The 72,089-nt window shown below is 32.9% G+C and overlaps 4 protein-coding genes across 5 annotated transcripts; 2 read left to right on the top strand and 2 right to left on the bottom strand.

The window, feature by feature from the left end:
* Positions 1 to 19,826: 19,826 nt before the first annotated feature.
* On the bottom strand, positions 19,827 to 26,162 carry LOC134686195 (protein jagged-1-like). Its single transcript, XM_063545869.1, has 4 exons — positions 25,938 to 26,162; positions 22,259 to 22,354; positions 21,523 to 21,777; positions 19,827 to 20,841 (listed from the first exon to the last, which is right to left on the bottom strand). The coding sequence occupies exons 1-4, from the start codon at positions 26,143 to 26,145 to the stop codon at positions 20,384 to 20,386; spliced, it is 1,017 nt and encodes a 338-aa protein (XP_063401939.1). The 5' UTR covers positions 26,146 to 26,162; the 3' UTR covers positions 19,827 to 20,383.
* A 6,752-nt stretch (positions 26,163 to 32,914) lies between these two features.
* Positions 32,915 to 36,534, bottom strand: LOC134686193 (neurogenic locus notch homolog protein 1-like). 2 transcript variants are annotated; one of them, XM_063545867.1, is made up of 4 exons: positions 36,294 to 36,534; positions 35,290 to 35,385; positions 34,327 to 34,581; positions 32,960 to 33,724 (listed from the first exon to the last, which is right to left on the bottom strand). In XM_063545867.1, exons 1-4 carry the CDS (start codon positions 36,496 to 36,498, stop codon positions 33,273 to 33,275), a joined length of 1,008 nt encoding a protein of 335 aa, XP_063401937.1. In that variant the 5' UTR covers positions 36,499 to 36,534; the 3' UTR covers positions 32,960 to 33,272. The 2 variants fall into 2 exon arrangements, with proteins under 2 accessions (XP_063401938.1, XP_063401937.1); XM_063545868.1 differs by lacking the exon at positions 35,290 to 35,385 and having other exon boundaries at positions 32,915 to 33,724.
* A 9,043-nt stretch (positions 36,535 to 45,577) lies between these two features.
* On the top strand, positions 45,578 to 60,681 carry LOC134686192 (ganglioside GM2 activator-like). Its single transcript, XM_063545866.1, has 8 exons — positions 45,578 to 45,646; positions 46,309 to 46,350; positions 49,040 to 49,150; positions 52,661 to 52,768; positions 53,892 to 53,936; positions 55,125 to 55,332; positions 56,083 to 56,260; positions 60,453 to 60,681. The coding sequence occupies exons 1-8, from the start codon at positions 45,619 to 45,621 to the stop codon at positions 60,558 to 60,560; spliced, it is 828 nt and encodes a 275-aa protein (XP_063401936.1). The 5' UTR covers positions 45,578 to 45,618; the 3' UTR covers positions 60,561 to 60,681.
* An 8,844-nt stretch (positions 60,682 to 69,525) lies between these two features.
* Positions 69,526 to 70,644, top strand: LOC134687850 (uncharacterized). The gene has a single exon (XM_063548308.1). It carries the CDS (start codon positions 69,526 to 69,528, stop codon positions 70,642 to 70,644), a length of 1,119 nt encoding a protein of 372 aa, XP_063404378.1.
* Positions 70,645 to 72,089: the final 1,445 nt, after the last annotated feature.

Genomic DNA, 72,089 nt, shown 5'->3' with positions numbered 1-72,089 from the left:
ATTTACAACATTGCAAGCATTTGTAGCTGCAAAATTGATCAGTATTGCCAAATATACAAATTTGCAATATCATAATCTATAGTGTGTTAACTTCATGTTAGAAGTAACTTTAAAATTTCGAAATATTTTGCCTCAGTCATTCCTGAATAAAAATTAATTGTCGAAAGGCTCACCTGGTGCAGAAAATTGATATCGTTTAAAGTCACTTTTCGAAGGATGCACTTTGTAAAACAGCTGTTATATTATATTGGAACCAGAAGATAATTAAGAAATAATTCATGGGGCTTGAATATATCATGATTTTACCACGGGTTGGCCCTTTATGACAAATATTTTACCCTAAACGATAGCGAGGGGTAAAATATCGGCATAAAGGGACAACCCGTGGTAAAATCTAGATATATCCAAGCCCCCATGAATTATTTCGATTCTAATAAGACAAAATATGGCAATTCTTTTGGATCGAAGCGCTCTAGGATGAGGCAAATATTTGCCGTTCCCATAGATTAACGCACTTTTAGATTGGCGGTAAAGAACGGAGCAAACAGAATTAGTGACATGCTCAAACTATTTATTACAATAACATATTTTGATAGATTTGGATGAATTTTAATGCTAATTTACTTCTATATCGTCTATATATAAAAAAGGGCTGATACCACATTTTAGCATCGTTTGTTTACGTTTCCTTGTGATGATTTTCGGTATCAGAAGCGTGTATTTTCCCGTAAAATTATCAAATTATTACGTCATCATATTATGACGTCGTGTACTTTATACATAAACAATCATATGACGTGGGAGTACAATCATAATAGCCCAACAAATATATTAATATTTTACCACGGGTGTGTACTCAAAGGTTTTGAAGGACGTCATGTTAGAACAGCTGATTTATATGTGCATCTCGTAGAGACATAACTCGGAAAAGTTACAAGTATTAATATACGTAAATAGCGGTAAAATGAAATTATGAGAAACACCAAGTTGAATAGAAATGTAGTAAAACATTTGAGTATAAGTTTAAACTCTAAGATGTTGTACTAATTTAACTAAATCATTCAGCTGAAACTCAAATAATGATCAAATAATCGTATTCTTGTTCTGATGTTTTGAAAGACAATTTGACATGAGCATAGATGTCGATTGAAATTATTCGCTGAATGCTGGTATAAAAATACCAAGGCATTATCAAATTCAAAAAGGTATTTTGCAAAGAATTATTTAACGTTCTGCGATTGATGTTTGACGTTTTGTCCTTTATCTTTTACCGGTGTGTCCTTAAACTTGTGATATTTCATTCTTTCCACTCAATAACTCGAAAAGTTTGTGGATATCCCTTACCGATCGTGCAAGAACCTCTTGGATTAACCAACTTAGTACATTATTGCCAAAACTGACTGTTTATTAAAAGTTACATATTTCTGTCATGGCCTTGTTTTTCTGTAATGGCCCTGTTTTTGTAATGGCCCTGTTTTTTCTGTAATGGCCCTGTATTTCTGTAATGGCCCTGTTTTTTCTGTAATATCCCTGTTTTTCTGTAATGGCCCTGCTTTTCCGTAATGGCCCAGTTTATCTATATTAAGCCCAGTTAGGGTTTTTAATAAAATAAAGTTAAGTTGTAAAGAGTATTATACCTTTTTATATTTTATTTATTTCAACACATAACTTCTTTCAACTTAATATCTTGGATATTTTGTATATTTAAAGCTTTTTCATGGTGAAGTACAAATTATTTGTTTTAAACTAAGCTGTCAGTAAAAGAGTAAGAGGGTACATCAAGTTCGCAGCAACACATACACTTTTGTTCAGTCGGTTCATACATGTTGTTTTAAATGTGCACTTGTGGTTTCAAAGTAATGGTTTAATACCAGTTTTATATGTTTTGGAAGTGTTAAATGTGTTAATATGTATATATAATTTCTGTGACCTTTTAATGCACAGAAAGCGTACGTTACATTTTTAGTTATTAACTATATTATCAGTGCCAAAATGGCGCAATTTCGTCATGTACGGTTCAAGCGCAACCATTTGGTAAATATTCTAAGTACGGATCCAAAAATACACAGGAAGCATAAGCTTAAGTTAATCTATGCTTTATCTTAACAGTCTTACCTATTTTCTTACAAAGAAAGAATCATTTTGAGTCGAGGACTACCATGTTTTTGTCAGCGTTTGACGTTTCATTTCTGTTCCGGCTTAGAATATTTACTTCCGGTAATTTGAAATAAATACTAGTGCAAAGGTCAAATTCCTCAGTCTTTGCTGTGTACATTTTGGCATATTGCAAAGATCCCGGGTGGTTCCTTTAGAGGTAAGAAGCAGCGCATTAGCTGTATGCCTCACAGGGTCTAAATTATTTACTTTACATATATCGTTTGGCAATTCCTTGTCCTTGTTCCAAAAAAAACACATGCGAAATATTGTTATTGAGATCAGCTCCGCCTATTTATGCAAATTTACATGACAAACTATTTATAAGACAAGTATCTTGAGAAAACGTAGGGAATTACATGTTATATATTTTACAATAGTTTATTCTGTACATTGTTGAATTGTGCCGTAATAAATATATTATTTTACTACGAATTATTCACTTACGCTACCAATATTTCCGTGGAGAACATAGCCTGATGAAAAGACAGACAACACTGTAGTTAATCAATTTAAAGAGTTTCCGTCGTATATATTTGCTTAACACTATAAAAAAACATAGCTAGAAGCAGAAATTACAACAATGGTGGCAGCGGTTTAGTACTCTTTGGCACGTCTATTTATAGAAATATTAATTTGTATGGAACACACTAAGTAACACATATTGTGTATGGAGTGCATTTAGCCTTATACATTATATTGTGATAAGTGGCTTATTTTGGAAAATACAGAAGCGCATTTAGCTTCTGAATTTTTTTTTAAAATATATTAGGGAGGTGCAAATAGCTTCCTATAAAGAAAAAATTATATATATTAAGGAGGTGCATTTAGCTTCCTATAAAGAAAAAGAAAAATTATATATATTAAGGAGGTTCATTTAGCTTCCTATAAAGAAAAAAAAACCAATATATTAAGGAGGTGCATTTAGCTTCCTATAAAGAAAAAAAATATATATTAAGGAGGTGCATTTAGCTTCCTATAAAGAAAAAAAAACAATATATTAAGGAGGTGCATTTAGCTTCCTATAAAGACAAAATTATATATATTAAGGAGGTGCATTTAGCTTCCTATAAAGAAAAAGAAAAATTATATTTATTAAGGAGGTGCATTTAGCTTCCTATAAAGAAAAAAAAACAATATATTAAGGAGGTGCATTTAGCTTCCTATAAAGACAAAATTATATATATTAAGGAGGTGCATTTAGCTTCCTATAAAGAAAAAGAAAAATTATATATATTAAGGAGGTGCATTTAGCTTCCTATAAAGAAAAAAAAACCAATATATTAAGGAGGTGCATTTAGCTTCCTATAAAGAAAAAAAATATATATTAAGGAGGTGCATTTAGCTTCCTATAAAGAAAAAAAAACAATATATTAAGGAGGTGCATTTAGCTTCCTATAAAGACAAAATTATATATATTAAGGAGGTGCATTTAGCTTCCTATAAAGAAAAAGAAAAATTATATTTATTAAGGAGGTGCATTTAGCTTCCTATAAAAAAAAAAAAAAAAAAAACATAATTATATATTAAGGAGGTGCATTTAGCTTCCTAGCAATTTTTTAAGAGAGAAATAGAGGTGCATTTAGCTTCTACTATCTTTAAATAAGGGAATAAGTATTTCCATTACCATATATTGGGAAATAACAAGTAGGGTACCATGGATCTTAGAAATAGAAAAATTCCAGCTCCTAATTTTGAAAAGGGGGGAAGGAATATAATTATTACACAGAAGGAAAATATAGAATCAGGTAATTTGATAGACCTAGGTACGGAAGACATTGGCAATATGTCATTCTCAAGTCCATCCAGTCCAATGGTAAGTCCTATACACACACCCCTACATCATAACAATACCAGTGTGTATCAGGAACATATTGAACCAAGTACTAGCTTGTCAGGCATTGATGTTGCGGCGATTCTAATGGACATACAAAGACAATTGAAAAATCAAAATGATAATTCAATGGACATACAAAGACAATTGAAAAATCAAAATGATAATTTTTCTAAGATGAGCACGGACTTTTCCGAATTGAACACGCAAGTTTAGCTTAATCAGGAAAATATAGCGCAGTTGGTAAGAGGTAACCATGTGGCTGAAAATAACGCCAATATGCATGATTTCAGTCAAAATAGCTGTTTAGATTTTAACAGGACATCCATTGAACAACATAACCAGGTATTAACCGCCCCTCAACTAACAGCTAATACAAGTACTAATAATCCTCAATATACACCAGTTAGCACAAATCCTATAAGAGTAAGTAGTCAGGTTCAGCAACTGCAAAGGGAAGAACCAAAACCAAGAAGCCCGTTCTTTAATGGTAAGGGAGATTTCAAGGCCTTCTGGACACAATTTAGGCTATTGAGTAGTAGATTCAAATGGTCCAGCGACAGACAAGTGGAGGAGCTTATTTTAAATAGTCTTAGAGATGACGCCTTGGTATTTGTAAATGAACTTCCTGTCTCCTTTCATAGAGACATACAAAAAATACATGATGCCATGTCTCAGAGATTTGGGGATCACATTTTACCAGAGACGTATAGGACAAATTTGCAGTTTATCAAACAGGGTCAGAAAGAAAGCATACAAGAATATGCAACACGTGTGGAGAGACTAGTTGGTAAGGCATACCCTGAAGTAAATGATTTAAGTTTGCTCGATCGTTTCAAAACGGAACACTTCATTAAAGGTCTACCAGATCAATCAGTAGCATATGAGGTACTCATACAAAAGCCAGTATCATTGCAAGAGGCAATTAATCAAGTTTCATGGCTTGAATGTTGCAGGAGGAATGTTGGGAAAAAATACGAAGTAAGACAGGTAAACGCAGGTGATGACGTGGCAGGCCAGGAAGTAACTGAAACCTTACAGGTGTGCAGGACACAAGATCAGTATGTTACTCATTCTGAGTTAACATCTGGATTAGATGAGTTACGAAAAGAGCACAAGGTTGCAATAGAAGAGGTAAAACAAGGTCAACAGGAAATATTAAAAGTCCTAAAATCTGAGAAAAAAGGAAACGATAATTTTAACAGAGATTCTGGGGGATACCATAATAAAAAATTTGGGAAAAATTCACCAAAGGAAAACTCTAATACTTGCTTTACCTGTAATCAAGAGGGGCACTGGAGAAGAGACTGTCCATTTAGAGGGAATAAGGATAGAAAGTGGAACAATAGAGATCAGCCACAATTGGCTATGCAAAATCAGACGAATTCATTAAACTACAGTGGGCTGGGTCTGTTGGCCAAGTCTCAGCCCAAGTAAGTGAGTGTGACAGGAGTTTAGATATTAAAGGAGATGACAGTGAAGAATATAAAGAAATTAAAAATTTAGAGACCCCAAGTACCCACACCTTGCCTAGTAATTATGGTAATATTAAGAAATCAGACACAATTGACATAGAGCAGTTTGATGGCTCAGAAGAGAACACAGAGTTTGAGGTAATTATTGATAGAGTTAGTGCAGTTACGATAAAGGCTCCACTGTCTATAGGAGGACAGCCAGTAAAAGCTGTTATAGATACAGGGGCAGAGGTAACTGTAATCAATGAGTCCTTACTGGAGAGGTTTTCTGCAGAGACAAGACCTACACTCCAAAAGGCGAAAAGGAGTTTAGTCGTTGCCGAAGCAGGGAAGAAAATGAAAACTCAAGGAGTAGCTGTAGTTGATATAGTAATTGGAGACTTGTCATTTCCTTGGGAGGTTTATGTTGCTCCAATAAGAGATGATGTTTTATTAGGGTGTGATATAATAGACGAATTTGATATCACCATCAATACAAGACGAGGTATAGAGGTGGGGGGTACATGGGTTGATTGTGAAGTTATGCGCAGGTCTGATAATATCTCAAGAGTTTTTGTAAGTGAGTCCATTACAATTCCAGCGAACAGTGAGGTTATACTGGAGGGTAAAAGTCATCAATCTGAATTGATTGACACTAGATATGCAAGTGTGGAGCCATGTACTGAAGAGACCAGTAACATTTTAATTGCCCGGTGTCTTGTGGATCCATTTAAGGATAAAATTCCAGTAAGGGTGGCAAATTTAGAGAATTTTCCAGTAAAATTGATGAAGAATGTCCTTTTGGGGGAAATGCATCCTGTTATTGACTATGAGCAAGTGGTTGAGCTTGATAAGGATGCTGAGTTATGTAAAGATAGAAACTCCCGGTTGGTAAATAGAGTTTGTTCGTCTGACATATGCAATCTGAGAGATGAAAAAGGGGACTTTTCTTGCCCTAGAATACCTTTTCAATGGAGGAGTCCGGTTTCAAAAATTCAACAAGTCTATACAGGTGATGATATTAAGGGGGCTGATAGCCTGGAGAATAAGGCCAAAATTCCCAAGCTACCAGATCACCTTACTGAGCTTTATGAGAAGAGTTGTGTGAATGTTAAAGATGAGGTTTTTAAACAAAAATTAGCTGAAGTTCTTATAAAAAATCAACAAGCTTTTGCTAAAAATAAGCTTGAACTGGGGACATGCTCAATCGTGAAACACCGTATTAATACAGAAAATGCAATCCCAGTTCGACAACCGCTTAGGAGGACTCCAAAGGCTTTTGAGGGGGAGGAAGAGAAATACCTTAAGGACCAACTTGAAGCAGGCGTAATAACTCCTTCTAAGTCCAGTTGGGCGAGCCCAGTGTTGTTAGTCCGGAAGAAAGACAAAACAGTACGCTGGTGTATAGATTTTAGACGAGTCAATGATGTAAGTGTCAAAGATGCGTACCCACTGCCCCGCATTGATATGTGTCTGGACTGTTTGGCGTCAGCGTCAATATTTTCTGTCATGGACCTTCAAAGTGGGTATTGGCAAGTTGAAATTGAGGAGGCTGACAGAGATAAAACTGCATTTACAACTAAATATGGATTATTTGAATATGTTAAAATGCCATTTGGGTTATGTAACGCCCCTAGTACTTTTCAGCGATGTGTAGAGTTAATATTTAGAGGTCTCCAATGGAAAAGTCTTCTTATTTATATTGACGATATTATCATCTACTCATCAGATATGGTAGATCATATAGAAAAGCTAGATGAAGTTTTGGGTAGACTGTCAAAAGCAGGGTTAAAATTAAAACCATCAAAGTGTGATCTCTTTAAAAAAGAAGTTTTATACCTGGGACACATAGTTTGCGACCAAGGAATAAAACCAAACCCAGCCGTGATAGAATCTGTAAAAAAATGGAAAGTTCCAAGTTCAGTTAAACAAGTCCAACAATTCTTAGGGCTCTGTAACTACTACAGACAATTCGTGTACAAATTTAGTGAGATAGCAGCCCCACTCAGCAAGCTCACCAGAAAAGAGGTAAAGTTTAAATGGGATTCAGAATGTCAGTCTTCTTTTGATACACTTAGGTCAGCATTGTGTACTGCGCCAATACTGGCTTACCCCCACGATACCAGTACTTATATATTGGACACTGATGCTTCTAATGTAGGTGCGGGAGCTGTCCTGTCGCAAATACAGAATGGTGTAGAAAAGGTAATTGCCTACGGATCAAAGAAGCTAGATCCACACCAACAAAGATATTCTGTCACACGTAGGGAGCTTTTAGCTGTTATAACCTTTATAAACCAGTACAGACATTATCTTTTGGGGGCTAGATTTGTCCTAAGAACAGACCACGGCTCTTTGCAATGGTTGTTCAATTTCAAGGATCCACAAGGTCAAGTAGCTCGTTGGTTAGAAGTTTTATCCCAGTATAACTTTGAAATCCAACATAGGGTAGGTAAAAAACACCAGAACGCAGATGCTCTTTCCCGGATCGACTGCTTGGAAGGCAACCATGCTAACCGTTACAGAAATTCAGGAAGAGGAAGACTTTATTCCAGATTACGATGACTACTCATTAGATGATACCACAATAATAAATAAACCAAAAGACAACTCCTGTCAGACAGATGAGGATCTTGTGCAGCGTGTAAGCCTATTGAAGGAACAGTTAAAAATGGAAAGGGAGAGTCATAAAATTGAAACTAACAAATTGGCAGATTTCATTGAAAGATTACAGACGAGACTTGAGAAAAAGGAAGAGGAAGTTAAAAACCTAAATTCCATGATTGTTACCATTGACGAATACGAAAATTTACCAAAATACGGTACACGAAGTTCCCATGCGCTAGATGGTTTTGAAGAGCTTTGGAACAATCCTGATGATGAAACAGTTCGTTTACAACAACAATTCAAAGAAAATAACAATAATTCCACAAAAAGACCAGTAAACCAAAGTCCTAACCCAACTAAGAAGAGGCTAAAAAGTGTGGTGATACGGCCAAAGTCTAGTGTGGAAGTGTGGAAAGAATTTGCACACAAAGTTAATAAATCATATAAGAAGGACTTGTTACCCAGAAAGGGATATCGTTTTTAAATGACTTTAATATGTATAATTACTTATGGCTACAAATATGGTCTGAATATTTCTTTGTATTTTTATTGAGTACATGTTTTTTTAATTCATGATGTAAGAAAAGGATCGAGTGCACATGAACTGAAAATTTAAATGATTTTTGTATATATATTCAATGTAAGGAAATCAATTTGTTTTACACTCTTAAACAGGCGCATTAGTTTGTTTATTCATGCAATTCTTTAAATGGGCGCATTAGTTCGTTGTTATTAAATGAAAAGCACTTTAAGATTTCGGGGACGAAATGAATTCTAAGGGAGGGGCAGTGTTGTAAATGTGCACTTGTGGTTTCAAAGTAATGGTTTAATACCAGTTTTATATGTTTTGGAAGTGTTAAATGTGTTAATATGTATATATAATTTCTGTGACCTTTTAATGCACAGAAAGCGTACGTTACATTTTTAGTTATTAACTATATTATCAGTGCCAAAATGGCGCAATTTCGTCATGTACGGTTCAAGCGCAGCCATTTGGTAAATATTCTAAGTACGGATCCAAAAATACACAGGAAGCATAAGCTTAAGTTAATCTATGCTTTATCTTAACAGTCTTACCTATTTTCTTACAAAGAAAGAATCATTTTGAGTCGAGGACTACCATGTTTTTGTCAGCGTTTGACGTTTCATTTCTGTTCCGGCTTAGAATATTTACTTCCGGTAATTTGAAATAAATACTAGTGCAAAGGTCAAATTCCTCAGTCTTTGCTGTTTACATTTTGGCATATTGCAAAGATCCCGGGTGGTTCCTTTAGAGGTAAGAAGCAGCGCATGAGCTGTATGCCTCGCAGGGTCTAAATTATTTACTTTACATATATCGTTTGGCAATTCCTTGTCCTTGTTCCAAAAAAACACATGCGAAATATTGTTATTGAGATCAGCTCCGCCTATTTATGCAAATTTACATGACAAACTATTTATAAGACAAGTATCTTGAGAAAACGTAGGGAATTACATGTTATATATTTTACAATAGTTTATTCTGTACATTGTTGAATTGTGCCGTAATAAATATATTATTTTACTACAAATTATTCACTTACGCTACCAATATTTCCGTGGAGAACATAGCCTGATGAAAAGACAGACAACACTGTAGTTAATCAATTTAAAGAGTTTCCGTCGTATATATTTGCTTAACACTATAAAAAAAACATAGCTAGAAGCAGAAATTACAACACATGTATTAAGAAATGGGTGTTTTTAAAATTGCCCTGTTATATGTCCTCGGTCAGTAATAATGGCCATTGATGTTTGTAATGGGCCTCGGCGTTGCCTCGGACCATTACAGACTTCCTCAACCATTATTACAGACCTTGGACATATAACAGGGCCATTATAAAAACACCAATTCTTTAATACTATAGGATTGTCCAGGTCCTTAAAAACCACCCTTATCAGATATCATTCATGAAAACCATAATGCTAAACGTTTTGATATTAGTTACCCTTCATATGATGATTCAAAAGGTAATACAGATTAATTGATCATTGTTTAATTGAGATGGACATGATTTTGATCAATCACTCAATCAACCGTTTTCCATTACCACCACCCTTGTATGAAAATAATATATACAAATAAAAAGGTTATTAACTGAGTTTGACATAATACTTCATTTTCAAGAACATAGAATATAATCCCAGTTTCAGAATAGCCGCCCATTACCCACTACACGAGTGAACTCTTGATAAATCTACCATCTTCTATTTTTTAATTGGATATTGTACCGAGATGAAAATTACGTAAAGATGCTTAAATTTGTAATATGTGCAAAGGATATTCATTTAACTTTTTGTGAGAGAGTCTGAAATGTATAGGGTGGAAGATTTTCCAGATAAATGGTCAAGACTTTATTTTCGATTAGAACCAGAAAGATAATAAAATTTTATTTTATACTCAAAATAGTACTCCTCTCTCAAATGCAGTTCCTGAACCTTGGAGAATTTACCCAAAAGCCATTGAATTGGCTACTAGTATGACAATGTAATTAAAATTTGGCAGTCTAAAATACGGAATAAAAATCTGTCCCTCAATTATGATAAAATGCCAGAAATATAATGGTAGAAATAAACGGTTACCCTGTGTACATATAGTTCTGAAAATATTTACAAATTTATACTGTATACGTTCATGACGTTTGAGATAACATTTCATTCTAGAGTTTGCTCACCGTATCTACATATCATTGCAATTATTTAATTATTTATTTCACAGATTGCGATCCAAATCCTTGTTCAAATATGACATGTAAACATGTTGCATTGGCATACAGTTGTACATGTGATGCTGGACATACGAGATACAAGAAAAATAAAGGTAATATTCAACATTGCTTAATTTTACCCTGTCCTGTCGGGAAAAATGACAATTGCTAATTTAAAGTTCGTTTCTTTGTGTGTATCATTTTAATGTTGTGTTTCTGTAGTGTATTAGTTATCCGCTTATATTTGATGCGTTTCCCACAGTTTTAGTTTGTAAACCGGATTTGGTTTTTTCTCAATCAATTTTTTTAATTTCGAACAGCGATAAACTACTGTTGCCTTTATTTACCGTAGTTTGGCAGGATAATGCAACTATGTTTATGTAGCTTTTCACTTATTTTAATTAAGAAAACTTTTAAAAGTATGTTTTTCAAGATGCAATTTTGGTCAACATGGGTTTGGTAAGTTTTGCCATTTATGTTTCACTGATGTTATGTCAGTTTAATTCCTTGATAACATCAGAGTTGCATGTATCGTCGTGATCATATAATGAAGTACACAAAGCATATGTACTGGTATGACGTTAGTTAGAGGCTTCCTCTGTGGTCTAGTGGTTTTAGTAATTACTACTATTATTACTAGACAGTGAAGACTGAGGTTGTGCGTTCTAACCCTAATCGCGCGGAGCCACTTGAATCAAGTCTTTATTAAGTATGTCAGTTTTCGGTGGTTTTCTAATGGCACTCCGGCTTTCTCCATCAATGAAACTGACCGTCACGAAAAAGCCCAAAAGCGGTGTTTGGCACATCTTTTTGGAATTTTGGATTCTCAATGCTCTTCAACTTTGTATTTATTTGACTTTTTAACTATATTTATCTGATCGTCACTGATGAGTCTTGTGTAGACGAAACGCGCATCTGGCGTATACAATTATAATCCTGGTACTTTTTATAACTATTTGAATGTGACGTTAAAACGAAAAAGAATAATATAAAATAATGTTAATTACATATTTGGCAGTACATTTTGAGTTTATTATTTATGAGACTGTTCACAAACAAAGGTTACACTGTGGCCAAGCAAATTTTACTTTTTACAAAAGCATACGTTTTGTTTCATAAGTACAGTAATGTCGTATGGCGACAAATGGTTAAAATCCATTTTGGATATTTAACGGAAAAATGTCGAACACGTGCACTTTGACGGAAGCAAAATAAAACATACAACTATGTGTAGTTATATACAGACTGTTGTATTTGACGTTTGTTTTTTTTTTTTGGGGGGGGGGTTAGAATAGGGAAAACAAATATATGTACGCTTGATTTATTTCTGTCTTTAGATATAGTTGTAAAGAGACTCGTCACCGCTCATGATAGCTGGAAATGGTCAGACTGCTGTATGTATAAATTAACTTTTCTTTTGCATTTGAATAAATCTTTTAATATATGTGATTCGAAGGTACGTTACATATAACGTAAGGGTACCCAAATTGCACCTATTCTGAAAAAATAGCAACGGAAATCTTACAAGATTTTCTAAAGACTAAACAATTTGTATTTTTTTATTTGATACTATGTTCGTCTTTCAACATAGGTAAACATATTTAGATATACACAAAACGTTCACAGTCTTTATCAACAGATGGCTGTTTACTGAAAAAGTAAAAAGTACGAAAACGTCACCATGCGACGTCATCAAAACGTAATCTTTTTTAAATTAGCAAATACAATATATTGTAAGTATCCATTGCTTAAAAAATTAAGAGGAAGCATGGACTAATATCCAATTGATCAAAATATTTGCAGAAATCAAACAGAAGCTCGGTTATTAGACTTGTTGATATCGGAAATGTTGTTTATCGATCCCAGCAACTTAGATATAAAATGTGTTAACTTATTGATCCTTTCAATAAAATAATTCTGTATGGTTACCAACTAATCACTACAATAAGATATTTTAGTATGGTGTGTATTAGTTTGAATATTTATTTGTCATAAATAAATTAAATATAAACTAAATATTTTATATACATATGTATATTCATGGCTCGATAATATGTCGATAATTGTGTCGTAGTATTGTACTTGTTCATGTTTTCCGTTCATTATTTTGTACATACATCAGCTGCTTAGTTTTAGCATTTAATTGTATTCATGACATATCGGGGCTTCTCGTAGCTGATTATTTGATATGAGTTTTGCTCATTGTTGAAGACGGTATGAATACCTATAGTTGGTATATTTCAATTTTGTTTTTGTTCTTGCAAATGATGATCCGATTTTTCTTGTTGAGAAAGCGGAGGTTAATGGTGTTCTGTAAAATGATCTTGCAACAGCTAAGCGATGGAACATGTTTTTACTTTCTGTGTATGTTATTTCAATAGCTAAACAACAAGTGCAACTAATTGTAGTTTCCATAGGAGTATCAATTTCTCTTCGTAAAATTAACTATGACAGGAGGGTGTCATAGTTTTATCGTTGATTTCCTATTCATGATTTATTTTGTTGAATTGTATCTGTTTTCAACAAAAAAAGCAGGTCTTCCAAATAGCATTACAAAGATTAGCTACTGTTCATAACTCGTTTTTATATGTTTATTAATCCGATAGATTTAAGAATGAAAAAGATTAAACAAAAATGCAAAATTTTCCGAGCTCGTTAAAAGTTTAAAAGCTTTTTACAAAATTTATAATTCTAAACATTTTTGGCGTTTTTAACATGAAGCACCCAACTATGTAATTTGAGAAGAAAGGATAAGGCACTAGCTAGTAAGATATATTTTATTTTATTTACAAAATCATTTCAACGTCTCGTTGAATATTGTAAAAGCAAACCGGCACTGATTGAGATAACTGACCATCAAGGGTTAGTTTTAAACGTTAGGACAAGAGCTTCCGAAAGAGGTAACGGACACTGGAAATAAAATAGTTTTATTTCAATAGATATTGAATAAAAAATTACTATCAATAGAGAAATGAACACTTTAAAAAGCGTATAAAAAATAGTGAGAGTAGCGATATCCGTCGTTCAGGAGATACCTTCGAAATTCAGGACGAATCTATTCTTTACTGTAAAAGAAAATCGAAAACATCAAGGGAGACAACAAGAAAATTTCGAAAGCGAACTAGTACACGTTACGACACTTAAAGATGGACAATAACACAAAAATGGCACACTAATAAATAATATTAGACAATTCGAGTTACAGTTTGACACAATTTATGAATATAAAGCGAAAAAGGCTAAAATTATATGAAGGGGGAAATTGCCAGTACTAACTAGAGGAAAAGAATTAATCTTATTTTCTGAGATTATAAAAGCAACGATAGCGACAAGTTAAAATATATGTTAAACAAGAATGTGTCCCCAGTACATGCATTAAAAAATGCCCAACTCGCACTTTCATTTTCTATGTTCAATGGACCTAGACATTGGAGTAAAAGCTATAATTTTGCATTAAATAAGAAAGATCATATCAAAGGGAACGTGTGTACCAAGTTTGAAGTCGATTGGACTTCAACTTCATCAAAAACTACCTTGACCAAAAACTTTAACCTCAAACGGGACAGCCGGACGGGCGGACGGGCGGACGAACGAACGAACGAACGAACGAACGGACGAACAGACGGACGGACGGACAGACGCACAGACCAGACTCAGAATGAAAATAACGAGGTTACTACAAACAAAAAACTTTTGAAATAATGAAAAAACAATTATAAAGTGTTATATACAACCACGAATCCAGATAAAAATCTAATGCATGAATATGTAGGCGATACTCTAATGGAAAGGAAGATAAATGTAGACGGTTTCAAAGTTTGTGATGGGGAGTTTACTATAGATTAATATACTTATGCTGTTAACACGATGAAGTTAAAAAAAAATCACCTGGTCTAGATGGTTTAACATCACAATTTAAAAGACGTTCTTAGAAAAATTAAAAGCAATGTTTGTAAATGTTTTGAATAAGGGAATTGCGGAAAATTATCTTTCATATACACAGCGAACAGGTGTTTTATCTTATCTGAAAAAAATACCCATTATCTTTAGGCAATTATCGTCGAATTTCACTACTAAACATAGATTTGTAAAAAATCTCCGGGCAAAACATACTTTTTTAGATGCTTTTGATATGCTTTTATAGAAAGCAGGTTGTTTCCTATAAAATGCAATATATTTGATTGAAAATAGGATATAGCATAATATTTCTGTTTCAGCAAATCCAAACACACGACGTATCTCTGTTGCCAATTTTGATATATCTCCTAAGCCAATACGTTTACCCGGAAACCTAAATATACACATAAAGAGTAATAATGCAAACGAAAATCTAGTGGGCATGTGCGAACTTTACAGATTAAATGTTACAGTGGACAAGAAACTTCTAAATAGTTGGCATACTGTACCATGCACAAAACGGTTTGGAACATGGTAAATATGGACAAGTTTTAAAAATCTATTTTAATAATGTCTGTTTTTCAAACATATTGTATCCTAAAGTTGGCAAGACAGTTGACAGATTATTAAAATTTGCTGTTACAAAATATTAGAAATTATTATAAATTAAGGAATGTATCTCCCTCATGCAAAGCTCTGATTCCTTTCACGGATTTGGCTATACTTTTTGATCCTTTTGGATTATAGCTCTTTATCTTTTATACAGGTATAAGCTTTGGATTTCAAGTATTTTGGCCACGAGCATCACTGAAGAGACATGTATTGTCGAAATGCGTATCTGGTGCAAGAAAATTGGTACCCTTAATTCTATTGAATAAATCTGAAAAGTTTGACATTATCAATTATGGCGGATTTAAGGTGATTTACGTTCAAGAACATATTATTGTCTAACCCCATTTGACTTTTGATATTGGTCTATTATGTTCATGATTCATGAAATTGGAAGACCAAGTAAGCCTCTCACACTTTTATCTTCCTAGAAAATCTTCATAGGTCGACGGAATATCAAACGCATTGACAAAAATTGTCCTAAAGTATGGAACAAATAATTTGTAATGAAACTCTTATTATAACCAAAGTCCATTTAAACTGACATCAAAATATTTTTTTAAACATACATCATATTTGTTTCATATGGAAGTTCGATTTCTAAAAGACAATCGGCATCCCTATGAACCACTCTTTCTATCTACTTCTTCGTATTAGGCCGATCTTAAGTGCAAATAAAGGCAACAGTAGTATACCGCTGTTCAAATGTAATCAATCGATTGAAAAAAATTCGGGTTACAAACTAGTACCGAGGGAGTAACATCAACAACTTTTGTTTATATAGATTAGACCGTTGATTTTCCCGTTTGAATGGTTTTACACTAGTTATTTTGGGGCCCTTTATAGCTTGTTGTTCGGTGTGAGCCAAGGCTCCGTGTTGAAAGCCGTACTTTAACCTATAATGGTTTACTTTTTAAATTGTTACTTGGATTGAGAGTTGTCTCATTGGCACTCACAACACATCTTTCTATATCTATATAAGAGAAAAAACAACGAAAAAACAAAAACACTGAAGTGCAACAAAAATTAAACGACTATGCGACATACAGATAAACAAATTATTTGATAACACCTGCTCAAAATGATAACAACTTGACATTATCCTTTAGCTTTCTGTTCCGAAATATATGGATGATACTCGTTTTCTTAATCATTCGACATTATGTTGACTGCTTCTATTGCATTGATCTGGAAATTAAGGATACCATTAACAATTATAAGTGCATCATATCTTGACTTACCTTGAGAAATTGAGGAATTCTGGAGAACTAGACTACATGATTTCTTTTTCATGTCATTGACATGTAAATTTAAATATATTTTTATATATCTTTCTTTGTATAATTTTGAGCATTTGTTTCGCAATCCAGTTAAACTTCTTTTAGAAATGTGCCACTATAAATATAAAACTCATCGTTTTTATTATTAAAGTTTTCTAGTATAATCAAACAAAAAGAATATAAGACCGGATATACATAAAATAAGGGAACCAATAATTCTCTCATGGTTTGGGAGTCATATTTAAAAGCTGTTAACGAAAACTCCAAGATAATTGTAAAGAGTCATACTGTCAATATAACCTAACTTCAGAGATAATTATCAGGTAAAGAATATTGAAACAATACAAATAAAATTATTCTTATTTGATATGTGTTCAATATGTATTCTTTACTTTGCAGTTCATACGAATTCTGTGACTTCTTACAAATATTTGGTGAACACTTGTGTCCTCCTGCAAAAAGTGTTCACAGTTTACCAACTACTTGTGCATGTCCTTCTGGAAACGTAAATTTCCAGTCTACATGGCAATGGAAATCGACTGAACCATCATGGGACTACCTTCTAAATGTGAGTAGGAACCATATGATTGGAGTTTTCAAAAGTGATGTATATAATCAAATTAGTATAAAAAGAACAACAATCAATGTTTTTCAAAATGAATAAAAGAGGCGAAAGATACTCAAAAGTCAAAATAAACCGAAAACGCCATGACTAAAAAAGAAGACTTAAACAAACATACTTTAGTACACAAAACAACACATAGAAAACTTATACTAAGCAACAGGTACCCACTTCAACTGCAAGTGATATTATGTGCTCTGGAAGAGTAAGCAGATCATGATCCACATGTGGCACCCTTTATGATGCTAATGTTAGTACAAACCCAATGAAGAATATTATTCGAGAGGTTACATCCTTTAACAGATTTCACATAAGTCTAGATAGAATTTGATACATTTCAAATGTGAACTGATTTCTTATTATTATACCTTATATCCATCAGAAATTAGCAAAATAGAGACATATTTCGGATTTTTCTCTTCGAATCAAGTTAACTTGAGAGTGTATCCGTGATAAGAAAACAATTTGTTATGTTTTAGGGGTTTAAAACTTCACAGGCATCATGAAGAATAAATATTATAAGTTATGAGTGAACAAACTAAATAGAGCGTACGTGAAACGAAATCCATGGTAAGTTCAACAAAAAAGGAGCCAATATAAACTGATATGATCGAACGTGAGACTTCGTCAGAAAACGTAACTAATAGAAAACAACCGTCGTCTTCGCAATGTATTTGTACAGACCTTTGTTGGGCTTGAAATGTAGTGTAAAATGACTAACTGGAGTCTATGCGTTTGTCAGGTTTATGTTTTTTAACTTACATTAGGATTTGGTAATTTGGTTTTTTTTTCTTACTGGTTATAGTATCAATTAAACAGTCTGTTTGTTTTTCTTTTACCTGTCCTTTACAGGTTTTCGGGGAGAAGTTAAAAAATGTTTTTTTTTATTATATGGCACTTGTTAGTCGAATTCTTTTTTCTCTTTAAAAGTGTATCAACATTATATTTCAGGGTGATTTCAGAGCAAGAGTAGAAATTATAAGAGTTCATAACATAATTGGATGCCTTTCTGTTGAGTGGTCCATGACGTTACCATGCCATGGATTTTTGTGTGGACGTCGTTGATAAAACGTATCAATGTGAATGTTATTGTGAAATACACTTGATTAAAGTATAGTTACTGCAATGTGTTATTGATTTAATGTAGAGCTTTTTATGGAAAATACTTTACTTTTTTTAATTTGCATCTCCTTTAAAGAAACATGTATTCATCAAGTAATGACCTCATGGATCTATTCCTTTGTCCCTCGTACTATTCTGTCCATAGAATTAGTTATAAGAGAACGATTCATTTCAGATGTCTGACAAGAAACTATTGAGTGTATAATCTCCTGACTTTTGAACGACAGGTCAATCAAAGGTCCCTTCGAAAACATCGCTATGATACAATCTATGAATGTTCGGTACTTACATTGTCTTGGTTTCAATTGAAATTGTATCAATACTCAGATGTTACTCTACTTTCTGTGAATAAAGAACAGCGGTATACTACTTTTCATGGCTATTGAACAGCGGTATACTACTTTTCATGGCTATTGAACAGCGGTATACTACTTTCCATGGCTATTGAACAGCGGTATACTACTTTCCATGGCTATTGAACAGCGGTATACTACTTTTCATTGCTATTGAACAGCGGTATACTACTTTTCATGGCTATTGAACAGCGGTATACTACTTTCCATGGCTATTGAACAGCGGTATACTACTTTCCATGGCTATTGAACAGCGGTATACTACTTTCCATGGCTATTGAACAGCGGTATACTACTATTGTCTTTATACCATCAGTTCCTCCAGCACCGATCCTCATACTACTCTACATTATGGATTAAGTAGATAATAAAGTTAAAACGAAATTGATCACTGTGCAGAGTTTAATATATTGCGTGATTGACATCTAGCAAATAATTCCAATAAACAGTTGACAGGGGTGGTCCTGAACTTTTGATTTGACAGTAATTTCTCAATGAGACCTCAGTGATATTTTCTTCTTTTATTTGTGCTTATGATAAACAATTGAAGTATCAGCAAAAAGGAAATTAATACTTATAATTTCGCATGTAGTCCTTGTGCAAATTGTCAAAATAAAGTTGATGAGTAAATATAAAACAGAAAGGAAAGTTATAGATGAACAGATGAATAAGCTATTTCAGAATACCACCAACTCCCCAAGAAGTTGGACTTGTGTAAGATTATGTGAACATGAACTACTCTTTAACAAGTAGCTCTACACTATTTCATTAAACGTTCAACAAAAATACAAACTAATTTTCTGAGACTACAAAAGTACAATTTCAGCTATAATACTATGAAATAAGCAGGTTTATTGAGAAACATTAAAATGAAAATGCTTAACAAATCAAAGATACATGATGTGTCTTTTTGAAGCATCAATCAAAGAGGAGGAAACCTGCAACAGTTTATATAGTTGAACCAAAACTGCTCATTCTAATGTAGTTGTTTCAACATGATAGGTCATACAATCCTAGAACAGAATCATTATCAAAACTCACAAATTATAAGACTCACTTTCAGATCTAAATAACCTGACATAACTGTAACACTTTGAAAGGATATTACAATTTTTCAAATCAGAACCAAAACAATTCAGTTAATCTTGTTTGTTTTGTTTTGGTTGGGTTTTTATCAAAAATATACACAAGAACATTGTGATTTGTAGATATTATTCTGAATAACAAAAAAAGATGATGGAGTTTTATATTTTGGTGTGCGAACATTGAAAGTTCTCATAGCAATTTAGATTGTGAATTGTCGAATCACTAATAACTTAACAGAAAACAACTTGCCAGCACTCTATTAACAAAGTAATTCGCCGTTTCAGAATCTGATGCATCCTGGGAAATATTTTCAAAAGTGTACACCAAAACGTCGTGATTGGTTAAAAATGTCAAAAACAATTGAAATTCAACCAATGACGTGACGTTATTTTCATTTTGGGGTACGAACAATGAAATTACCCATGATTCTTTAGATTCTGAAAAGCCGAATTACTCTTGTGTCTTGCTCGGATTCAAATATTGCAGAATTTTCTGAGTTGTTTCTTAACCCCGAGAAAAAAAATACTGCCGTATGTAGTTATATTTTCAAAACAAAGCAGAGAAAATTATCTTTATATTCTAAAAATATTATAATCACGGAAAACTAGCTCATTCTTTACAATTATCTTGGAGTTTTCGTTAACAGCCGTTATATACGGTTCCGCATGGGTTGCATGCATTTGCTGGATTTTGGCAGAATGCAGATTTTAAATCAAAAACTTTTCCCGAATCACAGTGTGATAGCGTTGAGTTTCCATTCACACAAGTGTAGTAGATATCACACTTTGCCATCCGTTCACTTTTATAGTTACCATTTGGTCTTCCGGTGCAGTCAACACCATATCCAACTCCCCAATAGGATGATGGTATTTCATATAAGTCCCTGCAATTGCCATGGTGAGGTGCCATATTGGCTGTACAGGGATTTGGACCACCATAAATATTTCTTTCGTCTCGACATTCAAAATATATCTCTCCAGGTGGCGAAACATATTTATTTCTGTATATCCCGTCTGTGAATCCAATACAATTAGGTGTGAAATAAATGCAGTCTTTACAAGCTCCGAGACAATTATAGCTTACCGTGAGGTAGTCACCTACATTGAAAAAGATATTAGTTAAGCATCTGTTAGTAACAGACAGGTTATGGCGTTTTACAGTGTTGTTTTAAATGTATTGCATATCCATTCACAGAGGGAAATTCTAACTTATTTTATATTATAATGTTTCGTTTTCTATCTTTTTATATTATCATTTTTAAATAAACATTTTCGATTGTCATTGAGGAGTTACTTGGACTTGTTAGATTGATAGAATTTGTGTGTTGCTTTTGAATATTATAATGTATAGTTATAAAAAGGAAAATTATGATTCCCAACTGGCACTTTTCTTCATAACGGTGGCTTAAACCAAAATATGAAAGCCAAGAATACCTTATATGGTTGTGTAGTTAGATCAAAACAGGATGCAAATATCAAATTTTCCTGTGCGAATTGAAACTATTTTTTTATATAGTGATAAGGGAATAAGAGGGGACTTCGATTTGGATTTCCTTGGAGTTTTGCATTATTGTATCGATCAATTAAGTATTAAGTAACTGAACTAAAAAAATCAAACTCAAACCATTATTTTCGTTTGCATTATAATTTTTCATCTCATTCTATAAAACTATGACCTTTTAATGTTGTGTGGTCGCTTAGATATTATCTAGTGATATGTTTTTGATTTTCATGTTCCATGTGACATTATCATTCATTCAATAAACTATATTTACCTACATTTATTTTTGGTTTCGTGTCTAGACCCACAATTTACGTCTTTATAATTCTGACAGGACATAATTGTGGTTGAGAAAAGTTTTGGGTAGGAACATTCGTGCAGGTAGGCAGGTCTTAAAACTTGCGGAATGTGTGGATAAAGTCTGTTTTCTGTTGGAAGGGGAGACACCGCTTGACTACAGTTATAGTAGAGCTGGCATTTATTTGGGTGTGGTATAAGTGTGTTGCTGTCGCATTGACATGTTTTGTTAACATCTACAAAAGAAATAAAGCATAAAAAAATATTAAAATGATTTATTCTCCAATCATAAAATATATGAAAACTTCAGACATTTATATCAATATCATAATATTCTATACTTAAGAATAGAATGTCGTGCACTATGACTGCTATAATATTGTATAGACCTTTGTCTTTAAATGATTCCATATGTTGATATATACTAGATTTTAAGATTGGTGTGTCACTGGATAATTGTCTTGGTAAGACATATGGCAAATTTTCATAATTTGGCTTATGTTTTTCTTTTACATTTAATGAAATGTCTTTTGTCACTAGGATTGTATATTGTATCAAATAGCTACAATTTGTCATTTGCAGGGTGGAATCACATACAAGTATACCAAGTCAATTAAATGTTGTATGCTTAATGGGTAAGGTGGTATATTTCAATATGAAATGCTCTTGTTGATAGGAAGATATACCCATATGAGTTAAATACAAAGTATAACAAACCTATTTCACATTTTGATCCGGCAAAGCCATCGTTACATAGACATGTGTCATTTACGCATGTTCCCCCATTCAGACAAGGCTCCATTGGACATGACACTAAAATCAAATATAGTCTATGTTTATAAGAGTATGACTGTTTATCATTATCAGTAAATATTTATTCAAGAACAATTATCAAATTTTGTATTGATAAATCATGTTTGTACAAGAGATTTGTTCGATGGTTTGCTTATTGTTATGCCCGCGTCACACTGTCACGATTTTTATAAACGATTGACACCCGAATGCGAAAATTGTAAGTTCGTATGAAGTTGGTCCCGATCTCGATGAAATACCAAAAAGTGACCGATGCAAGTACGACGAATAACGAAGTCTATACGATGGTGCCTGAATTATATACGATAGCAAAAGATGGACATACGATGGTTAACCGAAGACGGGTATTTAAGCTTCATATCTCAGCAGAAGCCTACACGATGGATCACGAAGGCTACACGATGGATCACGAAGGCTACACGATGGATAACGATGATGGCGCGATGGCCGTACGATGTCTAAAAGACGTCGTGTACAGCTTACGATCATTTAAATTATATGCTGCAGGCATCACGCATTCTAAAATGTTTGATCAATATTGAATATATATTATATTTTACATTTCATTTCATTTCTGGTTTAATCATAAGATGTAAGACCGTAGGCTTGAAGGGTAAAACTTGACTATGAGTCTCTGCATATAATGCCAACAAATTCAGGGAGAGGAAGAGGAAGAGGAAAAGGGAGGGGTATGAGTCTAGTAGGAAAGTACAAAAACTTAGTTAATATCTCCTCGCCTAATACATGTAAGTTGCGTGTAGATAAAATTGTTATGGACACTCTAGAACCAAAATGCCCAAAACGTGGTATGGTGTTACTCGTTAAGAATATCTTAAACGCTAGTGACTTTAAAGTTCAAAGGTAAATGTCACAGTGGCAGTTGTAATACAAGGCAATATCACCCTTGTGGACACTCTAAAACCAATATGCTTCAAAAGATTTTAACCACATTTGGTACATTGTTCCTCCCTGTAATGATCTGACATTTTTTACGTTCAAGGCCAAAGGTCAAGGTCATGCAGATGGACTTGTTTTTTCTCCTTGAAATAGCATAATACACATAAAGCTGGTTGCTCATTTTTTTTACCTGCTGGTTCTAAAGACAATAGTTGTTAATGTTTGTGCCATTTTTGGTCTTTTGTGGATAGTTGTCTCATTGGCAATTATACCACATCTTCTTTTTTATATTAAAGGTATTTCCAGTTACTGAATGTTTTGGTTGATTTCTAAAAAAAACAAAGTTTATGTATCAAATGTGCATATTCAATTTACCATTTTCTGCATGTGTCATATACAAATATAGTGTCCATATTTGACCCCAATATGTTACATACAAGGGGATGCCACGCTTGCCATTGCCTTTTTGGAACTGTAAAATGTGTGCACTACCCTGAATGATCACGCATGTTTACTGGTCTATCTTAAAGGTAAGGTAATGGGTTCTTTGATCCCCTTTATTCAAAAAGAGCTTTTTCCAGGAGAATATCTTAATAATATAGACCAAAAGGAAGGATATGGGGAAAGCAACAAATGCGGCACAATATGACATATAGAAAACAAAATGGTTATAGACATAATTGTAAACATTAGTGTGACAACAATTTAAACGATACATAAAAAATCAGACTAATGCAGAAAAAGTTGGTTTCCCTATATACGTGTACCTTCAGTGTTGGTGTACGAGGCGCGTTTATGATTTTCATTATGTTACTTGATATGAAAAATTGACAAAAAATACTATTTAACTTGTAAAAATAAATCCTGAGCCTGTAATAGCTGCTCTTCCTGTTCCATTTGTATTAATAGAAACAACGCTGTCGCCTTTCTTGTTCTCATAGAATCATATGATATGAGCCCCATGTTTTGTGAACGTCTTTCTTAACTGTCGTATTAGACTGACCAGTGCATATCGCGCATGGCACTTTAGATGTATTTTTTCGCGAAAATTAACTTACATTTAGCTGGATTTATTGCCGTCATAGTTCCATCTTGTCGCCTTTGTACTTTTTTTCGATGGCAACACGACGGGATTACGAAGTGTTGCCATCGTGAGACCTTCGGATAGCTTTGTGATTCATTCGTGTAGACATCGTAATGTCAAAACTGCCCGATGGAAACGATGGAAACACGAATGCAAAACGATGTTCAAAGATGCATTCCCGGTGACATTACGATGGTGAGGATGGTGAAACGAACTCAATACGAACCCTCAACATCGGACGCACCTTCGGGGATTTTTTAACATGTTAAAACAATTAGAACCCTTCCCGAAGTTGTCTCCGAAGGCTAGACAAAGTGGCCAATGGTTCTACGATTGTTACAGATTGCACTACGAATAGCCCGATCTGGATACGATCAGTCCCGATTTTGAAAATTTCCCAAATCGTGTTGCCATCGGCGTAAAAATCGGGACAGTGTGACACGGGCAGTACCGTTTTAAGTCATATCTTATGAGGATTTTCAATTAAACCCGCACCTGTTATAGCCGAAAAGAAGGTGTTACGTACTTTTTATGCGATATCGCTCACCTTCTCTATATCTTTTTTTTTATTTTTGTCACCTTTTCACTTCCTCGCTTCATCTTTACTAATACAATCACTCTATCAATTCTTTTTCTCATTCACTCATTAAATCCATCTCTTGCATTTACTTTTGAAGTCCATCTCTCTTTTTCTTTGCTCAATTTATTCCTCTAATTCACTTATCTCTTTTATTCCCTCACTAAAACCAGAAGCAATTGTAAGTGATATAACGTCACCAACAGCCACTCTCGCATATTCCTCTGTCACTCACTCACGCAATCTCTCTCAATCAAACGCAAAAAGGTCTACTGTTTAGTTTGACAATCCCTCTTTCATTCCAACATGCATTATCCGTGTATCATTACCACAGGCAAATCTCTCTCATTCCCTAACGCAAATCCCTCTCTCATTGCAACATGCAAATCCCTTTCATTCCCACACGCAAATCCGTATCTCGATCACTCACTCAAACCTTCCCTCTATTCACGAAAATGCGTCTGTCATCCTCAGAGAAAACACTTTTTAAATTAGTCACCCAAATTCTTTTGCATTCCGGCACTCAAATCTGTATATCATTCACCCTCTTTCTTCAACTCCGTACTTTAGTTCCCCTTTCTACATTTTTTTATTCGAGCAAAACAATGAATTTTCGAAATACTTAGTCTTTTCTTTCTCCGGAAAAGATAACAATAGCTGTATTTGGTCAACCTTTTAGGAATTTTTGGTCCTCCATGCTTTTAAATTCGTACTTTATTTTATTTGGGTTTTTAACATAAAGCTTACCAAACTGTCAACTTTCAAAATCTCAAAAGTTATTCCTGTCTTGGTAAAAAAGTGAAAAAAAGACTTACCAAGTCTTAAATTTTGTTTTCAATAACTCAACTCAACTTTCGTTCTGAACATACATAAAATATTTGCCACTGGACGTAAAGCAACAAAAAATTGATCAATCTTATTTTATGCATGATCGAGTTCATCTTATCCAACGTTTATAATATAATTATGTGTGCAACAAACTTTCAATGTATAAAATTGAAAATTGATTTCATTTGGATTCTTACCTGTATATATTTTGTGCATTTTTTGTTCCAACCGAACCGTTGCATGTTTCATTTCCAAAATTGTTTGATCGATATCTCTATAATTGTCCAAATCTAGCTTTGTTATGCCGATGTTTACATTTTGAATATCAGTTCTTGTGCTGGAACATAGATCAGAACTGACTAAACCAATGATGAATAAAACTAAAACGCTACTTAATGACAGCATTTTGTATAATGTTTTAAATTTAGGTGAAACAGTTGTAGTGAATGAACTCTCATTAATCTACTAATACTTGTGTATCTGTGAAAGAAAGATATTCTAAAAACTAAAGGTGTGAAAGTTTAAGGTAAGAAAATGTAATGATCAGATATTATTATGTAATATCATTCAATATCTCATGTTTGATACGAAAACGTTTGGTTTTTAATAACCTGAAAATTGTCCTATAGTCCATCAGCTGGTAGGGCAAAATTTCAATTCTGTGTTACACTCCAGGGTACCGCAAGTTGTTGGTATAAATTTAAAGAGTAATATATGAAGAATATTTTAAGAGGTGGTAGACTTTTGAAAAAGTGTCCAAAAGGGGTTAAAAGGGGACTTGTTAAAGGGTATATCAAAAATTTTGTTTTGCACATATTTACAGAAAAATGTAAAAATAACCAATAATTCAGTACTATTCTTTTTATTAAATGGAACAAATCATATCTTATTAAAACGCAGGCTAATTTTCAATTAATTTTTAAATCGTAGAGGACCAAGAAAAAAGGGGGAGGGTAATTTCCATAATTCATGATTTTGAATGAAAAAAATCAAAAGTACTAATTTTCGTATATTTTTTATAATGAAACATAGAGCATAATGTAACTACAATGTAAAGGCTGTTGAAAGAAAAACATTTAAAGGTAAGAAACAAAAACATAGAATCAATGACAGACACAAACATAGGCAACTAGAAATGCACGATTCTGTCACAAATTTATACATCATATTCATGAAATAACTTACATATTAAAACACACAAAACTGTCAGGGTTTCTATATCTCTATCTTTTTTATTTTTTTTAACAACCAATTCACTACATTTTAAGGCCACGCAGAAGGTCAATCCATATAATCATCATCAGTTTGGTCACCTGCATCTACCGAATTATCTTTATCATCATTTCCATCATATTCGTCGTCATCGTTAGCAATATCAACGTTTTTGATAATCCTTATATCTACAAGCTTTCGAGCATTTACATACAGGTATCTGTTCAGGATAAACCTTGTTGAACACATGAATATCTGTTGTTGGCACAACCAGGTTTAAATGAACAGCACTTCAGAATTATTAAAGCATCTAACGCTGGTGGTTGGTCTAGCCAATTGATACTGATCAAATCGTTCTAAACAATCCAACTATAGTTGTTTAGCAACAGACCAGTGTTGTGTTTAAGAGCAGATTTCCAAATCTTCGTCTGAAAGTTGGATGGTTTAATGTGCTTTAACATTGCATCTTTTGTTGGGGGCAGTAGATGACAATACATCTTTTTTGGTTGCATTTCAAAACGTTCTGATCTTTATTCATCGATATTTTTAATTTCATAGCCATATATAGAACACGAAAACCTCTCGAGTGTTTTGCCAACTCTTCGTCAACCTCTTCAAAGGTTTCACCACGTTGGAATAGACCTTCCTAAAACACATTACGTGTCAAAAAGCCGAATACTTTGCTTTTTTTCCTTTACTAGACAAAACACTTACTGAATCACAACCTGTACTGGCATGAAATCCTGGCAGTTTTCTACAAACATTCTCACCAATCTAACAATGTTAGAATTGATATGCAACTGTGAAAATAGTAAGTCAATACTTCCACATCAATATCAGAAGGTTTTATAACAATGGAGTCGTAACTTTTGTCAGCTGCATATTTTTGCATTAAGAAACATTTTGTAATCGGCTTCCTCCTGTTTGATTATAAGATATAACCATTCTACGCTATTTCATTTCCAACATTTATTTTGTGGCACATACTTCCATGTGATACAAATAAATCAATACATTCAAGTGTAAATCTATAGGATTATTTACCCTTTTCCGAACCAAAGAATTCAACAAGAGCAACTTTGTTTTCCCCAACTAACAAACATTTCTTCCATTCCCAAGAACACGATTGTGATGGTCTAGAACTTATCGTAATGATTTGTCCTCCCAAGGACCTGCTGTTTTAATTTTTTTATGGATATTGTGGGATACTAATCAGTGACAAAATCAATGCGGGACCTCTTTTCGAAACTAAAAGGATGGTTTTTAAAATAACAATTGCCAAATAAAAAAAAAGTGCTTTGTATCCTAGTAATGGGTTGAATAACTGCCATGTCATCAAATATCCACATGCTTTCCTAAGGAATGACCATTTTCTAAAAGACCATCCAGGACAGATTTTAATTTTCATTAAATGTGTACCATCAAAGTTTGCAAGATACATTGGAAGAGGACCTAATTCAAACTGGAGAGCCTTTTGCGCAACCAACTATCTTGTCTGGGCTTTGACAAGCAGGCGACATTTTTTTCATCTGCTCTAAATGTTTTGTTGTTCTTATCAGCCATTAACTGCTTGTCTTTTATTTCCTTTTTTGAAAATGTAAGCAATGATAATCTTTTAATTGTTTTGAAGATATCGGTTGACTTTTGTATATGCAGCGTTTAGAAGGTTGCACTTTAATTCAGAAGAAGCAACAGAACCCGAGAACAAGCCATATAACTGCTCAGATTTTTCAAATGCATTTGGCCAGCTTTGCAGTGTCTGAAACAATTTCATAACATCAGCTTTGTCTCGCTTCATTCGAGTTTTTAAAGTTCTTTTTGTGCGGATGTTTCAGGGTTACCCATTCCTACCAAATCTCGAATTTTAAGGATATTGAACCTCTTTCCACTGCTGGTGGACGTTTCGTCCCGAGGGTATCACCAGTCCACTAGTCAACAATATGTGTAGACATGAATATCATTTATATACATTTCCAGTTTATAAAACTTTGATTTGTTCGAAAAACTAAGGATGTTCTTATCTGAGACATAGACTACCTTAGCCGTATTTGGCACAACTTTTTGGAATTTTGGATTCTCAATGCTCTTCAAATTTGTACTTGTTTGGCTTTACAAACATTTTGATATGAGCGTCACTGATGAGTCTTACGTAGACGAAACGCGCGTCTGGCATACTAAATTATAATTTTGGTACTTTTGATAACAATTTCATGTACATTTAACAACCAACGCTGAACAGAATCTTTATTTAAACTGAAAACAACAAAGCCAATTTTTTTTGTATCTCTTAGAAACCTTAGAACGTAAAAAGTATGGCCAATTCTCATAACTGACTATTTGACGTTCATTCAAAGCGATGTTTGTCGATTGAATGACTTAATAATCTTAAGTCAATCACTTCATAGCTAAAACACAAAATGTAATCAAGCACACTTTTATTGAGTTCGATAGAGTGCACCTTTTCTGAACACAAAAAAAAACACCTTAATTTGTACTTTTTCAGTAATATTTTGTTACACATTCAATTTATAAAATAATTTGTCTCACCAAAACATCATAAATCGACATTTAAATGTGTGTTTTCAGTTGCAAATTGATAATGCTTATGTGTGAATGCATTGTACATGTTGTATACTGAATCAAAGACGGTAATTTTATGATTTCCATAATTTAACGAGTATTTGCACGTACATATATTTTATCAAATATTTCATATTTTAGACGATATATAAATACTGCAAATGATTGAAACATTGTATAATGATTAATTTTAAAGTTTAATTAACTAAAACGGGTAAATGTATAACGAATTTCTTTATGAAAGGAAAAAAATGCCTTAATTTTAACCCAAAAACAAAAAATCTTCAGAGTAACATATAATATGATAGTTTTGTGTCTGTTTTAGTTGTTTACACCTATACTTTATTTATTTTTAAGTCGCTTTATATCAAAAAATTTAATTAAAAATTACTTAGTCGTGATTGCTAAATTAGGGGACCATTGAAAGGGAAGTTTTTAAACCTCTTTTGGACACTTCTTTTTTAGACTAACACCTTGTATTTTATCAATAAGATTATGAAGTTGAATTCTATCAACAAAAATCGCGGTACCCTGGGGTGTAACACAAGCTCCTTAATTAGAGCGCTTTTGAGAACTAGCTGATGGACTACTACTCATATTGCTAAGGCACAACTTTTTGAAATTTTGGTTCCTCAATGCTCTTCAATTTTATACTTCTTTGGCTTTATTATTATTTTGATCTGAGCGTCACTGATGAGTCTTATATAGACGAAACGCGCGTCTGGTGTGTTAAATTATAATCCTGATCGTACTTTGACTTATAGTTGTAAAACAAATATACATTGTGACCTCAATAGTCTAAAGTCTATACCTTATCGTGAGTTTTCAACTCAAAGACTTTTATACACACAACTCAAAACAAAAGAAACGGACTACCAGTTTTGACTCACATTCCAGATAGCTCAGTTTATAAAATAAAATCTCAAAAAATATGTGTTCCCTATGTAGTAAAAACGATTATTTATGATAACATTTTGGTACAAAAGTAGTTTCTTAGTCTTTAAAACTTAACAAAACGAATATAAAGTAAGAAAAACAAAACTCTATAAGTTTTATGCGTTTGAAAAGCTTTTCTAGTTTTACCTTCATCAGGAAATGCCAAGAATGTATGAAGACTAAATACGTTGGATAGCTATAAACCAAAAAAGACTTAATAAATTCAAAATTGATAAACGGATAATTTTTAAAAGTTTGTTACAAATTATTCAGTGCCGAATATAATTAAGACAGTTATGTTGCCCCGACACAACGGAACATATACACATTGAATGACCAGTTTTCTAAATTTAGATATGAATAAAAGGAGTGTTATGGTACACTTCAATTGTTTATATATAATACTCGATGTCTTTAATGACATGTTTGTGTGGTAGTATTTCTGCATCATAGTCACATACACTTTTCTCATGTATATCTATGTTATTTTTTTAATATGTGCGAGGACAATAAAATTACACTCTTAATTTGTTGGGCTACATTTTACTGATGATTGTGTAAAGGCAAATCAAGGTGAACACGGAGATATTAGCATGAACTCCAAATGGAGCTTAACCGAAGTCATTGACAAGAAACGCCAATCCTTATATGCATGCTTCACAAGTAAATGCATATGCAGTAAAACGACACAACGGAGCATAGGATAAATACATTCAATTGTTGTGAGCAGATACAGACGCAGAAAATTTCAATGTACAGTGATAACGAGACTGCAATATCATCCACAAATAACGCCGTACTGCTGTCGATCGTCTATCGAAAACACATCAACACCAACAGGACTTTCGTACGTGCTGCGATTATTTTTCGTTATGTTTTCATGACCACATTGTATCATTAGTTTAATTTGACTACAGTCATGAGAGTAATAGGACTTAAGGCTTCCTTTGTAACAATGATAACTTGTGAACTCACCTCTTCTGAGACCGATTCACTGAAATCTCGAATACTTTGTAGGATTGTTTGCCTTAAACTGTAGTTGACTATACCATTTATTTTATTTTAAGAATTGCCAACATATATACAAGTGTCTTGTCCGCGGGAGGGATAATTCCAAAACAATTGTTTTTTTATGAAATTGACATTACCAAGAGGCTGGCTTTCTTGATTGACAACATGTTCGTTACGTTTGGAGAACGTATCTTAAAACAATCCTTTATTCATACGTAGCTGACTTCAGACAAGAAGGAAAAGAAATTATCAGTATCCTTTTACTTTACTTTTCTCTATATGGATGATGTCCTCTCACTAAATGATTTAATTGATTGATTGTTGGTTGCTCAACATTTTAGTGGCAAATACTTCATGCAAACTCAGGACGAGAACAAGTTCACAATAAATACAATAGGTAGGTCTTGTCATAATAGAGGCCATTGGGGATGATGGTCGGGGAAATTTGGACTGCCACTGAAAAATGAGGGTATATTGGATAGGGACAGAAATTTTGCCTTGGAATAGGTCACCTACGGGCCCTCAAAGAGATGTTGCAAGGGTTCTTAACATGCAAAGAGCGTGGCACTCTCTTTACACAAGACATCGGATTTAACGTCCCCATTCTGAACTGACGTGATTGCGAACGTAATACATCCCACACAGCCAAATGGACGCCCAACTTCGGCAAGCGTTTTACTGCCGGTCGGAAGAAGACCAAGTGACCATATTTCTATTCCCCAGTTACCCTTAGGGGATATAATTTAATGACTATTTTAATCGAATCAATCCCATCGAACTTTATATAAAGGATATAACAGATACAGTTCAGTCTGTCTTATATCTTGAAATTGACAAAACAGGGCTGTTGAAAACAAATAACCACAATAAAACTTTCCATTCCTATGTAGCAACATTCCCGCAGCGCCTGTATACGGAGTATATATCTCCCGGTTGATACGATATTCATGTGTTCCGATTCATGATTTCCTTGACAGAGTAATGCTGCTCACAAGGAAGCTATTGAAACCAAGTGGTGAAGTTGGATTCATCCCTTAGTTAGTTTTGCAGACGCCATTATTGACTGTATTGAAATTTTCGTTTCTCAGATGATAACGGATATGTTCATAATGTCGAAACTACACTCCCGTACCCTTTTCCCGAATATAACCTTCCGAATTAGACTTATTAACAGGTTTGTAATAACATCAGCTACACGACAAGTGCCACATGTGGAGAAGGATATGCTTTCTAGTACCCTTACGGAGCAACTGTGATCACACCGTGTTTTGTGGTGGGGGTTCGTGTTGCTCAGTCTTGAGTTGTCTATGTTTTGTTTTGTGTATTATTGTTTTTCAATCAGACTTTTTTTTCTTTTTTAGAGTTGTTGTGGTCTGTTTATTTTTCGACATATGAGTTTAAATGTCCCTCTGGTATATTTTGCTCCTCTTTATCCTATCGTCACTTGGATCTGATCGGTTTTCTGGTACTAATCAGACTGACTCTTTGGGGAATATTGTGACACTAATAAAAATAAAAACAATTGCAATGAGACTTATTGCCAGAATTATTTGTCCTATGACTTGTCATCGTGTGTACTATTTTCAAGAATATTTGACCATATGTATTTGAGTAATGAACTTTTACCTCAATTAATGCCGCAGCAAACTTGTTACTTACTCGACGAATTGAGATGTTTCAGAATTTTAGTTTTGTCTCTAGTTTTATTACAATTCGATAGACAGAACTTTCATATTTGAGGAATTAGCTCGATTAAAGTGTTCAACATTCAGTTATTTTCACTACCTTTTTTGTTAACAGCCGTTATTGAAGGATCCGCATGGGGCACATGCATTTGCTGGATTTTGGCAAAATGAAGTTTTTGAATCGAAGACTTGTCCATTGCTACAGTGTGATAGTGTGGTGTTTCCATTTACACAAGTGTAGTAGATATCACACCTTCCCATCCGTTCGCTTCTATAGTTTCCATTTTGACGACTGTTGCATGCGATCCCGTTTCCAACCCCCCAAGGAGTTGTTGGTATTTCGAATAAGTCTCTACATTCGCCATTGTGAGGTGCCATGTTGGTTTTGCAAGGATTTGCACCACCATATATGTTTCTTTCGTCTCGACATTCAAAATAGTACCCATGTAAAATATACATGTTGTCGTATACGCCGTCTGCGAATCCTTCACAGTCAGGTGTGAAATATATACACTCTTTACATGCTCCAAGGCAAGTATAGCTTATCGCGAGATAGTTACCTACATTCAAAAAAGGTAAATTTAGTATTCAAGTACATTGTTTGATCAAATTCTAATCGATATTTCATGATTTTATACATTTTGTTGAGTTTGGTTTTTGTCTGTTATATATTAAGACAATGTTTTAAAACAGTATTAACTGAATTGTAAGTGTATGCAATAATTTCTGAGGTTTAGATAAAATAAAGTTGTAAAATTAGTATGTTATTATTATTTATATGTCTCGGATATGCATTATTTTGCCTATGAAGAAACATCGAACAACAACTAAAATAACTCTTTTAGAAGAACTATAATGTACAACATGGATCATGCTGTAATAAACGTTTTATCTATAGTTTTATATCTTCCTAATTCATTAACTTAGCACTCTAAATTGTTATTAGCGTAATCAATTCTAAATCCTGTTTTTATTTACAAGTATTCACAGATTTATTTGTATTTCGGTTCTTAGTTCCTTTCATTGACAAGGTGTATTCTACTATTAATATGTTTGTTGTGGATTTGTTTAGTTATTATACACTTTCTGGATACAGTTTGAAGTCTTAATTAAATGTCTCATTGTAGTTTTCCCCTATTTCTTTCTGTTTATATTTACATACATTTATTTTTTGTTTCGTATCTGGAACCGCACTTGACGTCTTTATAATATTGACAAGACATAGTTGTTGTAGAGAACAGTTTCGGATAAAGACATTCGTGTAGGTAGGCAGGTCTCAGAACCTGTAGTCTGTCGGTATATTTTCGGTTTTCTGTTGGTAGGGGAGACAACGCTTGACTGCAGTTATAGTAGAGCTGGCATTTATTTGGATGCGGAATAAATGTGGTGCTGTCGCACTGGCATGTTCGGTTAACATCTGAAAAAGATCATTTCTGTTCATAAAACATAAATGGCTTATGCCTTAAAATATGAACATGTGTTTTGAGCAATTGTTGGCATATTCTTGATCATATTTCGATATCATAAAGTTCTTTGGCGTGACTGTGCATAGAAAACATAGACAATTAATATATATAAAATGACATGTTGTATATACCAATGTATATATACGCTTTTCTACTGATGACTTTGAAACTGGTTTGAGTATTTGCCGTCGCATTGAATTATAGCTTATATATGATTTATTTATATTTGAACAAATTAATGTATCAGGCTTTCTTGTCTTTGTATCATTGAATGTTTTCTGCCCTATGCATTATCTAATGAGTACATGACTGAAAAGCGTGTGGTATCTTCAAAATTGATACTTTTCACTTAAACATTATTCGTTATGAATTCAGTGTTACCTATATATATATCAATATATTCGACTTACATACAACGAATTGAATCGTCTTGAAACCCAAAGATTTATACAATAGGTACGTGTTCAATCTGAAAGGAAACATAAAATTGAGAAGGGTACCGGTTAAGGTGCCAACGAGAGACAAAACCCGACCATAAAACAGCAATCAAAAGGTAACCAATTGGTCTTTAACACAGCGAAACAATTCCAGAACCCGGAGCTTTAGCTAGCCTGTAAACCAAAATGTGTACTAGCTCAGCGAAAAGAGACGTCACATACCTATTTCACACTTTGATCCAGCGTAGCCATCTTTACACATGCACGTATCGTTTACACATGTTCCTCCGTTCTCGCAATGCTCAATTGAACATGGCACTAAAATAAATTGCAAATTTTGACCATTTATATTCGATTGTTTGCTCTAATGAATTCTACTAATAAGTTAATGGATTATCGTACTTTGTGAAATTAGCATAACAAATTATTAGATCTGTCATACCCTTCCGGAGTACCTGAGATCATCCCCAGTTTTTGGTGGGGTTTGTGTTGCTTATTCTTAAGTTTTCTATGTTGTGTCATGTGTACTATTATTTGTCTGTTTGTCTTTTTTCATTTTTAGCCATGGCGTTGTCAGTTTATTTTCGATATATGAGACTGACTGTCCCTCTTGTATCTTTTGCCCCTCTTCAAAAATAAAATACAAAATGTTTCCAGTCAATTATATGTGCATTCAAATTAAATTGTGTAATTTATTTCTGTGACGTCATGCACCAAAAAGTTATTTCAGTACGTTGTCATAACGAAGTTGCAGTTAAACAATTTGAAAAAATGTCCACTATATATGGTTTCTTTTGTTTTCAACTACTAGTATATTTACATTATAGGTTAACATAATCAATTCTCAACTAATAAATAAGAGTTCTATCAGGTCATTTTAAAAATTTTAAGAAAATTAATTAAAGTTATTCATTGCTTGTATAACATTTATAATCAAATGAACTCATCAAAGGTACCAGGATTGAAATTTTATATATACGCCAGACGCGCGTTTCGTCTACAAAAGACTCATCAGCGACGCTCGAATAAAAAAATGTTAAAAAGGCCAAATAAAGTACGAAGTTGAAGAGCATTGAGGACCAAAAATTCCTAAAAGTTTTGCCAAAAACAGCTAAGGTAATCTATGTGCTTGAAAGTTATTTAGCTATATTTATAGATAAACAGCCAAAATGTTTTCATTAGTTGTAAATAGCTGATCTCAGTTTTGAAAGACAAATGTATCTTACCTGAGTACATACGGTGAAGTTTTTGTTCCATTCTAAGAGTTGTCTGTTTCATCTCTGACAGGCTTTGAGATATCTTTATATAGCTATCTACATCTAAATTCGCGTTGCCAAAGTTTGCAATTTGAAAATTAGAAACAGAAGTTGAACACTGGTCGGATCTGACCAAACCAAAGAGAGATATCGTTACAAATATTCCCAATAACATTGCTATTGTACTGTAGTTTGCAAACTGCCTTTGTCTTATAAATATACATATTGTCTTTTTGTAGTTTTACCATAGCCAATAACAATTTTTTGTTTCTATGAAATTAAGATATTCATAACACCTGACGTGTTGATTGTTATTAAAATTAAGTAGTACACTACGATAAAAGTATCGTGATCAGACCATGTTAGAACAAGTTTGTTTAAATACAATACACTCTTCGGACATAATACTTGAATTAATGTTTATCTTACATCATCCAAAAAATGATTAAAATATAGTAATATAGATAGTATTTTTTGGGAAATCAAAATGTCTGTACTTTTGACGTTAACTCTTAATATCATGTTGATAATATAGTTGATGATGATTTTGACATGAAGTATTATATACTTTTAAAATTCATAATTGCTCTTACATACATGTTTTACTTTACTTTAAAAATTTTACTTTTCACGATTAATTGTCTCTGTGATCACCAGTTTACTTAGCAGCTCAAGCATGTACATTTTGTAACTCGTTTTCCGCTCAATTCCTCTAAAAATAATAAAGAACAACATGTCACTCTTTGCATTTCGTTAACAATATTAAAATTGTCTTAATGTTTTACCTTTTGCGATACGTTATTACTCACATTATTTTGCTTCTCGTAAATCGTTTTCACCCACAGGAAACATTTTAATTTTGAAACTCTTTTAACTCATGGAGAACACCATTTTACTTTTCTCTCTTCGTTATTTTCAAATAAACCAACCCATTACCTTTGGTTCCTCGTTATAACTCAGGGCAAAAAAAAATACATTTTAATTTTCGCAACGAGTTACCACTCCCCAAGAACAACAATTTACCCAACATTCTTGGATAACATTTCACTTTTTGATACTCATTATTACTCACAAGGGAAAACATTCTACATTTTGATATTTGTAACACTCACAGGTACCATCATTTGTTTCTTGGCACTCCTCTTTATCATTCAAAGATAACAACATTTTACTTTTGGACCCATGTATTATCTATTACAGAAAACAACAACTTACTTTTCGCTCTTCGTTATCCATCAAAGAAACTAAGAGTAATTTTACTCATCGTTATAACTCTCAGAAAACAACAGTTTACCCTTTAATCATATTATCACACACAGGTAACACAATGTACTTTTTCTTTTTCAATTTTTCCCTAAAACAGCTATTTATTTCGAGACTCTGTACTGCTGAAATGCAAATAACATAATGCTTATTGTGTCATTTTGTTCGGTTACTAAGATGAACATTATATTTTTATAAAAGATTTTCTGCTCACAGAGCATAACACTGTACTTTTCATCACTCCTAAAAAGAATGACATTGTACTTTTCGCAACTCGCAAACAGTCACAGAGAAAAAACTTTCAATTTTCTGCACCTTATCACAACCATGCAAAAATGTTTTTTATCAAATCTATCATCCATCCTGCTTTTCTTGCAGTAATGGTTCGTTATATCGCGAAATATCACCAGCCGATAATTTACGGACAATGAATAATCTATTATTACCATTACTACAAATCGATAAATGGATATATATTAATGGCTTAATGTAGAACACTCACATTACATCAAACGTATTATATAAACCGTTTTAGAACAGAAATTTTAAAAATGTTGTCTTATAAGCTTTTAGAAGTCGTTAAAAAAATAATTTTAAAACTTGTTCAAATTGTTCAACGTTACATGTTATATGAGGACGAAGTCCCCAATTACGGTAGAAAAATAAATAATAATAAAAAAAAAAAATCGGGAAAATTTCCCGAATTTTTCATTATACTAATGAAGGTCCACTAATGAACTCAAAATCGTTAACTTTTTTTTCAGATCTACTTCCTGTTCCGGTTTTCCCCGCATTTGCGCAGATAACTGTCTTGTTTGCATAAGACTTTGAAATTTTTTTTATTTATCAGTCTAGTAAAATATAACATTGGATCTTAATACAAATTCAATTTTAATAATTGTTTGATATGACAAAAACGTTACCTGATGAAAGCGTTTCTTTTGTTTACATCGAATATGACGTCATAACTTAGAGAACGTCACAGCTAATTCCCTAACAACAGAACCAAAATCGGGAACGTTACGTACGGTATTTCGTTTTCTTTTATCAACATTTTGAATGAAAAAAATAATACATACAGACTTCGTCCCCATTCACAGGTTACACCTGCCTCATATTAAAACTGAAAAGAGACTTAAAAAAGCAAAATAGAAAATATTATAAAGGCTGATTTCTAGCTTATATGGTTTCTTCTGTATAACTGCCGTCTATAAATCAAGTACTGTCGATGTTCATTATGATTCAAAACTGTCCTATAATTCCATGTATACTGCAACTAGTTGTGTTTATTTCTTAAATATAGTAACATAGCTATATTTTGTGCAATGTCAATTTCATCATGGAACACTTTCTCCACAGTCAATTTAAAAAGCTATCAATGTATTTATTTAAGGTAGTTCGGGGGTTTAAATTTTCGCGCCGTCTGCGCATAAAGTTGCGCATTGATATCGTAAGTGATGTACATTGTCGTAATTTTCCATAACAGTAAAATATGATCATTTAAATAATCTTTTTTATTCAAATGTATTGAGAAAGAGTTGAATAACTTTTAAATGCAATTTTAAAACTTAATAAAATTTATTGTTACAATTGTCATTGTTGAAATACGACTTCCGTTCTAATACACCTTATCGCTATTTCCGCTTGACCCGAGAATCTGTTCCGCTTGAACTATTGGCGTCATACAACAATCACTTTTTCCATTGTTGCGTCAGACATTTTGAATTATGACGTCAAAATTTTACGGGACCCTGTGTGATGTCCAGTAATGGCGGACAAATAGCGATAAGGTGTATAATAAGTACCATGTTTTTGACGAAGGAGAAGAATGAAAAGAGAATAACTCACATTTATCGAACACGTGAACTGCTTTTCATGAATACTGTAATGCAGATCGAAATTATAGATAACGATCTTCATTTTGGTAGCTTATGAAGCAGTTTCACTCTTGTCTTACACTAGAAAAGGTCCGACAAACATGCGAAAGATGATGTAAACAAATCATGAAAGAGGGGAAATTTAAACTGACAAGTAAGTACTAATGAATTAAATATACATGTTCAAAGAGCGATTCACGACCACTGAAAAATAACATGCAAGCATAAATAATTTCAGAACAATATCCGTGTCGAACAACAAAACAATGACCCCTCCCCCCCCCTTTTCAGGCTGAAAATTAATAATTAATGCAACCAAAGGCATAGCTCATGGTAATTTTATCATGTAATAGATTTGAAATTTGTGGACCTGAGAAATATGTCATCTGCATAGGAATCAGACCATTTAGGTTTCTGGGAGTAAAGGTCATGATTCATGGAAGTAAAGGTTTATATATACATGTAAGACATGTAATACACCTTATCGCTATTTGTCCACCATTACTGGATACCACACAGTTTCCCGTACATTTTGACGTCATAAAACAAAATATCTGACGCCACAATGGAAAAGTGATTGTTGAATGCGTCAAAAGGTCAAGCGACCAGGTCGGCCGGCCAAGTAGGCTAATAGCGATAAGGTGTATTACATGCATATGCAAACAGAATTTTCTTGTTGTAAACCTGGAGTATTCAAATGCGAATGGAGTTGATTTTGCCAGGACTCCAGTTATAACATTTTTGGTTAAGCATGCACACTTAAAATTAGATGTTAGAACAAAACCCATCTATATAAAAAAGATGTGGAATGATTGCTTGGATGAGACAACTTCAATGTATCCAAAAAGAGACCAAAATGGCACCTACATAAACAGCTATAGGTCACCGTACAGCCTTCAACAATAAGCAAAGCCCATACCACATGTATACATGTATATACTAGTCAGCAATGAAAGGCCCAGATTTGACAATGTCATGTACATGTACAACAATTCAAACAAGAAAACAAATCATTTTTCTTTATTTGTATATAAAAAAATGAATGAAAAACAAATATGTAACACATAAGCAAATGACAACCACTGAATTACAGGCTCCTGAATTAGGACAGACACATACATGAATAATGTGGCGAGTTTAAACAAGTTAGCAGGATCTAGACCGTATAAATTATTTTTTAAAATGAATCATTTCACAAAACTACCTTTCTTACCAATGGTCTGGATTGAGGGTACCTCATTTCATTCCTAACTAATTCTTTATACCATTTATCTCTATTTATTTTTTCCCATTTTTCTGTACTTCTTATAATTTTACAACCCAGTTTTTCTTCATTGTTAGTGTTACATGTACAATTGTATGTCTACCCTGATTGTGAACATTACATGCATTATTCTCTATTCTTTAAAACTTTCCCTTACCCCCCTATAATATATTTGATCCTACAGAATCTTCATGAGAGAAAAACAAAACGTTTACTACCTAAACAGGAAAAGTGGTCTTGTCATAAAGTGATATTTTTCTAAATTTACAAGCTTGTTAGGGGTCAACACTTTTCTTTCGGAGTGCATTTCTTTAATATGTAAAAGACATTAAATGCAAACGTTAAAAAATTACACCTGCGCTAAGTGGGAGTCATATTCTCTTGATGGCTTCAGAAATTTTTTTAGGTTTTTTAGGTGGTCCATTCATGACCAAAGTTACAGTAAAATTTCAACTCTTTTAAAAATACTTTCTCTTTAAGGCATATTTATTAAAGGTGTATGAAAAAAATATTTCAAGATATGTAATCAAATTTACAAAAATGATTATATAATTGATTTTCATGTGGAACGCATGGTACTGTCCACACAAGAGTCTTTATTTTGTAATTAAAGATAAAATTAAAGGATGTTTCTAAAGTGTATAATAGGATAGTAGGAACTAACTGATCTTAACCAACTTTTTGTGACCAGAGATTACTAAATTAAAAGCCTACGGACCAAGTTTCATGGCAATTATAAGATATATATTATAGACAAAATGTTTTTACAGACTTATTTGATGTACATGTATCTGATATATATGTAGAATGTTTAATAATTATTCAAAAGTCAAAATTATACAAATGTATATAAGTATGTGCCTTTTAGCATGTTTATAGATGTAGGAAGATGTGGTGTGAGTGCCAATAAGACAACTCTCCATCCAAATAACAATTTAAAAAGTAAACCATTATAGGTTAAAGTACGGCCTTTAGTAGGTTTTTGAATGAAAAGGGAGGGGGGCTTGTATGAAGAGGTGATATTTTCCTGCAATTTGAAACCCCATGAATGTTTTTGTTGTTTTAAAAATCCCAGTGGCGGATCCAGAATTTTTCAGTGGGGGCTCACTGACTGCCCAAAACGGGACCCGCTCAGGTGATGCGCCAGTGATTCCCTATTAAATTAACCAAATTTTTCCCAGGGCTGCCTCTGAATCCTCCCATATGTTTTAAATGTACTTTGAATAAAAAGGAAATTACCAATTGCATAGTATATAACAATGTACATGTAATAATTTAATAGTACTCCAAGTATTAAAAAGTCTTAGGCCAAAACACTTGAAATAGTTCAGGGTCAATTTAGGCCCCTACCACATACATTACATTTAAAAATGCATATTACAGCTGAAGTTATTAAAATTTGCTTTTTTTTTGGGAGGGGGCTGATTTTTTTTGCATGTAATTTAAGTCTCAAGAGGCATACATGTATATTTGAACCACTTACTATCCTACAGTAGAAAAGAAAAATAACATGTGAAATACAAAAAATATTGTAAAATGCGAATATACTGAAACCTTTAATTTTATGACAGACTTTATGTACATACAAACCTCATCACATTTTTTTTTGCTCCATACAGTTTGTAAAACAAGGGTCCCGACTATTCATACAACTCATTCTGCAAATTTATCTGTGATAATCTACTTTTCGCTAGATTTAGAGTTCAAACACAAATATTGACACATAAAAACCTTTTAGATAGAAAGTCAGAATGAAACTTATGGATAAAAACTAAACAGACTTTCAGCTCACAGTTTAAATATGTTGTCACAAATATGGTATAAGCACAATAATTACCAGATGCTCCGCAGGACGCAGCTGTATACAACCGCAGAGGTCAACCCCTCTTTGAACAATGAACATTTTCTGTCATTTATTTTACTAAAAAAAATCTCTTGGATGGCCGGTGACCCCCAAATTTTATTTCAATTTTATCAAATAGAGACATCAAGCTATACAGTATGAAAAAATGAGCCACTTCTATCATTTATTTTGCTCTGAAATTTCATTCAAAGAGATTTTATGTCTGTTTTTCCTATATTTAGTCTATTTGCACTCATTTTCAGAGGTCAAAAAATCTCTTGGATGGCCGGTGACTCCCAAATTTTATTTCAATTTTGTAAAATAGAGACATCAAGCTATACAGTATGAAAAAATGAGCCCCTTCTGTCATTTATTTTGATCTGAAAATTCAATCAAAGAGATTTTATGTCTGTTTTTCCTATATTTAGCTTATTTGCACTCATTTTCAGAGGTCAAAAAATCTCTTGGATGGCCGGTAACCCCTAAATTTTATTTCAGTTTTATAAAATAGAGACATCAAGCTATACAGTATGAAAAAATGAGCCACTTCTGTCATTTATTTTGCTTTGAAAATTCAATCAAAGAGATTTTATGTCTGTTTTCTCGTATATTAAGCCTATTTGCACTCATTTTCAGAGGTCAAAAAATCTCTTGGATGGCCGGTGACCCCAAAATTTTATTTCAAATTTATAAAATAGAGACATCAAGCTATACAGTATGAAAAAATGAGCCACTTCTATCATTTATTTTGCTCTGAAATTTCATTCAAATAGATTTTATGTCTGTTTTTCCTATGTTTAGCCTATTTGCACTCATTTTCAGAGGTAAAAAAATCTCTTGGATGGCCGGTGACTCCCAAATTTTATTTCAATTTTGTAAAATAGAGACTTCAAGCTATACAGTATGAAAAAATGAGCCACTTCTGTAATTTATTTTGCTTTGAAAATTCAATCAAAGTGTATTTGTGTCCATAGTCCCTATAATTCCCTATAACCTATTTGCACTCATTTTCAGTGGTCAAAATATCTCTTAGATGGCCGGTGACCCCCAATTTTTTTGCATTTTTATACGACCGCAAATTTTGAAAAAAAAATCGTCGTATATTGCTATCACGTTGGCGTCGTCGTCTGCGTCGTCGTCGTCGTCGTCGGCGTCCGAATACTTTTAGTTTTCGCACTCTAACTTAAGTAAAAGTGAATAGAAATCTATGAAATTTTAACACAAGGTTTATGACCATAAAAGGAAAGTTGGTATTGATTTTGGGAGTTTTGGTCTCAACAATTGAGGAATTAGGGGCCAAAAAGGGCCCAAATAAGCATTTTCTTGGTTTTCGCACTATAACTTTAGTTTAAGTTAACAGAAATCTATGAAATTTTGACACAAGGTTTATGACCAGAAAAGAAAGGTTGGGATTGATTTTGGGAGTTTTGATTACAACAGTCTAGGATTTAGGGGCCAAAAAAGGGCCAAAATAAGCATTATTCTTGATTTTCGCACAACAACTTTAGTTTAAGTAAATAGAAATCAATGAAATTTATACACAATGTTTATGACCACAAAAGGAAGGTTGGTATAGATTTTGGCAGTATAGGTCCCAACAGTTTAGAAATTAGGGGCCAACAAGGGACCCAAATAAGCATTTTTCTTGGTTTTCGCACCATAACGTTAGTATAAGTAAATAGAAATCTATGAAATTTAAACACAAGGTTTATGACCATAAAAGGAAGGTTGGTATTGATGTTGGGAGTTTTGGTCCCAACAGTTTAGGAAAAAGGGGCCCAAAGGGTCCAAAATTAAACTTTGTTTTATTTCATCAAAAATTGAATAAATGGGGTTCTTTGATATGCCAAATCCAACTGTGTATGTAGATTCTTCATTTTTGGTCCTGTTTTCAAATTGGTTTACATTAAAGTCCAAAGGGTCCAAAATTAAACTAAGTTTGATTTTAACAAAAATTGAATTCTTGGGCCTCTTTGATATGCTGAATCTAAACATGTACTTAGATTTTTGATTATGGGCCCAGTTTTCAAGTTGGTCCAAATCAGGATCTAAAATTATTATATTAAGTATTGTGCAATAGCAAGTCTTTTCAATTGCACAGTATTGCACAATGGCAAGAAATATCTAATTGCACTATATTGTGAAATAGCAAAAAAAAATTAATTAGAGTTATCTTTCTTTGTCCAGAATCAACTTAAATCTTTGTTATATACAATATACAATGTATATTCACTTTTTACTACCAACTGATAAATTTAAATAATCTTTACCATTCAGTGATAACAAGCAGTTTTTTTACATCTTAATATTTTATGATGTATTTAAATGAGTAGTTATTGCTGCAAACTCCATTAGAATATTTTAATTGAGATTAGTTTTGGAATAAGGGAAAGGGGGATGTGATTAAAAAATTGGTTTCAATTTTTTCTCATTTGAAATTTCATAAATAAAAAGAAAATATCTTCAAACATTTTTTTGAGAGGATTAATATTCAACAACATAGTGAATTGCTCTAAGAGAAAACAAAAATTTTAAGTTCATTAGAACACATTCATTCTGTGTCAGAAACCTATGCTGTGTCAACTATTTAATCACAATCCAAATTAAGGGCTGAATCCAGCTTGAATGTTGTGTCCATACTTGCCCCAACCGTTCAGGGTTCAACCTCTGCGGTCGTATAAAGCTACGCCCTGCGGATCATCTGGTTTCATTTACAATACTTCAAAGTTAAATTTCACAAAGTATAAGAAAATTCTGTCATTTTTTTTCTATACCCCTGAACTACCTTAAGTTACAGTGTAAAAAAAATATTAGGTCAATGTCAGAAAATATAAACTTTTTTTTTAATCCGCACAAAACTGGAGAAGGGCTTGGTAGATCCTCGACCTTCCCCAGTTTCTTAGCCTGATACAAACAAGTTTTAATTTTTCTAACATTGACCTTATATTGTATATTTATTTACGCAGATAAGTTTATTTTAGAAATTTCATGACAATTCTTATCTTATCTATAGGAAGACCGTTCTGTCTTTGTATTAAGATCAGAAGTATGTTTTTATTTGTTAAAATTGCAGTATGTAAGTATACTTTCTGTAAACATAGCTTTACATCTGTGCACTTTTGTTTGTTAGTTTTTACAGAAAATGAGAAAAAGCATATCACCAAAAATTCAAAATTTAAAAAAAACACCAGTTAAAAAATCGCATTATTTGTTTGTTTTTGTTTTGCTTTTTTGCAATTTTGTTTGTATTTTTTATAAAAAAAAAAAAAAAAGAAGAGCATACTAGGCAAAATCAAAAAGTCAAATAAAAACAGACAGCATCACAGATCACAGTCAGAAAGAACACGACAAAAATTTATTGAATATGACAGTTATGGTCCAATCGTTTTTTATGTGTTTTGTTATTTGATTTTGCCATGTGATTATGGACTTTCCGAATTTAGTTTCCTCCAAGTTCAGTAAAAAAAAAAATTTACTTTTAACGAAACATGTAATAGCAAACTAAAACATGAGTTACAAGAACGCCCCCAAATCGGAATTCGGGTACTCCGGAAGGCAGATAAAAATTAGATGAGAGATATAACTGTATAAGATGAAAGTGAGTGTTAATTAATAAAACTTCATAGTAGACATGAGGTGAATATATATTTTCTTTGGTAGTAGATATAACAAGATTTGGTAGTCCTTGTAAAAAGAAAGTCCTATATAAATTTCGAAGTGTCTGTTTTGATATTTCAGATGTTTCCATACTGTTCCTACATTATAGCTGCCTCTCAGAAGGTTTGTACAATTACTGATGAGTAATTAAAATCTGTTTTATATTGTAACTGGTTTATAAGCATCTTAAATAACAAAAGTTTTTTTTATTATATACTTAGTAGTAAATACAGATAAATTGTATGTGTAATACAGTCATTGGCAAGCGTGCTGTATCAGCCACCCGTGATGATATCGATATCAGCACGGTTACAAAAGCTTTATTACACCTTTAATCTGTATGACGTCACGTCATCGATTGCAGTCACTGTTACAAAGGTTTTCAAATCCCTAATCTGTATGACGTCATTTCAAACCTCCTTATCTGTATGACGTCATGTCACATAAAAACATCTACTTGAGGTATAGATCTATGTATATAATAAAGTGTATATGATATGGCTTTTTCAATATCACACACCGTATCAACCCTCAACCAATATAATCCCTTGAGCAGAGCTCTTGTGATTATATTGGTGTCTCGGGCTGATACGGATGCGATATTGAAAAAGCATGGTCATATGATATTCTCTATATATCGCATGAGCCTTTTTTGCATCCGTAAAGCAGCATTTATAAACCAATTTGCTATACGTGTTTGATTCTCAATAATCATTCTTTAGTGTACAGCTTTGAAAATGGTATCATGCTCCAATTTTTACAAATCTTAAACAGTTGAACACCGTAACATTCGTCCATTCAAAGAGCCTAGATAGTTTTATGGGATATTTCGTCTCGTTGCAGGAGCTTGTGGTCTCGATCACCTGCTGGTGAAACCAAACAGCGGAAAATTTACTTTTTGTCCTGTTCAGATCTGTGTAAAAAATACTAACTATATAAAATAGAAGATGTGGTATGATTGCCAATGAGACAACTATCCACAAAAGATCAAAATGACAACGTGACAAACATTAACAATTATAGGTCACCGTACGGCCTTTAACAATGAGCAAAGCCCATACCGCATATAGTCAGCTATAAAAGGCCCCGATAAGACAATGTAAAATAATTCAAGCGAGAAAACTAACGGCCTTACTTATGTAAAAAACATGAACGAAAAACAAATATGTAACACAAAAACAAACGACAACCACTGAATTACAGGCTCCTGACTTTGAACAGGCACATACATAAATAATGTGGCGGGGTTAAACATGTTAGCGGGATATACAATTTATTTATGTATGTTTTAAGTCCTATATACAAAGTATGTGCAAATAACTACCGATAAATTATCATCATTTGATTGCAAGAGGAGACTCCAATCTAATGCATCTGTAATTGTGAACAAAGATATGAAAAAAGTGAAATAACCAAAAATATCAGAAATATAGATGTGCATATTAAAGTTAAGCTCCTATTATGTATATATATACTGACCCAAAACAGTTTAGCAACAAAAATGTGAAATTTTATTTAAATACAAAATCATAACAGCATATAATTTTAATTATGACAAAATGGAATTATGATATGTCAGAAACAACATGAATGTTTAACACTCACATTAATAATAATTTTCCTTGTATGGAGCGCGGGAGGGTCAAAATGCAGAAATTTGTATAGTGTTTTTCAAAATCAGTATATCAGCCATACCCTAAGTGCACCAATGAAGGATTGGTAGGCACACTAGCAGCTGCCCTTAGTCAAAGCACTACTCTTGTGGCCGGAAAAAACTTGTCACATGTTGACGAAAAGCGAATGAAGCGCTCCTCCCTTGACAATAGTTTTTTTTTATCTAAGAGATATCGACATATCATGTGCAGTTGCAATTTGTCGATATATGTTCGTTAGTCTCTAAACTGTAGCCTTATGCACATTAAATCGAACCATGATGTCAGCAACACTCTTTCCGGAATAAACCATTCCAAGAGCTTTCTGACGGTCATTTTTGAGGAGGCCTGGTTGATGCCCCATGCATTTTTTTCAAAGGTGTATGTGTTTTTCTTACCAATAGTGCGTTTCTGAACGTTAAGGAAAAAGAATTTTTTAATGTCGTTTTGAAAATACAGGTATAGAAGGTAAAACATCAATTACACGTTCAAAGCTGAAATGGCGCGAAATCAATCACCAGGAAAAAAGTATGACTGTTTTGAATTACAGGTAAAACTAAGAATTATATCAATCATGTTTAATTATATTTTTTCCCAGAAACAATAAAAATAACATTAAACAAAAAAGTGTTGCTAAACCTTTTTGGCTCAGTATATTTCATTACTAGTGGTATATAATCACTAATTTGGGTTCAGTCAGAACGAACATACAAAAAGATAGTATATGAATTAAACAAAGTAGTTCCTTCGCATAGCTGTAACATTGTCGTTAAGTAATTTGAGTAATGATGGAATCAAATGAATGATTTAGAACTTGGGGTCACTGTAGGTCCAGTTTGATTTTTTTTTAAATTACAAAAGGGATTTCAAAGTAGGAGTGTAAATTTTCTGTGTTGTTGAAATCAGAAAACCCTATTTCTGTCCTACCAAACTTTCGGGAACCAGTGCAAACTTCTATGCAGTTTAAGGTGTGTTAAAATTTTCCGCACTAGTCCAGATAGGGTCAAGTTTTGACATGAAATTACTTTCACAATATTTGAAATATGATATAATTGCAGGATTTAACAAATTAACAACGGAGCTATGAAAAAACAATATTTGTATTTCTAGAAAAACAAATAATTCATTAATAAGAATATGTTGACTGAATTATATTGCAGGGTCACCATGTGTGGACAAGTCTCTGACATGCAAAAATACAATTTTTCAATCGTTTGTGTGCCCAGATAAAGAACTTCAAAAGACTTGTATGAAATCTTGTGGATTGTGCTGTAAGATATCTTAAAATATTTGAAAAAAATGAGATATATGTCGATGAGTAAATGACTGAAAACTTTTAAAAACAAAAAAAACTTTCTATCATTTTTGACAATGAAAGTGCAGTCTATATATATAAATATATATATTTCGTCTAAATAACAGCCCAATAATGCTAAATCTGTAAATTACCGAAGCATTTATTTGTTCTTCCCTGCATTGATTCGAAATCATTTTACTGAGATATCGTGGCAACAAATCGGCTTGCACTATTCCCGACCCTCGACCACCTAGGCTCGTCAAAAATCAAGCTTTTGTTGGCCGGTTATTACCTTTTCTCGTTATTTTTTTTTTTTTGGCGTCGTAACGTTAACACTAATTGAGGATCTATATATACATGTATTATATCTTTTTTGTTTTCCAATGGTACACTAAAAAAATAATATGGACTTTTATAATATTAATTGTATATTATGTGGTTTACTCAATTACGTTTCAAATCCCTTCTCAAATATAGAAAATGAAACATAGTCCTTTTGGTTAAAAGGTCATTTTTTTTTAAATGAAAATACACACAACCATTCGTTACCTCTTCTGCTGTTTAAGTTTGGGTTATTTTATGCACTTTCATTTTGAACAACAATGTAACAAGTTACTGTGATCATTACCTTCATGATGAGAAAAAACAACTTAACAAAGTGACAAGTAATGTGAGAATCGCAAATAAAGTATATTTTACAAAGATAAACACATGTATGAGTAACATTCATCATAGAACTCATGTTTTTACACTGTGCTTCTTATTTACAGTTTATTCAATTCAAATTCTTCGTTTAATAAAGGCAACAGTGGTATATCGCTTTTCAAAAGTCTTACATCAATTGAGAGATTCAAATCCAGGTTAAGAATTAAAAACGAGTTAACACATCAACTATAAGAGGGAAACAAGTAAAAGCTTTTCCAAAACACTCTTAGCTGATGAAAGTGGTATGAGTTTGCAAAATTGTAAAAGGCAATTTATCGGAATTTACCAATTTTTGGGGATAATGTATCAACTCTGGAATGGTAGAGGTGATGTATTACTCGTGTCTTGATTATTTGTATCTCTTTATCTTTTTTTTTTCTAGACATATATGTTGGTTTTTACTTTTTCTTTGGTTGTTTGTTAACTTCTTTGTGTTAGAAAAATATGGCTTTCGTAAGAGTGTTTTTCGTTCATAATTTTTAGGCATATTTTTTGGCTAATAAGATGTATTCACAACTATTCTATTTAGATTCAAATTCAGATTAAATATTCTATTAAAGTTTCATCACTTATATAACATTATAGATTCCAATACACATATATCATATTAGACTTGAGAGGATTAAACACTTAATTTTTCATTGTTATGATGTCAATTGTAGAAGACCGTAGGTTGAACTTTAGAAGTACTAGTAAATTGTTTTGTTTGTTGTTTAATTGGGTTGCTGTCAATACCCACCATTTTTTCTTAAAAATTTCCTGTACCATGTCAGGAAAATGGCCATTGTTACATTATTATTCGTTTCTGAGTTTGATACATTTTAATATTGTGTTTTTGTTGTGTCGTAGTTCTCCTCTAATATTTGATGTGTTTCCCTGAGTTTTAGTTTGTAACCTGGATTGATTTTGTTCTCAATCGATTTATGAATTTTAAACAGCGGTAAACTACTGTTGCTTTTATTTACCAATATTTCATAGCTCCTTTAAAATTGTTCATAGAAATTAGGCATTGCTGAAATATGATGTGGTCATTTTATAAATTTCCTGTTTACAAAACTTTGAATTTTTCGAAAAACTAAGGATTTTCTTATCCCAGGCAAAGATTACCTTAGATGTAGTTGGCACAACTTTTTGGAATTCTGGATCCTCAATGCTCTTCAACTTTGTACTTGTTTGGCTTTATAAATATTTTGATATGAGCGTCACTGATGAGTCTTATGTAGACGAAACGCGCATCTGGCGTACTAAATTATAATCCTGGTACCTTTGATAACTAATAACATACATGTATAAATGCTTTCATCGTCTGAGGGTAGTTTGATATTCTTCTTATATATAATATTTCCCTTTCGATTTGATTGGTCTTCCAGTTCTTCATCGTCAGTAGTTTTCATAGGCAGATTTAGCCAACGTTTAACCCAGCCCAAGCATTACCATAAAGACTGGTTTGGGGTGCGGGGAGCGAATGTCATAATCATATGAAGGGAGAGGTAGGGATAAGACGCTTGAATAGATCTTTATTTTATGCTTCATGATATTTGATGAGGTCGAGAAATTTAGGCGATATTTAAGTCAAGGTTGAAGATTGAATCTGAAACTAATCAGATGCCGATACCTTTTTTAACAAATGCATTTAATATCACTGTCGTTAATGCTTTTCATATTTGTCAAACAATGTATCCCCTTTGATGAAATAGCGTAACCGTGCAAGATAGCTATGTGCAGACATACTAACTGTAAAAGTAAACATTGATCTTTAGGGTATTTTCCTTTAACCAAAGACACACAATTGAGAATGGAAATAGGGAATGTGTCAAAGAGACAACATCCCGACACATATATGTCTCGGTTTTTACCATGAAAAGGCTGCATCTCCTTTTCCGAGATAAAAATTCCCGTTCAAATTAATATTAATCAAAAAATAATTGAATTTGATATAGTATTTTTGTTTGTTTGTTGCTTTTGGATTATCATACTAATTAATATAGATATTTATAATTTAGGCCAAGAAAAGCACGATGTTATCATACATATGCTTTAGTGTATAAGATATACGTAACAATGAGCGACTGGATAGAATATTTAATAATCACATGTGTGTTTACAAGATTTGAGGAGCTTTGGCAATTCATATTTAATTTTACTTTTGTTAATCGATATGCATGATTGGTAACCAGGCAAAGTTAGAGAGTTCAATTCCGACACTTTACAGGATTAAAAGACATTTACTAGGCTTCGGATTATCCCAACCAATCAACAATCGTTAGTTATGATAGAGCTGGGAACAGTATATATTATGCTGGATAGAGTCAGCAATATCTTCCAATTAGATAGTAAGAAGCATTCAGCCCACATACTGTCTATCGTTCAATTCTTAACATCGTCTCCGCGGAGACGATAACAAAGGAAGAACAGAAACACGAAAGTGAAACAATTACAAACGCCAATGCAAAAAACATCAAAACGAACTATTTGATAACAACTGCAATATTTCTGACTTGCTGTAGGACATTTTAAGAAAAATATGGTGGGTTGAACCTGGTTTTATGGCTAGCCAAAGTTATTGCTGACATGAACATATAAAAAAATTACCGTTAAAGTGACAAAATTTCATAACAGTAAAACAGTACAAATAAAAGTTGTATTTAATAAATATCTGTAACAGTTATTCTTTATTCTGCAATTAATCAGCACAAAAAAAAAGAAGTCCTTTCACATTTTTTCAACTTTAATCTTAGAATATTTCTATAGTAACCCTGATATTTTTTAATGCTTACAGACTGTGATCCGAATCCTTGTGTTCATGGGACCTGCACAAGCAGTATACAGGGATACAGTTGTTCTTGTAATGATGATTATACTGGATCTTTATGTGACAGACTAAAATGTATGATAGCTTTATTATTTTCCAAATAAGTAGATTAAGTTATTACTAAGCTTAATTTATAGATAGTTATGACAGACGTTTTAGCTTATTACATGATCTTAAACGAACAAAAATAATAATATAGAAATGTGTCGTCTTATGTGATTTCTCTACTAAAAAACATATAAATACCATATGACAATAACTGTGTATCTGTGAAGATAAGTTGATTTATCCATTTGTATATTTCTAGACGAATTAGGACTTAATTAATTGATTCGTTTATTTTGAATAGAGATAAACCTATCTATTAGGGTTTTTTTTATTTGGTGTACTTAAACTAAGCCGTATGATACTTAAATTAAAAATAAAATGGGGTTTTTTTTTTCATGAAAGGCGAAGTTTTACTATAAAACCCATATGTATCGACTTTTAATACAAAAACCTTTATTGTCTTTTATCTTTTTCTATTTTTTAATGTACATGTGTACTGCTTTTAAATCATTGTTTTATATGACTTGCATATTGTATCGAGTCTATCTGTCGATTAAGTCTACCTCTGAACAAAGGATTCATCATAGAATATCAAACCAAGCCATATATTAAAATAAAACCTTTCACATGTCTAAATAATTTTCAACTACCAAAGTTGCCCTATTGATAATTTACTGATAGTGTATGCCCTCTGAAAATTAAATTACGGTTTGACACCATGATATAAGAGTTTTCATCTTGAAATCATTTTTTTAATTAAGACCACTTCACCACCTAGGACTAATTAAAGACGACCTTCGGTGGCCAGGTGTTACTTTTCTTCGTCAGTTATTATCTAGCGTCGTAAAACTGTACATGACATATAAGGCATGAAGATAGAATATAACAGATGAGTTGAATTTTCTATTGTGGAGGATCTTACAAATGAATGTAGGATGCAGTATATTATTATTATTTCTGAACCGGTGACAACTCTATGACAGATTTTATCCATCGAATAGCCAGTGATGGTAATCAAAGGCTGAAAACACATTCTGTATATATATTTACATGTATATGTAACAATGCTATTTCAAACGTATAACGCAATATTATTCAGAACCTTGTAGGGACTGATTTTTCTTATGCAGATGTTGTATTTCTTTTGCAGTTACTTTTCCTTATCACAACCCCCAATGGAAGTGGAGAGACTGTTGTATGTATAGTTTTATAGCTTATCCATTTATTTAGCTAGTTTTGTTAGTTCGAGGGGCTATTTGAACGAAAGATTTAGATAATCAGCATTCTTCCTACAACTGTTACTGAATTACTGGCTCCTTACTTTGAATAGCTTTGAAATGCAGAATGTAGTGATTTCAAGTCTGAGAACATCATGACAAAATTTGCAATTGAAGAGTTTTAGTATCGAACAATAAATGTTCAGAACTATATAAAAATACATTTTAATCTATTTCTATGTTTATGGATGACCAATGCAATTGTAGCATCAGATAATACAATAATCAGATATCAAATTACAGTTTTACATTAATCACCTCTACAAAGTATTTTAACCTAAGTTGAGTACAAGTTTTATTATTTTATCCAATTTCTTAATTTGCCAATCCAAAAAGAACAAAATGCAATGGCTGCGAAATGCGCATTCCAATGTATGAATAGGACACCACAAGGCATGTTCTGATAAAAGCGATACTCAACTACTGTGCAGTTTCATTATTCACATTAAAAAAAAAAAAAAAACTCGCAACATTTATTAATTAACAAAAGTTTAAGGCAAATATTTAAAACATTGAGATAACATATCATTGCTAGGAAACAATATTTGTTAATAAGGAGTTCTGTCAGTCACAATCCATGGACAAAACCAACCAAAGAATAGATAAATACACTTGGGAAAAGAGAGATTTAAGTGCTCACTTTTTTCTAAACAAATAATAAGTTCTTTATTACACTCCTGTTGTAAAATTCTTATTTTGCGCATTTCATTGGTCCAATTTCATATAGCCATTTATTTGTGTCTACGAATTCAAACAATCGGCCTTCTTGTAGGCGCCGTTGCATAGGTAAAATTAAATATCCTACTTAACATTGTGGTATTTTCAAGTTTCGCTCGTATCGGTCTTAAGTTTCATATGTTTTTAACATAATTTGTGTTGCAAGATCTTCTGTTGTCTTTAATTTCTTGTATATCAAACCATTATTTCATATCTTAAATTGATTTGTTGCAAAATCGTAAACTGCTGGTAGGGTGTATTAATCGTCATATAAGTTTTATCTATTACCTTACTGCAACTATGTATTACTTTAAATTTACTATGCTTTACGATTAATATTAGGCTTATAAATGAGTAATACCATATCTCAATATTTATCCCAATAACAGCTGATCCAGCTACACGTGTGGTACATATTGAAAATTTTGATGTGACACCTAAACCTATACGTATACCAGGAAATATCTCCGTAACTATCAACAGTCATATTGCTCACAAACTTCTAGCTGATAGTCATTACAGACTTAATGTTACAATGGATAAGAAAATTTTAGGCAATTACCATCAGGTTCCATGTAATGATTATGTCGGATCATGGTAAATATAACTTGGCATAGTTCACATCAAAGGTATTTTTCATGTTCTGTGTATAATTTAAACATTAATAACGATTGAAAATAGTCATTTGAGTCATTCGATTTTTCACCAAACATGGTTCTCATCGTGCTGCGTAAATACCAATATGCATTTTACCAATGCGCATTTAGATTCAAGAATTATTTGGATATCTTGACAGTTGGCGTGCAACAACCAACAATCAAGCATTGCAATGGTCTAAACAAAAAGTTAAACCAATCCTACATTTAAACAAGCTGAAACAAAACAAGACCGTATAAAAATTCAAAAACAACTAACAAATAGAAACTTGTGTGTTTTGCTTTTGGAAATACCAAATTGATCCCAGATATTCAAGAGGTAGCGTAATCCTTTTGTTATATTCTTAGTATATAAAAAAAAACGCTTAAAAAAATTAGCTAATCAATAAAAAAATGTGTTGCTGATGTTCAAAAGAAGATAATACACAAACAGAACATTGTTCTCGAGAAAAGAACTAAAATGATCTTCATATAAAGTACGAAAGTCTTTCTAAAATAAGGAACTTGTGTTCTCAATTGAAATTGCACGCGCATATCTATCTATTACACACTGATATTTACATGAAACAAAACACACTGATATTTTCATGAAAGCGGTGCTTTGCTTGCATTGTTTTCTTTCATTGACACATTCCCCGTTTCCATTATCTATGATTTTGTTTAATTAATTCATCACCATCATTATTTACAGTGTGTACGACGACTTATGTGATAACATGCAAGAATATTTTAAAACTCACTCCTGTCCAAAAATAGTCACGGACCATGGACTTACATGCGGATGTCCAGTTGATGATATCTCACTTTTTATGAACAGTTTACCTGCTCGACTAAATTCGATTTCACCTAGGTTTTATTTCATTGCCAATGTAAGTTTTCATATGTGCAGTCTCTTAAGGATGTTCGCTTGTCCGATTTTCGGAATCCTCTTGTTTTATCGATTTGAATGCCTTAAAAGATTGTTCATTGACCCCATTTAATTTTAATCAATCTTTAACATGTATAAATATTAGCCATCTGTAAAAGTCTTATAAAATCTTTGTTATTTTTTAATAGTTTTTGAAAACTTAAAATTGACAATGATAAAGCTATGAAATATCAAGAAAGAACATTTTCCCGAAAAAAATGCAATGCCTAATATCTCGAAAATAAGCACATTGACCTATATTTATTTTTTGGTTCTTTTATGTATCCCCTATCAATATATACTAGTTTTTATAAAAAGCTTGTTATTTTGAAACTGAGTAGCAAACTTCCCTAAACTATCAGATGTTTATGCAATCTTTCCATAAATAAAAGTAACAAGAAATTAATGTCATCTATTCTAAACTTCTAGGGTGCAGCATGAAAAAAGTGACATCAATATAATACTTCGATGACCAGTCTTCATTTTTTTATCATGTGTTTTGTGACTATTGTGTTCCTTGTCCTTTTTGGTAATCTTTTTATGGTATTGTCTGTTCGTTTCTGACTGATGAGTTTGATACTTTCTTTTAGTCTTATTCCGTCTCTCTAGTTTAAACGTAAAAAGATAAACAAAAATTAAAAGTGTCTGATGGATTTAATTTGCTTGGATCATTTTGAATATTTGAACATGATTTTGAAGAAGGGGGGACGGGCCCCCTAAATTCGCCTCTGCCCCGATCCCCCTTTAACGAATGTTCATAATATACAGATAAGCGCTAAAATTATTCATGTGTCATTAAAATTAATAGAGAACAAACAAAAAAAAGGATTTTTGTGGAAAAAGGAGGAGCCGGGCAATAAAAACAATTATCCTGTCCCAAATTACCTATGACTTTTGATACCTTTTCTGAAATTCTCAAGTCACTTAATGTTTTACAAAAAAAGAAGATGTGGTATGAATGCCAATGAGACAGCTCTCCACAAGAGACCAAAATGACACCGAAATTAATATTTAAAGGTCACCTTACGGCCTTCAACAATAAGCAAAAGCTGATACTGCATAGTCTGATATAAAAGGCCCCGAAATGACAATGTAAAACAATTCAAATGAGAAAACTTACAGCCTTATTTATGTACAAAAAATGAACGAAAAACAAATATCACTGAACCACTGAATTACAGGCTCCTGACTGGAATGTTCATAATACATGTACACTAAATGTATGTTCATAATGAAATTAATAGAAAACAAAAAAATGGGAATTTTGGAAATAAAGGAGGAGGGTCCCCAAGTACCTATGAATTTTGATACTTTTCCTGAAATTCTCAAGTCATTTATGAGCCGTGTTTCTATTGATAAAGATTTGAACGAGTGATGAACTTTCTCCAGCTGTTTAAGATTTAAATGTGTGTAACGGTACAGATTAGATCTGTCATAGATACAGAATTAGAACGACTGATGAAGTATAGCAAATTGCCACCTAAGTTAAAGTAATCAAATCAATTAAGAATGACTAATATTTATTATATATAATTACACAGGCTTGTATTCAAGACATAATATATATACAAAAGTAATAAAAAACATAATATAATAAAAAATACAAAATATAAAATTGGCGTTACGGGCAACATGCTAGCAATTGATATGTATTTAAAAAATAAAAAATAAAATACATATCTCAATTAAATTCACATTATTCGAGCATCTATCGCGGCACTTGCACTTGACGACAGAGTGTAGATGTGGTACCGTGACTTCAAATAACTTTCACCATATACTTTAAGGAGAAAGTCACGAGTCACTTTAGTATACATCAAACAGAAACATAACTCGTAGAGTATTGAATGAAACCTCAAACAATGTGAACCTAATAGCAAAGCGAGCCTTTTAAAAGAGAGTATTTACAAGAGCTCGAAGCATAATTCAAAGAACAATATGTTACTTCAAAATACCTCTCTACGAGTGACATGTTGAGCGCTGGCCCATCCCATGTCAAACATATGTAACTCAAGTATACCCACTCTTTTAGTTTATTTAATTAATTTTAATACCTGCATGTTGAGCGCTGGCCCAGCCCATGCTTAGAGGGTATATGGGCTCACTTTGCAACCTGAGACGGATAACCTCGAGTGAAAAAACCATTTGCACACTAAAACATGTATCCAAAAGAACTGTCAAATGGACAAACAAATGATTCGTTCACCCGACGAGAGGGCTGCCTAGTTATCCATTTTATTCAGGGCTGCCTGAGAACTCAGATAATAATTTTGTGACAAGTAAAGAATGGATGAAATTCATTATTACATTGCCCGAACGAATTGCTGCACATGTTACCAAAGCACAAACCACAATCTCGGAGGTGAAAGGGGCGGATGGAGGGTAAATAATTACAAATAAAAATATTACATAAAATAAACATGTGTATCTAATCCATATAAAAATTACAACTGCAACTTAACTAAATTTCTAATGTACCCTAGACAAGTAAGGGAGGAGTTACTTAAGATTGACATGCCTTATATCAAACAAGATAGACTATTAACATTGCGGTCAGACAATTCCCAGACTTCCATAAATAAGTCAAGATAAGAGATAAAGTAAACAAATGGCATCTGCAAGGAAATAAACACTTACATAAACTTTAATTAATGAACATCAATACGCATTAAATCTTTTACAAAATTCTTCCTACAACACTTTACATCCTTTTAAATACGCTCTGAATGCCCGCGATTTCGCGGGTTTGTTCTAGTGTATATATAAAGGTAGAAGCCCTGTGTGCCTGTTGTACCAATGTATATCATATATTTATTTAGAACATACTCACCCCTTCTCGTCCAATGAAAAGTCAGTTTTTTGCCCTCTACTTTTGTTAGTACATGGTTTTTCATGCACTATGAAATGCTATACATGAATGACTTTTCATTGTCAGTTAATTATGAAAGTGAACTCTTAACACCTGCACTAATGAAGTGTACAACCACCTGAGGCATTTTCCCTCCGAAAACAGCCTACTGATTAAAGAGCAAACATTAAAACAAATTATTTTGAATTTTGCAAATTTTCATAAATTTTCTAATGGTAAACATAATATATAAACCAGGCATTTTTTTTTCTTTCAAGAAAACAATTTCAGACTGCTGATATGTAAAGCAAAGGAATTTTTTTGTATGGAGAAACACAATACATATTAAGTTATCAATAAAAAAAAGTAAGCATTTAACGTTGAATACGTCTGAATTTAAATACTTATACAGAGTTTTATATTTATAAAAAAAAATCAAATTTTTAAAAAGGGGATTTATATAACATTGTGTTGCTTTTTTAAAATAAAAAAATCTCAAACTTTATTAATATTAAATTTTACCTGAAGCAGAAGAAAAACAATTTATCCATTCGGTCCTCACAAACTATGTCAGTGCTATTTCACTCCATCCATTGAAATGATTACCTATGTTTTACATTTGGTTCATTAAAGAATGTGAACTCTTTTAAAGGTTTGAATATTACAATGGGAAAGGCTAATTTTGTAAGGTCACTCCAAAGTGTGAATATGTTCTAAATTGGTCTGACAATACTTGGTCATGTTTTATGAAGATTTAAGCGGCTTGGGCTTAAATCTTCATAAAACATGACCAAGTATTGTTTAACCTATAATTATATAATATAGAATTGACATTTAAATCGTAACATATTGTTAGCCCAGAGGTTTCGTCGATTTGTTGATGTCAGTAACACGTCATGGATTCATGGACGGGTTCGAATCTTAGTGAAAGCATATAGAAATCACATAAATTAAAGGTAAGTTTTAAAAAAAAATCCATTAGTGAACAGAAATCAGTTAATTAATGAAATTAGGCACACAAAGGAAACAAAAGAATCTAAGATGATGAGCTCATTTCAGCTACAGATTTAGGAAGCGTTGATTCTGGAAAAAGAATCCACGGTAAATGAATAGGCTGGCGTCACCTCAATGGTTTAAATACATAAAAAAGTAAAGAGCTACACCATAAGTAGTCTTTATTCTTTTATAAATAGATATATTTCTTATTACATCTACAAAACTCTTTTCATGTCAAATGCTATTTATATTCAGGTGGTAAAGAAATCCTTTTTCTGTCCCATTTTGAAAAATTTCTTTGTTATTGTAGGGTGATTTTAGAGTGAGGGTAGAATTGTTACATGGTGGTTCTATGATCGGATGCCTATACGTAGAATGGACTATAACTGTTCCTTGCCATGGATTTTTGTGTGGTTAAGATTAATAAACTTTACTGGAATTTGTGACTACTGTTTTTAAAATTTTTGGGCTGGTAGATAAACCTTAGCACTCATAAGTGCATATTCAGGACGTAGGCATTTGAATTTATTACCCTCTAACAGCTGAATAGTCGCGACAAATTGTAAGATTTTGGAAATACCAATATATATTAACTGAAATTACTTTTTTAAAGTTTATTCGTCAGGGAGTAAAATATAAGTCACTTTGAAACGAGAAAACATAGTATTTAAAGCTAAAGATTGTTTAAATCTTCCTTTGCCGAATACCTTTTCATAGCATTGTTATACAACGTCGTTTGTGCTTTACGTCCATGTTTTATTATCACGTTTTTTACATAGAAAAGTAACCACAATCTTTCTCCAATTAAGTAGTCTACATCCGGCAATTAACTCCATCTCCTCATTCTCTTGCAACTTCTTGCGTTACAAAGTACTATCGATCGTTATAAGTAACAATATGAAAATCGGCGTGTCAATTATGGATGCTGTCATAAAAGATTCCTACTCATGAATGATATGAACACGATTACAATTTATATTAAAAAAAAATTGAAACCAACACGTTTGATAATTTCATGCGTCCAAAGCGCTTTTTTATCTATATAAGATACGGATTTTTGTGTTTTTGCAAATGGCCAAAGACACAATACCAATGGCGTCGATCACTACAGGTGCAGTGACCGCAAGATACATAGATGCATAGAGTAAGTTTCCTGCAAATAACATGCGCACAATTAACGTGGAATTAGCTTCACAGTGAATTTGCAATTTATACGTTTACTTCCAACATATTCTATTTCAAAACAAAACAAAGTTTCTCTTATATTATTCCGCTTCCTTTTCAAAAGAAACAGGAAATAACTACTAACAAATAGTATTCTTAAATGACGGTGGGTGTTGCCAGGACTTTGTCTAAACCTTCTCGTCGCTATTCTGACCAATAAAGAAGATGCTTTAAAACAAATCGCTTTGAATCAGCTAAAACTATTGGAAATAAAGCTGCCCATTAGAAAGGTTTTATATTGAACTGGAACGGAATTGTTCCTATCGTACGTTTTCGAACAAGGGATTGATTATTTCACACAAGCTTGAAATGCTTCCTGCTCTCTTTTATGTCGCAAGTACAGTTTTTACTTTATTCACGATTTCTCTTGAATAAATGTTCATTTAGACTACTGCAATAAATTCGAAGTCTGGCTTAAAGTATGTTTTTCCCCTTTTTTCACTAACAAAATCATGTATTTTTTAGCTCACCTCGCCTGAAGGTCCAAATGAGCTTTTCTCATCACTTTGCGTCCGTCATCCGTCGTCGTCGTCGTCTTCGTCCGGCGTTGTCTGTTTACTTTTACAAAAACTTCTCTAAAACTACGGTTTCAAATTTAACCGAACTTGGCCACAATCATCATTGGAATATCTTTTTTAAAAAATGTGTCTGTTGACTCGGCCAGCCACCAAGATGGCCGCCATGGCTAAAAATAGAACATAGGGGTAAAATGTAGATTTTGGCTTATAACTCTGAAACCAAAGCATTGAGAGCAAATCTGACATGGACGGAAAAAACTGTTTATCAAGTCAAGATCTGCCCTGAAATTTTCAGATGAATCAGACAACCGGTTGTTGGGTTGCCACCCCTGAATTGGTAATTCTAAGGAAATTTTGCCGTTTTGGGGTTATTATCTTGAATATTATTATAGATAGAGATAAACTGTAGACAGCAATAATGTTCAGCAAAGTAAGATCTACAATTAAGTCAACAACACCAAAATGGTCAGTAGATCTCTTAAGGAGTTATTGCCCTTTATAGTCAATTTTACCAATTTTTCTGAAATTTTTGTAATCTATTACAATAATCTTCTCCTCTGAAACTACTAAGACAAATGTAACCAAACTTTTCCACAGTCAATATACGAGTATCTAGTTTAAACATGTTTCCGATAACCCTGCCCGTGAACCGTGATGGCAGACATGGCTTAAAGTAGTATATAGGGTAAAATGCAGTTTTTGGTTTATTTTTTTCTGAAACTGAAGCATTTAGACCAATTCTGACTTTTGGAAAACATGTTCGTGAGATTTCGATATATCTGCCCTGAAATTTTCAGACAATTCCGACAACCAGTTGTTAGGTTGCTACCCCTGAGTTAGTAATTTTACAAAAATTTTGCTGTTTTTGTTTTGCTATTATCTTTGATATAATACTATTAATTATAATTTTATCCTTATTTTACATGATTTCCGAAGCATCAGAAAAAACGGGTGAGCGACACATGCTCTTTAGAGCCTCTAGTTATAAATTTGATTAGATTAACGTATAAGAATGTTAAGTGTAAACTTAAACGAACTTAATCTGATAACTTCCGGAAAAGCATTCCAGGATCGAATGGATGATTGAAGTAAAGATTTCTGATAAAATGCTGTTCTCGTTTATATATTGCATGTCATTAGTGGTCTAGTGGCAAAGTTATGAAAATAACTATCAAATTCAACCTATTTTGCTTCTAGCCGTAACATTGCTTAAGATCAGTTGCAACTTGTAAACAGTATAATCTAGATTCGTTTGGAATGTTAGAAATGATAAAATTGAGATCAATATGTATAAGAGATTTTCCTGGAGGGGGCTTACAAGTGATTAATCTGAAGTCTTAAATAATGTCAATGCATGTAAAATGGATTTTTAAAGAATAATTCAATCAGAAAATGCTAACTGGTCTGTGTTGCCTAAATTAGACATGAAAACGTTTGGCACTTTTTTTCAATATAAGTATAGGCGATTGAATAACTTAATCAAATGATATGAAACCATACACTACTATTCTATCAAGAACTACCAAAATCTCGGATAGATTTTAAAATGAAATAATAATCCAATTATTTAGGACCAGACGTTTTAAAGAACATTTTAATTAATTAACCGACAAATGAATTTATGTTGTTCTATTTAACCACTGTCCAATGTAAGGCAAAGCTAGGTTTCCCGCTATAATGATTAACCCCGCTACATTCTGTACAAATGTGTCTGTACCAAGTCATTAGCATGTACTTCAGTGGTTGACTTTTTTTTATTTGTTACATAAGGCCTTTCGTTTTTTCGCTTACATTCTTTAACATTTGTCATTTTGGAGCCTTTTATAGCTGACTCTGCGTTATGGGCTTTGCTTATTGATGAAGGCCGTACGGTGACCTATATTTGTTAATTTCTAGGTCATTTTGGTCTATCGTGGAGAGATGTCTCATTGGCAATCATACCACATCTTCTTTTTTATAATATCAATGATTTTCATATCAACACTGAAGTGTTGACTACTGGGCTAGTAATACCCTCAAGATTGAAGCGTCTATTACTCAATTTATTTCACTTGACTGGGTGGAGTTTAACCGGTTTGCTCATAATAAACCAGTCCATCTATAGATAGGTATTTTAGAATAAACTCATCAATGAAGTGTCCAGTCATTCTTTTGTAAATTACTTTCATAACACTGATAGGTGATATGAAATCAGTTATAATTATAACGGCAATCATCCTTATCACACACATCTTCAAATAGACTGTCCGTATGCAAATTAAAACGTAAGCTCCACCCGATCAGTTGAAAGAACATTGGTAATACCAGCAGCGGCATCAATCCAGTTGTTTTTTAAACATAAACAAATGTATACGTGATTTTAGTAATATGCACCAGACGCGCATTATAAGACGTAGCAATGAAGTTCGTTTCAAAACCGTTCTTTTGCCACATGCAATATAAAGGGTATTAAAAACCGAAAATTCTCAAACAAATTGTACCAAATAGGGCTTAGGTGGAAGTCCTTAGTGATTGTAACATTTCATCATCCCATTAACAGTAATTTTACAAAACAATTCAAAAACCAATTAGATGAATTTCTTTTTGAATTTTCAATATTTCATGAAAGAAATCACAGTGTGAAAGTGTGGAGTTTCCATTCACACAAGGGTAGTAGATATCACACCTTCCAATCCGTTCATTTTTGAAGATACCATTTGATCGACCGGAGCAGTCGACACCATATCCAACTCCCCAATAAGATGATGGTATTTAATATAAGTCCCTGTATTTGCCGTGGTGAGGTGCTATATTGGTTGTACAGGGATTTGGTCCACCATAAATATTTCTTTCGTCTCGACATTCAAAATATATCTCTCCAGGTGGCGAAACATATTTATACCCCCGCTTTAAAAAGGGGTATACTGTTTTACCTCTGTCTGTCCTTCCGTCAGTCCGTCAGTCCGTCAGTCCGTCAGTCAGTCAGTCAGTCCGTCCGTCACATGAATATTTTTCGTCGCATTTTTCTCAGGAACTACAGTACAAGGATTTCTGAAATTTGATTTCAGGGTTTATCTAAGTCAGCTATACCGTGTGATGCGTTTTCAGATTGATCACTTGACAACTTCCTGTTTACCGAACACTTGTATGATTTTACACATGATAGCCAAGTTGTAAATTTTCGTCACATTTGTCTCAGGAACTACAATACAAGGATTTCTGAAATTTGGTTTCATAATTTATATAAGTCAGTGTGATGTGTTTTTAGATTCATCACTCGACAACTTCCTGTTTACCGAACACTTGCATATTTTTACACTATTAATATTATCCACTTGCGGCGGGGGTATCATCAGTGAGCGGTAGCTCGCAGTTTCACTTGTTATTTCTGTATATCCCGTCTGTGAATTCAACACAGTTAGGTGTGAAATTAATACAGTCTTTACAAGCTCCGAGACCATTATAGCTTACCGCGAGGTAGTCACTTACATTGACAAAGATATTAGTTTATCATCTGTTAGTAACAGCCAGACCATGACGTTTTAAAGTGTTGTACTAAAATTTATTGCATATCCATTCACAGAGGGAAATTCTGCCTTATTTTAAATTATAAGTTTCGTTTTCTATCTTTGATTTTTATATTATCAATTTAATGAACATGTTCGGTTGTCATTGAAGAGTTGCTTTGACCTTTTAGATTAAAAGAGTTTGAGTGTTGCTCTTGAACATAATAATGAATAGGTATAAAAGGAAAATCATAATTTCCGAACTGACACTGGTAGATTTTGAAAATAACTCTTTATATATCAATGTAAATTGTGTGTTTCCGATGCACTTTTCTTGATTATTCTTCGTAGTGATTGCTAAAACCAAATATTTAAAAGCCAATGATACCTTAAATTGTTGTGTTGTTAAATAAAAATAGATGCAAATATCAAATTTTCCTTGGCGAATTGAAACTTTCGTTCTATATAATGACAAGGGAATAAGAGGGGAGTTTTGTATTTTTGTTATTCTACCTTTTTACTGAAAAATGGAAAGATACTATACGAAAAACACAAGAAGTTCAATGTATACCTATTTGTAAGTCTGTTCATATGAATATGCGTTACAATTTATTTGTGTTTATGTCTATATAATTAAAAAATGAGTTAACGATGATATTGTTGTAGTGTAATTGTTGTAAGTGTTGTAGCCAACGGCCACTCACGCATATCCCTCTGTCATTCACTCACGCAATCTCTCTCAATCCCACGCACAAATTGGTCAATTGTTTACTCTGACAATCCCTTTCATTCCAACATGCAAAATCCGTGTATCATTCCCTAACGCAAATCCCTCTCTAATTCACTAACGCAAATCCCTCTCTCATTACCAACTCAAACCATCTCTCATCTAGAATCTGTACAAGGACAAATACAGGAATGGCTAGTTCATAACACTTTCGTGAAACGATTTTAATTCTTCGGTTTAACTACATGTATGCAATTTAAATATATTTGAATAGGTATAGAAGAAAATAATGCTTGAATTTGTCTTTTCTTAATCGGGATGCAAATTTGTGTTTTTTTATGAAATTTCTGATTTCCAATGATATATTTTATCAATAATATAGTTATATTTATCAAAGTTGTACAATTATCGATGGAAGTTTGTTTTGTTTGGTAAGGTATACGTGTGCATGCTATTTATAGATAGGTCTGTTTGATTGGACATATAAGGAATGTGGATAGCATTTCATGCACGGGTGGTTTTAAGGTAGTTCAAGTCATTCGAGTCATTGCAGTCAAGTGTTCCAGAGTCTTTTTCTAAATAAATAATTATAAAAAATTATTTATTTACAGGTTGATAGTTCAGGATGGGTTGCAAATATTGATGTGCTAGTCAGAGACAGACAATTAAATTTTCATAATACTCATTGGTATTAAATGAATTACGTGTATATTATTATCTGAATAAAATGCACTTGACTTTTGCAAGTGGCTACTTCCAATTGAGAGTTTTGTATTATATTGATAAATGCTTTATGTTTTCGGTTGAGGTTACGAATTAGAACATAACAAACATTATTGTATCTATCAGTTAAGTATACGGTAACTAAAAAAAATTTAAAATATCAAACTCAAACCACTATTTTCGTCTGGATAAATATGCCATTCCATTTTGATTTACGCAATAAGATAAAAAAAAAAAATGTATCTTCAGTATCAAAATACGCCCAAATTCGACTAGGATACAAAATCGTATATACAGAAGTGTGTATCCTATATAAGCCAAATGTCCAATAATATTTTGTTTTCCTTATTGACAAGTTATATTTTAACAAACGGGGAAACATCATTAGTATTGCTCATGAGGAAAAGTCATTATTAGGGTTTATATGTTCGTACCATTCTATAAAACTATGACCTTCTTTTTTTTTGGCTTTATAAATATTTTGATTATGTAGACGAAACGCGCGTATGGCGTACTAAATTATAATCCTGGTACCTTTGATAATTACATTTTCCCGCGTTTCAACGAATAGCGGGAAACATTTGTATTAACGATGCGTATGAATTTTCTAATTACTGTGCTTATCCAGTGACCTTTGGGGTACCACAGTAGCAATGACCAAAACAGTTTACCAAATTGCAGTTAGATTTCTACTCCAACTAACTGATCAACTGGTAAAATATTTTAGCAGGTTGCTCAAGTGAAATGTTGTTAGTATGAAGTGAGTGCTGTTAAATAAAAAGTAATACTTACCATCCAGAACCAGTTAGTTGATACCTTTGTCAATCTTTTCTAACAAAAATAATACCTTACTATAGTATGAGTCACTGAATAAAAAGGTCTAATTTTTACATGGAAACTTCTATCATAGATAAATATTATAAATGAATTATTCAGTGACTCATACTATAGTAAGATATTATTTTTGTTAGGAAAGATTGACATAGGTATCAACTAACTGGTTCTGGATGGTAAGTATTACTTTTTATTTTACAGCACTCACTTCATACTAACAACATTTCACTTGAGCAATCTGCTAAATTATTTTACCAGTTAATCAGTTAGTTGGAGTAGCAACCTAACTGCAATTTGGTAAACTGTTTTGGTCATTGCTATTGTGATACCACAAAGGTCACTGGATAAGCACTGTAAGTCACGTGAAAATATTTCGAAAGCCTTCACTTTCTACCCAACAGTCGTAGTGTCAAGATGAACACCGGGTTAGATTCCCCGATTCGGGAAGCCATTGCAAACGAGGTAAAAAGTGTCATCGCTAGTTCTCAGCAGGACATGTTGAACAATATGAGCGCAATGATGGACTCAAGATTGAATCGTTTACAATCCAACATTCAACAGTCTCAGTTTGATATTTCCAACGCACAGATCAACAAAATAGGGGAAAGTGTATCAGACAATTACAAGTTTCAAAGGAAAGGGAATACAAACCAGTTTCGTCACAGTGTAAAAGTAATTTCCAAGTTAACGGAGGCCCGTTCCTTGCTGGATACTCCTGATGTCAGCCTCTCAAAAGTAGCCGCGGCAAAAGACAAGATATCGGAAGGTATAGACTTAGTTCAAGAGCGTCAGAAGCTTATTAAGTCAGCGGATTCTTCCGAGTTAGGATGGCGTGTAGTGCAGGAATACATTACAAATCCTATAGCAGACGATTCTGAGGACGAGAAACGTATGAATAGAGCCCAATCTAGAGCTGAAAGAAAATCTAAAGCGGAAAAGGCAAAAAAGCGTCCAAGACCAGTTCCTTTTAACAAAGACAGGAGCTCTGAAGACAAGAACTCAAACTACAAGCCTGGTAGATATTTCACTCGTGGAAACAGAGGCCATTGAAGTGATAATTGTCCACAAAATAAGAAATCAAAGATAAGTACATTCAATTTATTACATTTAAATAACGATTTGTTATCATCTGAATCTAAGAGAAATAATGTTAGTTTTGAACATACATGTACTACTAGTATTTTACCCTCTGTCTCAATAACGAGCAAGTACAATTTACAAAACAAGAATTTAACGACTGAACAGTTGTCATCTGATACTGTTTTATACTTACCTGGCACACCTGTAGGTAGATTAAAAATCAGGTTAGATAAATGGAAATTGATAACTGATAATCAATACATTCTCGACATAATCGAGAACGGTTACAATATACCGTTTAAAACAGAACCTGATCGTTTACATATTAAAAATAACAAATCTTCATTAGACAACAAAGATTTTGTTTCATCAGATATTTTTAATCTATTGAAAAAAGGTTGTATTAAAGAAGCAGGCACTATACCGTTAGTCGTTAACCCACTTACGGTAGCTTTCAACAAATCGAGTAAACCCAGACTCGTCCTTGACTGTCGTCACATAAATCCACACTTATTTAAATACAGGTTTAAATACGAAGATTGTAAAGTCGCTAGAGAACTGTTCAATGAAAATGATTTCATATTCAGCTATGATTTAAAATCGGCATATCATAATCTTGAGATATTTAAAGAGCATCAACAGTATTCAGGGTTTTCATGGCTGTTTGATAATACAGTAAAATATTTTGTGTTTGCTGTTTTACCCTTTGGAATTTCAACCGCAGGGTATATTTTTTCAAAGGTTTTGCGAGAAGTGGTTAAAGATTTCAGATCTCAAGGCAAGAGAATTATAATGTTTTTAGATGATGGTCTTGCTGGTGATAAAGATTTTGCCACTGCTTTACAGTGTAGTAAACAAGTTAAACTTCAATTAGAAGATTTGGCTTTTTTAATAGCGCATAAAAAATCTCACTGGTTTCCTTGTCAAAAATTAGATTGGCTCGGTTTCACATGGGATATCAAAAATGGTAACATATTTGTCAAGGAAGATAGGATAGAGAAATTAGAAAAATATTTGAATTTTGTTTTGTTTCAAGTGACTAATGGAAAGATTTTATTCAGAGCTAGATTTATAGCAAGTATTGTTGGTAAGCTTATTTCAATGCACGCCGTTTTTGGCAATGTAGTACGTAGAAATACTAGATTTATTTATGATTGTGTTATGTCTAAAGCCAGTTGGCAAGCTTGTGGCAGAATAACGCACGAAGCTTTAAGCGAATTAATGTACTGGAATCTTCACTGTAGAAATATAAATACAGTAGGTGCTAAGATAAGCACGGTAACAGTCAATACTTTGTTTGACTGTGAGATTTTTTGTGACGCCTCAGATGTGGGCTTTGGTGGTTATACTACACCTTTTGCTGATTCTCATTTTGAGAATTTTGAAACATTTGGTAATTGGACCAAACCGGAAATGGGTGAAAGTTCTACATGGAGAGAATTAGAATGTGTCAGAAGGGTATTAAAGACATTTAATGTCACTGAAAACAAACAAATTAAAATTAATTCCGATAACAAGAATGTTGAGCATATTTTGAAAGTAGGTAGCAAGAAATTGAAATTACAATCAATTGATACCTCTATTATTGATTTTTGCGAAGTTCAAAAGATTAACTTAACACCTTATTGGACACCAAGAACTGAAAATAATGATGCAGATTATCTGAGCAGAGTCATGGATCATTACGATTGGGGAATAGAACCCTCAATTTATCATTATTTGTGTAATTTATGGGAAATTTGTACTGTAGACAGATTTGCTACACACTATAACTCTCAGTGTGAAAGATTTAATTCAAAAGTATGGTGTCCAGGGACAGAAGCTGTAGATGCTTTCACTCAGTTTTGGGGTAACGATGTAAACTGGCTCGTACCGCCACCTATCTTAATTACTAAAACTCTGAATAAATAAAAACAAGATAAATCAAAAGGAACACTGGTCGTTCCTGAGTGGACTTCTGCCCCTTATTGGCCTATTTTACATAGAGATGGTGAATTTTTCGATTTTGTGAGAAATATTTATTATTTACCACAGAATAATTGTATCGTCAAGGGGGCAGGAAAAATGGTGTTTTCAAGACAGGGTTGCTGAAATTCAGATTGATAGCTATGAGGCTAGCGTTTTGATTAAGTAATTCTATTTTACAGGAATAGGATTGAAGCAGAATGTCGGAGCAGCTGTGGAGGCAAGCGGAGTTTCTAAAGACCATATTCTTTATGATTTAACCGGAAAGATGTCGTCATTTCTTTTCAACTCAAGAAGTAACAATACGAACAAGACATACTTTTTTAAGTTTCAACAGATGGAGCGCATTTATCAAGGAACATGGTTTTATTAATATACCCGCTGCTCCTATTTCATGTGCGGGAAAATATTTCGAAAGCCTTCACTTTCTACCCAACAGTCGTAGTGTCAAGTTTATTTTTACATATTTCAGATATGTAACATTTTTGTTTAATTCATGTTTCTGATCATGGTTAGTGTTTTTTTGTTACGAATTATTGTAACTCAAATTTTGTATATACTGTAGAAGTATACCTCTAGAGACGGTCTTCCGAGCAAAGGGTTTGGACGCAGGTTTCCAACTTTTTTCCACTATATATTTGGTATTTAATGTAGTTTGACCCGAGTTAACTCGTTTCGGTTGGTTTTTCCAGGCCGGCGGGATCGTTGATGAAAGAGCCTTTGTTATTATTTGGTATTTAACTAAATATACTACATGTATGTCATATATCAGCATTCAGTAATCATCTATAATTGTATTGATTTTTTTTATGTATTTATGCTAATGAATTGTATTTTCATCTTATTAAAATCCGGTGTCCTTCAAGCTGTCGGGGTTATCGGCAATATGAATATATTGTTTTGTTTTATTATAGCCTATGTATGCAAGGGGAAAAAGGTTAAGGTAATACCTACTAATGTTGTGTGGTTACTCAAATATTATCTAGTTTATGTTGTTGATTTTCATGTTCCATGTGACATTATCATTCAATCATAAAATATGTGAAAACTTCAGACATTTATATCAATATCATAATATTCTTTACTTAAGAATAGAATGTCTTACACTATAACTGCTATCATATTGTATAGATCTTTGTCTTTAAATGATTCCATATGTTGATACCTACTAGATTTTAAGATTTATGTGTCATTGGATAGTTTTCTCAGTGAGACAAATGGCAAAACTGCCTTATTTGTAAAAAGTTTTAAAGTGTTGCTTATGTTTTTCTTTTACATTTAATTAAATGGCTTTTGTAACTAGGATTGTACATTGTATCAAAAAGCTACAATTTGTCATTTGCAGGGTGGAATCACATACAAGTATACTAATTCAATTAAATGTTGTATGC

Source organism: Mytilus trossulus, chromosome 10 (genome assembly GCF_036588685.1).
Source record: "Mytilus trossulus isolate FHL-02 chromosome 10, PNRI_Mtr1.1.1.hap1, whole genome shotgun sequence".
Classification (NCBI taxonomy): domain Eukaryota; kingdom Metazoa; phylum Mollusca; class Bivalvia; order Mytilida; family Mytilidae; genus Mytilus; species Mytilus trossulus.
Note: the sequence above shows the minus strand (reverse complement) of the source record. Positions and strands in the feature narration are given on the sequence as shown.

Bases quoted from the DNA above. Each gene is read 5' to 3' on its own strand.
- LOC134686195 (XM_063545869.1), bottom strand. From the start codon at position 26,145: ATGCTGTCATTAAGTAGCGTTTTAGTTTTATTCATCATTGGTTTAGTC. The intron at 21,778-22,258 runs GTTTGTTATACT...TTTCTTTTGTAG, and splicing joins CGGATCAAAATGTGAAATAG to ATGTTAACAAAACATGTCAA. The intron at 20,842-21,522 runs GTAGGTAAATAT...TTTTCAATGTAG, and splicing joins ACACGAAACCAAAAATAAAT to GTGACTACCTCACGGTAAGC.
- LOC134687850 (XM_063548308.1), top strand. From the start codon at position 69,526: ATGTTTTTAGATGATGGTCTTGCTGGTGATAAAGATTTTGCCACTGCT.
- LOC134686193 (XM_063545867.1), bottom strand. From the start codon at position 36,498: ATGTTATTGGGAATATTTGTAACGATATCTCTCTTTGGTTTGGTCAGA. The intron at 35,386-36,293 runs GTAAGATACATT...AATTTATTTTAG, and splicing joins ACTTCACCGTATGTACTCAG to TGCCATGTTCAATTGAGCAT. The intron at 34,582-35,289 runs GTATGTGACGTC...GATCTTTTTCAG, and splicing joins TGGATCAAAGTGTGAAATAG to ATGTTAACCGAACATGCCAG.
- LOC134686192 (XM_063545866.1), top strand. From the start codon at position 45,619: ATGTTTTTATTTGTTAAAATTGCAGTAT. The intron at 46,351-49,039 runs GTTTGTACAATT...ATTATATTGCAG, and splicing joins TTATAGCTGCCTCTCAGAAG to GGTCACCATGTGTGGACAAG. The intron at 49,151-52,660 runs GTAAGATATCTT...TAATGCTTACAG, and splicing joins GAAATCTTGTGGATTGTGCT to ACTGTGATCCGAATCCTTGT.